The 71,162-nt window shown below is 39.2% G+C and overlaps 4 protein-coding genes across 7 annotated transcripts; 3 read left to right on the top strand and 1 right to left on the bottom strand.

Moving 5' to 3' along the window:
• Positions 1 to 9,066: 9,066 nt before the first annotated feature.
• On the top strand, positions 9,067 to 21,331 carry ART4 (ADP-ribosyltransferase 4 (Dombrock blood group)). The gene is made up of 3 exons (XM_032855054.1): positions 9,067 to 9,604; positions 12,561 to 13,269; positions 20,837 to 21,331. Exons 1-3 carry the CDS (start codon positions 9,524 to 9,526, stop codon positions 20,926 to 20,928), a joined length of 882 nt encoding a protein of 293 aa, XP_032710945.1. The 5' UTR covers positions 9,067 to 9,523; the 3' UTR covers positions 20,929 to 21,331.
• Positions 21,332 to 33,560: 12,229 nt separating this feature from the next.
• CUNH12orf60 (chromosome unknown C12orf60 homolog) lies at positions 33,561 to 47,749 on the bottom strand. Of its 4 annotated transcripts, XM_032855055.1 has the most exons (4): positions 47,547 to 47,749; positions 43,248 to 43,334; positions 35,039 to 35,130; positions 33,561 to 34,509 (listed from the first exon to the last, which is right to left on the bottom strand). In XM_032855055.1, the coding sequence occupies exon 4, from the start codon at positions 34,483 to 34,485 to the stop codon at positions 33,751 to 33,753; it is 735 nt and encodes a 244-aa protein (XP_032710946.1). In that variant the 5' UTR covers positions 34,486 to 34,509; positions 35,039 to 35,130; positions 43,248 to 43,334; positions 47,547 to 47,749; the 3' UTR covers positions 33,561 to 33,750. The 4 variants fall into 4 exon arrangements, with proteins under 4 accessions (XP_032710946.1, XP_032710947.1, XP_032710948.1 ...); XM_032855056.1 differs by lacking the exon at positions 35,039 to 35,130; XM_032855057.1 differs by lacking the exon at positions 43,248 to 43,334.
• Positions 36,931 to 46,048, top strand: SMCO3 (single-pass membrane protein with coiled-coil domains 3). The gene is made up of 2 exons (XM_032855059.1): positions 36,931 to 37,203; positions 45,005 to 46,048. Exon 2 carries the CDS (start codon positions 45,021 to 45,023, stop codon positions 45,696 to 45,698), a length of 678 nt encoding a protein of 225 aa, XP_032710950.1. The 5' UTR covers positions 36,931 to 37,203; positions 45,005 to 45,020; the 3' UTR covers positions 45,699 to 46,048.
• Positions 47,750 to 48,350: 601 nt separating the features above from the next.
• Positions 48,351 to 63,188, top strand: WBP11 (WW domain binding protein 11). The gene is made up of 12 exons (XM_032855053.1): positions 48,351 to 48,510; positions 50,050 to 50,165; positions 50,629 to 50,660; positions 51,504 to 51,597; positions 53,095 to 53,291; positions 54,756 to 54,889; positions 55,106 to 55,305; positions 55,722 to 55,913; positions 58,460 to 58,561; positions 58,990 to 59,283; positions 60,236 to 60,418; positions 61,753 to 63,188. The coding sequence occupies exons 2-12, from the start codon at positions 50,102 to 50,104 to the stop codon at positions 62,184 to 62,186; spliced, it is 1,926 nt and encodes a 641-aa protein (XP_032710944.1). The 5' UTR covers positions 48,351 to 48,510; positions 50,050 to 50,101; the 3' UTR covers positions 62,187 to 63,188.
• Positions 63,189 to 71,162: the final 7,974 nt, after the last annotated feature.

Genomic DNA, 71,162 nt, shown 5'->3' with positions numbered 1-71,162 from the left:
TGCAGGGCTGCTCTTGTCTTCGTGCTGCTCTTGTCATCACGCTTCTCTTTCCTTGCTTCCTTTTCCACTTCTGCCAGCCTGTTTCCCACAGACAATCCCACTCATTCCACCTCTGAAAATCTCAGTCCTGCTCATTTCAGGACTGCCATATATCCAGATTTATAAGGAGACCACAGGGGGACCTAGGGTCTGGGTCCTGGTGTCGGATACAGTCTCCCATCCAGAAACTTGCTCTAAGTGTTTGTGTTTTTTTCCAGTTTTTTCTTATAATTTATTTCTAGTTTCATACCGTTGTGGTTAAAGAAAGATGCATGGTTTAATTTCAGTCTTCTTAAATTTTTGAGACTTGTTTTATGGCCTAATGTGTGATCTATTCTGGAGAATGTTCCATGTTTACTTGAAAAGAATGTGTATTCTGTTTTTTTTGGATGGAGTATTCTGTATATTTCTGTTATGCTGGCCTGCTCCTATGTGTCATTCAAAGACATTGTTTCCTTATTAATTTTCTGTCTGGATGATCTACTATTGTTGTAAGTGGAGTGTTAAATTCCCCTACTATTGTTGTATTACCATCAATTTCTCTCTTTATGTCTGTTAATATTTGCTTCCTGTATTTGGGTACAAAGATGTTTGCAATCACTTTATCCTCTTAATTGATTGAACCCTTTATCAGTATGTCATACCCTTCTTTGTCCCTTGTTATAGTCTTTATTTTCAAATCTATTTTGTCTGATGAAAGTATTGCCACCCCAGTTTTCTCCAGCTTCCATTTGCAGGGCAAATGTTTTTCTATCCCTTTACTTTCAGTCTGTATGCATCTTTGGGTCTGAGGTTAGTCCCTTTTTGCAACAGATAGATAAGTTGTGGTTTTCTCTTTTTCTCTTGTTTTCTTTTTTTTATATCCATTCCACCACACCATGTCTTTTGATTGGAGCATTTAGGCCATTTACATTCCAATTAATTATTGATAAGTATGTACTTATTGACATTTTTAAAATGTGTCTTCTTTTTTTTTTAAAAAGATTTTATTTATTTATTTGAGAGAGAGACAGTGAGAGAGAGCATGAGCGAGGAGAAGGTGAGAGGGAGAAGCAGACTCCCCGTGGAGTTGGGAGCCAGATGCGAGACTCGATCCCTGGACCCCGGGATCATGACCTGAGCTGAAGGCAGTCGCTTAACCGACTGAGCCACCCAGGCGCCCTACAATGTGTCTTCTTGTTGTTTTTATAGTTCTTCTCTGTTCCCTTCTTTCTTCCCTTACTCTCTTTCTTTGTGGTCATCAAGTATCTATAGTGTTCTGTTAGGCTCTCTTTCTCATTATTTTTGTGTATTTGTCATAGGTTTTGGAGTTGTGGTTACCATGATGTTCAAATATAATATCTTAAGTAAATAACAGATTATATTACTTTGATGATGATTTAAGTACAATCACATTCTAAAATAAGAAAACAAAAATGAAAAAAAAAACAGAAAAAAGAAAAAAATCTTTCTTTTTATTTTTCCTCCTCTCTTCCCTTATAACTCCCTTCTCCACATTTTAAGTATGTTGTCATATTTTACATCTTTTTATTCATATTTTTCTTATGTCTGAATATGACCATTTCTTTTCCATTTAAAGAAGTCCCTTTAACATTTATTGTATGTCTAGCTTGGTGGTGATAGACTCCTTTCTTTATCTTTTGTCTGTCTGGCAAGTTCTTTAGCTCTCCTTCATAGCTGAATGATAACCTTGCTGGATAGAGTATTCATGGTTGTAGGTTTTTTTTCCTTTCAACACTTTGAATATATTGTGCAAGTCCCTTCTGGCTTACAAAATTTTGCTGAAGAATCAGCTGACAGCCTTATTGTTTTCCCCTTGTAGGCAACTTTTTGTTTCTCTCTTGATGTTTTTATGATTTGTTCTTTATCTTGAACCATTGACATTTTAATTATTACTTGCAATGGTTTGGACCTCCTTGGGTTCATCTTGTTTGGAATTCTCTGTTATTCTTGGACTTGAATGTCTGTTTCCCACCCTAGGCCAGGGAAGTTTCCAATTATTATTTCTTCAAATGAGCTTTCCACAACTTTCTCTCTCTCTTCTGGGACCCTTATAATGTGAATGTTTGTTCACTTCATGATGTCCAAATAATGTCTAGCCTCATTTTTAAAAGTCTTTTCTCTTTTTCCATCTAACTTGTGTGTTATCCATTACCCTGTCTTCCAGATTGTTGATCCATTCTTCTGCATCCTGTAATCTACTGCTGACTCCCTCTACTGTGTTTTTCATTTCAGTTATTGTATTCTTCAACTCTGATCAGTTTTGGATTTTTTTAATATTTTCTATCTCTTTATTGAAAGTCTCACTGAGTCCTTCCACTTTTTCCCAGCCCAGTGAGTATCTTTATGATCATTACTTTAAATTATTTATTAGCCATATTACTTATCTCTGTTCCACTTAGTTCTTTTTCTGCAGTTTTTCCTTATTCTTCTTTTGGAACATGTTCTTCTGTTTCCCATTTTGCTTGACTCTCTTTGTTTCTACAGATTAGGTAAAAAGGCTACTTCTCCTAAAGTTGAAGGAGTGGCCTTGTGTATCGTGTTCTCTGTGCAGCTTGTGTATGCTTGATGACTTTTGCTGGCTATCTGGACTTGTAGCTATATATGTTAATTATTCTTTTAAACCATGGTTTTTTACAGAAAGAATAAAGAAAAATAACAGTAATGATGATGTTGATAAGAGAAAAGAAGAAAAAAAAATTTTAAAGAAAAGAAAGAAGAAAAAGAATAAGAATGAAAATAACAAAACAAAAAAAGACAAATTTTTAAAGTAAAAAAGTTAGCAAGTTGAATGAAAAATAAAATTTTAAAAAATTTTAAAAGGACACAAAATCACAGCCTGAAATAACAGATAAGCCCCCAACTGAGAGATATCTACACCACAAGGCGGCTGAGGTGAGCTTGTGGACCCTGGTCTTGCTGAGGTTGCAAGTGCTCTGGGAGCTGGACCTCACTTTGGTCTGCGCTTTTTAGGTGGATGAGGAAAGAGCATTCCCACAGTTCTTCAGCCCTTTTAAGCCTCAGCTTTCTTTCTGTGCCTCAGTACAACTGGGGCTGGTGTGGACTTAAGAACCCTGGGGTTGCTGAGGTTACAAGCTCTCTGTAATGAATGGACCCACCAGTTATGGTGTCTGGACACACCCGTTAGTTCCTCAGGACCCTCCAATTACAGAGTCTGAATCTGCCTTTTATGGCAACCAGACCTGAACCTTATGGTGCCCAGACCCTGCTCCGGTCTGTGCTTTTAAGATGGATGGGAGAGAATGTTCTTGCAGTTCCTGGGGGCTTCTAAGCCATGGCTCTTTTTTCTGGGTCCCAGCACAGCTAGGGCTGCTGTGAGCTTATGGACCCTGGGCTTGCCAAAGTCACAAAATTTCTTTGCCAATCTGACCCACCAGTTATGGCATCAGGACCCAGTAATTATGGCATCCCAACCCATGCTTTATGATGTCCAGACCCTGCTCCATTCTAGGCTTATAAAGTGGCCTGGGGAGAGCTCCTTGGACACAGTTCCTTGGACCTTTTAAAACCCAGGTTTTTTTCTATGCCCCAGCGTGGTTACTGCTGATGTGGGATTGTGGACCCTTGGCTCACTAAAGTCCCAAGCTCCCTGATACAGGTGGACCTGCCCCTTCTGGTGTCCAGACCCTGCTCCTGTCTAGGTGGGGAGAGAACATAAACCATATCCCTCTGACCTGGAAAGCTTTCCCACAGCAGAGTTCTAGTGCTTTTATATGCTAGTTGTTTTTATATGCTAGTTGCTTTTTTAAACCAGGCCTTTTCTTCCTGTGCCCAAGGACAGAGGGGTCTATTCCCACGTCCTCAGTACTGTTTCTCCCCACTGCATTTGCAGCCTCAGGGGTGGGAGTTCCTTTTGTGGCTGGGTCTCCATCTCTCTTGCTGTTCCACTTGCCATTCTCTTACCTTTGGTTGCCCCAGATCTCTTCAGTCAGCTCTTACTTCTTCAGGAGTAACTGTCCTATTAATAGGTGTAGTTTGGTGTGTGCCCTGAGGGAGGTGAGTTCAGAGTCTTCCCACATAGACATCTGTAACCAGAACTTCCTAAGGGACTTGAAGGCACCACCTCATTAACTTAACCCAGGTATGGTTGAAAGGGGCTGGTTTGGAATAACAAAAGACACACATTTCCTCTTTTTGGCTCTGCAGCTATTTCAGGAACTGGAAAAGATGTCCCTAAAGCTCTTAGCGTTTAAGAAATTACAAAGGTTTTAGGAGGTGTGTGGCACAAACCACAGACAAGAACAAATATATATTTATTATACATGTCAACATCACAGGAATACACACAACAGAAGTTGTTTTGTCCAGAATATTGAGGAGGAAATTCACAGTGGGTAGAAGATGATGAAAATAAAGCTTCCCCAACACTAAGGTCCTATACTTAAAAAAGAAGAAAGAGGAAGAGGAGAAGGAGAAAAGCGAAAGTTTGGATATCATGTTTCAGGATGAAGCGATTGATCTAACAACTTTTGTTACAAATATATAGAAGTAACAGGTACAAGTGCCTCCTGAGATAGCCCATCTCTTCTGTGATTTCCCTGCCAGCACTGTATGACCTGAATCCAATCATCAAGAAATAACAGATAAGCCCCCAACTGAGAGATATCTACAAAATAACTGGCCTATGATTTTCAGAAACGTCAAGGTCAAAAAGCAATATGGACACTGAGATGTTCCAATTTAAAGAGACTAAAAGAAACTTGACGACTAAATGCAAATGGTGATCCTGGAAAATAGCCAGAAAGGAAATTATAGGAAAGGCTGATGAAATTTGTTAATGGACTATGCGTAAGATAATAGTATTCTATAAATGTTGGATTTCTTGATATCGGTAATTGTATTGTGGTTCTATAAAAGAATGTCCTTGTCTTTAAGACATAAATTCTTAAGTATTTAACACTAAATTGTGTTAATTAAACAATGAGGCCATTTGACTGAGATAGTACTAGTATCTTACCACCCTACATAAGCAAGCCAAAACCTAAGCGTTTAAAGACCTCAATGTTAAGAAATCAAAACCTAAAGACAACCAATCACAAGCAGCCAATTAGCCTTCCCTAAATGAGGCAAATGTTTGAGCTACAGCCAATTAAATAATGTCTTGCTTTGCTTCCACTTTTTCCTCTACAAAAATCTTCCCCTTGGTTCCTGTCAGTGGCGCAAGCTCTCCCAATCACTTCCAGGCTGCTGCTGCCTGATTTGAATTTATTTTTGCTCAAATAACCTCTTAAAAATTTTAATATGCCTCAGTTTATCTTTTCACCAGGAGAAAATGCTTGCAATTAGTTCTCGAGTGGTTTAGAAAAAGGTGAGAGAATAATAGATCAAGCAGGGCAAAATCTCAAAATCTAAACATATGTGCTATTTAATGTGGATACAGGATATGAGAGTTCCTTGGACGTATGAGTGTTCCTTGTACAAACTTGCAACATTTCTGTAAGTTTAAAATTTTATCTAAATAAAAGTTGTTAAAAATATGAAACAATTGAGTTTTGTTCACTTTTGTAAGGGTATTGAGGGTAAAAGAGAAGTGACAAGTTAACATGTTAAAACCATTCTGAATTGCCAAATTTGGGGGTCTCTATTAACAACACTCTTGGATAACAAGAACTTCTGGAAGTCAAATACCCCCATTAAGTTGACACAGGTCCCAAAGTTGTTAAATGAGAGCCAAACAGGAAATACTAAGTGCCATTTCAAAACCTTTAGGCTGGTGGCAAAATATACGATTTCCCCCTGGACAATAACCTCTAGCAATGACTTCAACCCATGCTCCAAAAGTAGCTGTAGAAAATTAGTCCAGAATGTTTAGAATTTATGCTAGAAAATGGGAAAAATCTTTCCTTAAAAAGCTGTTTATTTAAAACATTTATAAAAATTATCTTTCACTTTGTTGGATACCCTATGAATTAGTCTTTGCAAATGTCAGTAGAGCATAAGAGCCAACATGCCTTGAGAAGTTGCCATCAGAGGCACTTGGAAACAGAAAACCGAGGAATAGAGAGGTAAAATACCTTGCCCAAGGTCAAACATTAACGACCGAGTAGTACTAGGTGTCTCACTCAAGAGCGTGTGCTCTAGTCACTAATCAATCTGCTTCCAAAGCAGTATGGTTCATGAATCCATTCCATATTTTATGGAGTATCTCAGTTTCACTGTCGTCCTTGCCCTGTAAGAGTGATGTCATCTCCATTTTTACCTACGAAGGAGATGAGACTGAGAACTAACATAATTTGTTCAAATTCACAAAAACTAGGAACAGATGAAGGCAAAACACCAACACAGTTATGTGCAATTTAAAAACCCTTATCCCTTTTACCCATCAAGACAGCAGAAATAGATGGCATTTTGAAGAATTGGGTATCATCAAGAAAATGATACCTGAGTGAACTCTAAGCCTTAAAATAACTAATATTAAATTATCACATGGGAACTTTCCTAAAACAGCTCCCAAGGGAAAAGATGATTTTTTTTTTTTTTACTGACTTTAAACATTGTCGGGAAATAGTGTTTTTATTTTAATCCAAAAATGTACACGCACTCACATGTCAGACCTCTTGTCTTTCCCTATTCCATTTTATTTCCAGTATTTTCTCTTCCCTTCCTCCGTCCCTCCCTCCCTTTCTCTCTCACTGGTTCTGTCCCTGTCTCTCTGTCCCTCCCTTCTTTCCCTTTCTCTTCCTCCTCCTTGAAATTCTGGACAGTTGTATAAAAAGTTTACAAAGGTTCCTGCTTCCCCCTAGTGTTATGTGTCTAGAAGTAGCAGTCGCATTAGGAAAATTAGCAAAACTCTACAAACAGTAGGAATAAAATGACACTTTAAAACCTTGAAAGTTTTTGGAGGCAGGGGGCCAAAATGGTGAGAGGAAAGAATCTATGATCACTGACAGTCTAGTGAACCTCACACGGCCTCAGGAAATGTTCCTGTGACAGGGAAGTTAGACTATCCCCTTCTCACAGTTGTCTTGTAGGTTGAGATAAGACCTATACTAAAGGGTCTTGAAGCACAGTACACTCCCAATAAGAGGTAACTATTATTTACTTTTGACAGATCTGTAAAGTGGAAAATGGAGACTCAGCACTACCTACTTATTTCCTTTAATTAACTCAGCCAGCGAGCTGTAGGACTAAGCCCATAATTCAAGTTTTCAGACGCTAGTGCTCTTCCTCACACCTCAATCTCCCAAATGGATAGCTGATAATGAGGAATCTTGAGAATTTTAAAAGGATTAAAAAGATATTTCATATACTACCTGTGTTTTCCATTAAATTAAAAAATATGCATTTCAATGATCTCTGGTCCTATCTCCAGAATTGGGTCTTAAAGTTGCAGGAAGAGAAGTGCACAAAGATGTACGTCCAGTGGCGCCTGGGTGGCTCAGGCAGTTAGGCATCTGCCTTCAGCTCAGGTCATGATCCGAGGGTCCTGGGATCAAGTACCGAGTCCAGCATCCGGCTCCCTGCTCATCAGGGAGCCTGCTTCTCCCTCTCCCTCTGCCCTTCCCCCTGCTTGTACTCTCTCTCTCTCTCAAATAAATAAATAAAATCTTTTTTTTTTTTTAAGATTTATGTCCAAAACATGTTCACGAATGATTACTTACAACAGTACAAAGTTGAAATCAAGCTAAGTATATTTATTCAATAAACCTTTGTACAAATAATGATAATTGTTCTTATTTATTTATTTCATTTACTTCTTGGTACAAGACACTGTTTTAAGAATGAGGAACACATCAAAGCATCCAATGAGGTAGATGCTATTATGCTCTATTCACTGATCGTCTGCTTCTGAGAGAGCTCCATGGAACCACTCCACATTTCACTGCATGGTAGCCCCTCAGGTGGACCATTGTTCAACGGTGAAAAAAAAAAAATCATGTTTTTGGTAATTATTAAATTATATGGAGATGTGTTTACATTAAAAATGTTAAGGGAAAAAACAGAATGAAAAATCGCATACTATATTATTTCAGTCCTAAATGTGTGTGTGTGCGGGTGTGTGCATGTACGTGCATGTGTGTGTGTGTGTGTGTGTGTGTACCACCAACATCTAAATCTAAATAGTATCTTTTTCCAGGGGATAGGTTATGGGTAATTTTGTGTCCTCTTTAATACTTGTCTGAATAGTCTGGACTTTTTTTTCAAGATTTTTATTTATTTATTTGACAGAGATCTCAAGTAGGCAGAGAGGCAAGCAGAGAGAGAGGAGGAAGTAGGCTCCCCGCTGAGCAGAGAGAGCCCGATGTGGGGCTCGATCCCAGGACCCCGGGATCATGACCTGAGCTGAAGGCAGAGGCTTAACCCACTGAGCCACCCAGGCGCCCTTGAATATTCTGAACTTTTGTAATGAGACAGAACTGCTACCATTGTTAGATGAAAAACTATTTTTAGGGTGCTAAAAAAAAATGTCAGAATTTCTAAGAACAGGATTTTGTTTCTCTTCACAGTTAAATACTGAATTGGGAAGTGTAGCTGAGAAAGATTTGCAAGAAAAACAATTACCCCAGCGACTGGAGATAGAGGCAGGATGCTCAACCTAGAAGTGGTAACCTAGAAAGGGAAGTGCCTGAGATAGGGTGTTTAAAGAGCACGTGTGCGGCATTAACTTGGCACGCAAGACCCTACTTTTGATCGATGTCAGCTGTTCCAAGGCTGTCTTCTGACAGTAGTCATTAGGATTCACTATAGACTGAACTAGTATGGACAGAGGCTCTGATGCCTTCCGAAAAGAAAATAGGGAAGATCTGTGACCCCAACAGTTATAATTTCTGGGATGGAGACTTTCAAAGTTAACAGTGGAAAGCAGCAACAAGAGCCTTCTTTCTGACAGTAGTCCTAAAAGGTGTGCTGCTTCCTATCAGCCCCTTCTGGGCAGGGCCTATCAACAGCACCAAATGAGAGTGACATAGGTCCACCTTGAGGTGGCATCTCCCCAGCAACCTGCGTGAGCCAATCACATCACTCGCAATGGAAACCTGCAGCTGCAGATAATGTCACTTGGCCCCAAACACTGTACAGTGTGTGCCTTTCCTGTCTTCCTGAGAAAGTTAGGGTTGAAATGCTGAGCCTGACCCTTAACAGGCCTTTGGAATTCCCCCCTACACAGACCAGATAAGGGATTTTTTTTTTTTTTTATAGGAAACTAACAAGTTTGCTCTTACAATCCCTTATTTGGTGCAGCGATCTGGCTATTTCACAGAGATTTCAGCTCTGCAAATAAACTGGAGCCCATAGCTTCCCTCGGAGAAACTGCTGGTTGGAGGTGGTCAACAGAAATCTCCACAAGACATGAACAAGGAAAGGTCTTGCTGAGACTCACCGAAAGGAAATCCCGGAGTAGAACGCTGAGCCCTTATTTCACAGTGAAGCGGCAAGAGCGGGAAGGATTTGTAACACAAACGAATATCGACCACCGACCAACAGAGGCAGGAGGATTCTCCCAACTACTACCGCAGCCCCCACGATGAGAATCTGGCTCCTCCCCGGTCCGCTTCATCTCCTACTGCTGTTCTCTGGCCTGCAGACCCCCACCTGGAGTTCTGAGGTAGGGCGCAGTTGAGGAGGTGATTTCTTTATGGTCAGAGCTCCACTGGGGCGCTTTCCTGGTGACAATCTTTAAATAACCTTTGGTCACTTGGGATCTAATTTCATTCAGACATTTTTTAAAAGATTTTTTATTTTATCTATGGGACGGAGGGGGGGCATAAGCAGGGGGTGTGGGAGAGGGAGAAGCAAGCTCTCCACTGAGCAGGGAGCCCAATGCAGGACTGGATCCCAGGACCCTGGGATCATGACCTGAGCAGGAAGCAGACACTTAACCAGCTGAGCCACAGAGGCACCCCTCATTCAGACTTTTTAACCAATAATGCTACTGAAGATGTTGAAAGCAATTCTTAAAGACTGTGGAATTCTTTAGAGTTTATAAATTTAGCATTAATGGAAGCTAGAGGCGTAATGTGATTTTCTTGATTCTCCATAAGATTTAAGTAAAACATTGCTTCTGTAGGACAAATGATTTAAAATAAAATCTATTTGGCTTTCGACTATTTCATAGGGATCAACTCAAAAGAAGTATTATAATTTAAAGTTCTATGTAATAAAAAATAACCTAATGTTGAGAGATAACAGAGTACATATTTGAGATCTAGTGATATATTAAAATGTTTAGAGCTCACAGGATGTAATAGAACATGATATGATTGATTTTGTTTTGTTTTGGCTTAAATAGATTCTTGTAGGCCTATTTGTAAACCTTCTGTAAAGAGTTATTGGCAAAAACCATGTAAGCAGTCTTAAAAATCTGCTCCATTTTACACACACCTAGATGTCTTCTCATCATAAATAACAGTAACACACCAAATGGTGTGTTTTTGAGTTTCAGCTGCAACATCTTTGATGTTGACTGGATGGAATCGTATCTCTTAATATAAGGAGTGCTATTTATTACAAATGCATTGTTTCTTTGCCAAGAAGAAAACATCTTGGAATTTGGATAGTTGAAAATATGACTCTAAAAAATAGACTGATGATACTTAATGAACTTGTATTCAAATCTCTAACTTCAGTTTAATATGGACTAGATATTCATCTGTTGATGGGCATCTTGGTTCTTTCCACAGTTTGGCGACTGTGGTCATTGCTGCTATGAACATTGGGGTACAGATGGCCCTTCTTTTCACTACATCTGTATCTTTGGGGTAAATACCCAGTAGTGCAATTGCAGGGTCATAGGGAATCTCTATTTTTAATTTCTTAAGGAATCTCCACACTGTTTTCCAAAGTGGCTGCACCAACTTGTATTCCCACCAACAGTGTAAAAGGATCCCCTTTCTCCACATCCTCTCCAACACATGTTGTTTACTGTCTTGTTAATTTTGGCCATTCTAACTGGTCTAAGTTGGTATCTCAATGTGGTTTTGATTTGAATCTCCCTGATGGCTAGCTATGATGAACATTTTTTCATGTGTCTGTTAGCCATTTGTATGTCTTCATTGGAGAAGTGTGTGTTCACGTCTTCTGCCCATTTTTTGACATGATTATCTGTTTTGTGCGTGTTGAGTTTGAGGAGTTCTTTATAGATCTTGGATATCAGCTCTTTGTACTGTCATTTGTGAATATCTTCTCCCATTCCATGGTCCATATATTCTATGGAGTATTATGCCTCCATCAGAAAGGATGAATACCCAACTTTTGTATCAACATGGACAGGACTGGAAGAGATTATGCTGAGTGAAATAAGTCAAGCAGCAAGAGTTAATTATCATATGGTTTTGCTTATTTGTGGAGCATAAGGAATAACACAGAGGACATGGGGAGATGGAGAGGAGAAGTGAATTGGGAGAAATCGGAGGGGGAGATGAACGATGAGAGACTGTGGAATCTGAGGAACTAACTGAGGGTTTTGGTGGGGAGGGGTGGGAGGTTGGGTGAGCCTGGTGGTGAGTATTGTGGAGGGCACGTATTGCGTGGAGCACTGGGTGTGGTGCATAAACGATGAATTCTGGAACACTGAAAAGAAATTAAAAAAAAATGAATTAAAATTTTAAAAATATGGACTAGATATTAATAAATAACATTCAATTGACTACCCATGGGAAATTGTCTGTTTCTCATTCCTGATTTCTAGGAGGAGGGACTGTCCTAGGCACAGTCCTGAGCACTGTACCACTCCTCTGGTGGTGGGCAATTTTAGTTGATTGGTAATATCAGGAATAATAACAAGGCATTCTGAGTTTGACTCTGTTCTTCCTCCCCCTGGGAGTTAGCCTGACAGAAAAGGGCATGAGCTCTGTGTTCCTCCATGACAAGAATCTTATCTTTGGGCAGGCCACAATCCAACACTGTCCGCAGCTCAGTGGGCAAGTCTGCCTTGTTCTGTAGTATAGTCTTAACAAGTCTACTTGCCATCAGACCTAAAGATGTGTGCCCCAACAATTCAGTAATGAAGGTGATATTTTAACCTTCATACATGCTCTGTTTTCCTCAATTTTTAAATCAGATCCTGGTCAAAAGAGAAGGCTGTTATTTAGTGGAGACCCTTTGGGAGACCCCAACATTACTCATCACTGAAGTTTTTTCTTAAGTGAAATTCAAAGACTTAATATGGGTTTTAGGTATTCATAAAAGAGATATTTATTAACACCCATGACAGAATGTAAAGGGGTTCAACAGGGAAAACAGAAAGTATACATAAATTTAAGATTTTATTTTTTTTCTTCAAAGTATTATGCAAAAATACTGGTTTTGGTTATACAAGAAGGGTCACTTCCTCCCTGGGGAGGTGAGTTTCTTGAACTTTTAGTAATATTTATCAAACCAAATTCAATCTCTGGCACAGGTCACTGATGCAGGAAGTACTAGGACAGGGTAATGATTATGAGTGAAATTTATTTCAGCAAATACATTTTGAGAAGACTTGGCTTTATGGAGGATAGCAAGTCAACCAGAACATCCACCACCTGATTTGAAAAGTTAAAGTCGAGATTTTTCTTTTCTTATAGGTTGCAGTTAACATTGACTTTGACTTGGCACCAGATTCCTTTGATGATCAGTACCAAGGCTGTAGCCCACAGGTCCTGGAGAAGCTAAGCCAAGGGGATTATTTCACAAAAGAAATAGAAGCACATAGAGATTACCACGGGGTCTGGAAGAAAGCCCACTTAACCTGGCTGAACAGAGCCAAAGATCTCCCCAAGAACATGAATATTACACATGCTCTGGCCATCTTGGTTTATACATCAAACAACAGTGTTCACACAAGCTTCACCAGAGCCATGGCCAATGCTGGGAGGTCTCCGCAGCATTATGAACGTTCATTCCATTTCAAGTACCTACACTACTACCTGACCTCAGCGATCCAGCTGCTAAGGAAAGAAATGGTCATGAAGAATGACTCTCTGTGTTTTGAGGTGTATCATAAGATGAAGAATATCAATTTGGAAGCCTACAGTGGTGCTACCATCCGATTTGGCCAATTCCTCTCCACCTCTCTCCTAAAAGAAGAGGCACAGAACTTTGGGAACCAAACTTTATTTACCATATTTACCTGCCTGGGCGTACCTATACCAGAAGACTTTCACAAGAAGGAGGTCCTGGTCCCTCCCTATGAGTTGTTCAAAGTTGTAAATATGAGCCATCATCCAAGAGGAAATTGGTTGCAGTTGCGATCCACTGGGAACGTGAGCACATACAACTGTCAGCTGCTAAAAGGTATTATATTATCCATCTAAACGGAATCTACTCTTATCAGGATCACAGACAACTATTCTTTTTAGAAGTTATTTTTCTGAGTGGGGCTTATTAGGGGGAAGGCCAAAAATATGGAAATTGGCCTTCAGGAATGGTTAGAGACAGATTAGAGAAGACTTGCCTTATTCCTTTGTTTCCCTCCCCTTCTTTCTCTTCAACTACTTCTGGAAAAAATGTGTTTCTTCAGTGGCTCTAATATGTGGGGCATTCTAGACACAGAGAGTAAACTTCTACTAGAAAAGATAGCATATAAAATATAACACTTTTACCTTCACCCTCAAGCTCTCCTTTGTTTTTTGTTTTGTTTTTGTCATGGTCATTACAGGAATAGGGAGTGCTGTGAGTAAAGCAGGAGGCATGACTTAGTCACTTACTCTTGTCTATTACCCATCTTCTATGTTCCAGGAACTGGGATGGGAGGCGTCATGTGCTATGAGATGAATAAAGCAAAATCACTATCCCAGAAGGTGTTTTAGTCTAATAAGAAATGAAAATATGAGCAAATGTCCACACTCAAAAGCACTAAGCAATACACCAGACATTCAAGGAATGGATGTGGCTTCTTAGTGTAGGAAGCTACTCATTCTCTTTGGAGGAAGTGAGAAAGTCTTCACAATCAAGGACCCCATGGGACTTGAAGTAGGAATGGGGGTTTTCAGTGAAAGAAGAGAGGAAAAGTCATTTCAAGCAGAAAAGAGCATATGCTGAATGACAGAGGTTTCAAAGAGCCAGTGTCTTTAGGGAATCTCCACAATTCTGGATGGCTGGAATGTAGGAGGTACAGGACACGGGAGGAGGCTAGGAGTCGAAAAGGAATATTGGGGTGGAGAGACTTCTGATGGACCAGATGGTTAAAACTCTTGTATTCTATGCTAAGGACTTTCAAACTTCATGCTATAGGTAATGAGAAGCCACTGGAAATTTTTAAGGAGTGGAACATCAGTTAGATCAGTATTTTGGAAAGGGCTCTAATGATATGGTGGAAAATGAACTGAAACAGGAGAAACTAAAGATACCACAGAACAACAACAACAAAATATTGCTAAGATCTTTTGTAGAAAAATATGTAGCCAACTCCATTCTGTCCCTGTATGTTACCAGCCACAGTCCCTGCACAAAATGGTAGTTCTGTGGCAAGTGCCATGCCCTGTTTGATTCAGAAGGGAGAAAGTCCTTATCCATACATGCATTTCTTCACACTCACACTTGACTGCAGTGTCTTACCTTCAAAATATCCCTGACTCTTTCTCTAGTCTGTCATTATTGCTACTGTTAGTAATTCAGGCTATCAGCATTACTCAGCATTTTGGGGCTGCAGTGTTAACAGTGATCCTGAAACTGGCTTCCACGCTGAGGTCTTGGGCCTGCTTACTCGGGCCTATCTGCAAATCCAGACCAGGAGAGAGGTGACTTATCAATACTTTTATCTCTTTCTGCCTGTCCTTAGAAGTGTGGCAGGCAACAATACAGGTGAAATGAATATCTGTTCCACAGAACCAAGAGATTAGTGTTTGCAGAGGAGAATGAAAAACTAGAGTATGAAGCAAACAGTGAGATTTTGATACCAAACAAGAACATTCGTAGTCAGTTTCCAGGGTTCTTTAGAACTATACTGTTGCTTCATCCTCATAGAATGAAGCTGAGACAGAAAAATTTTTCTACTGGGTTGATGAGCAATATTTTTATTTAATATAAAATATATTAAGTAAAAAGTTGTAGAACATTTACATCAAAGGGTAGGAAACTGAGAGAAAGGAGTATAAAATAGAAACTATTATCCATATTCCCTACTCTGTAAGTCTCAAAGGAAACTATTTCAAGACCCTTCCCACCAAACTAATGATCTTTGCTTTCCTGTCAGGAAGCTACTCAAACACAACTGGGAGTTGAGGCTTAACTCGAGTAGCCATGCACATTGCTAGACTCTGGAAGCTTGGCTGGTCTTGACTGGATATTTGAAATCACAAATCATACTTAAGGGAGTCAGTAAACTCGTATTGCTCTGTAAGTTCTTTGTGGGCAGGCCTGTGACGATATAGTATTTAAGAGTCTGGCATTGAATCCAGGCAGTTTGACCCCGGATCCACTCTGTCTTGATCCCTATCCAACTTGTACCATTTTCCAGCTGTATTCTCAGTCCAGTGTTCAAACTTCCTATGTTCTTCTATTATGTAAGGAGCATCATAATAGAGCCCCACAGGGTTTTTGTGAAAATAAAACAAAATACAAAAATATTTCTACATGAACTAGCATGTAATAAATGGTAAATAAATGTTAACCAATATTAACTTCAGTCTCCTGGCACATAGAAATGTTCAATCTACATTTGTTGAAAAAAAAAATCTATATTTGTTGAACAGCAAAAGATGAAGCATTCTCTTTCAATGCTTCTAAGTGGTCTTATCTTTGGGTCAGATGACCAGATAACTCAACTGACTAAAAACAGTTTCAATATTTGCTAGAAAGAGAAAGTATTCTAGAAAGTTCAACCCTTAGTCAAATATAGGGAGCTATAGCCATGATGTAACTGATCTGGAATGTGGTCATTTGCAATGTGAGTTACTACATCTAAATTCTTCCTGGAAATTCACACTGTGCAGTCTTGGGAAGAGATTGTAAATGGCAGAAGAAAATGACCCCTGGTCGTAGGTGATATTTTGGTCAGAGACATCACGTGGTAGGCCAAGAGCTGGAGCTGGAGTGTCTTCCCAGCCGGCACAACTACAAAACTATTTGGGAGATTGAAAGAGGGAGAAGAATCAGCTCGAGCTTCAGGGATGCCGCTCTTCCTCTGACTTCATTGGCTCTGGCTGAGAGTTGCAGAGAAGGCTGCTCCATTCTCCAGTTCTGCCTTCCCTAAACCTCACATGGAAGCCCACTAGGGAAGCCTCAAGGCTGCCATTGGCTGGTTGTTAGCACAGACACTTTAGTTGAGGATAAAAAGACTATATTATCTCGAGATATAGATCCACCTATCTTTACGGATTACCCAAAAAAAAAAAAAAGAAAGAAAAGTTTGATTACCCTCATGATGCTTTCAGCTATTTGCTGCAATGGTGTCTGTTTTCTCAAAAAGTAAGCGGTTTCTGAAACTTTCCTTAAGACATTTCTGTTAACTGACAAATAACAACTTTACTTATCCCAACATCCTGGAGCAGTGTTGGGTTGATCCATACATGAACAATGGGAGGAGGGAAGTGCTGTGTTTTTCTTTGCTGGGAGTCCTTCATTGGGAGGGAGGAAGATCAGTGGACCTTCCCCAGGCCTGTTTTTCTAGCTAACTGCTATTGTCTGCTGTCAACCTCACAGTCTAGGGATTCCCAGAAGGTATTCTGGAGGACCGATATCCAATTCCTCATGAAACTGGAATCCTCTCAAGAGACTCTTTTTTATGCCTTCAGTTTTTTTCCCAAGCAGAAGTCCCAAGCTATTCTACATCTAAAAAGTCCCTCTGAGCCAGTGACTTGTTTCCTCTCTTGTTCCCTCTTAATCTGACAGACATCATATTTGAAAGACAACACGAAGACTTTAAAAATTGGTCAGCCAAGACACCATAACTCTCCCAATGAAAAGACAATAGATTTAAAAAAAAAAAGACAATAGATTAGAGAGTATAGCTTCCCCAGACCTTTGATTTATTTCGAAATTGGTTCTGTTAACTTGAACCTACAGTTCTCAGTTTTAAAGAGTACCCATAAATCTGCTGCCTTCAGAGTCAAAAGGTCAAATTGGTAGCATAATATATTTAAGCAAGAGCATTTGCAAAGGGAAAATTGTTTAAGAAATTCTACACTAACAGCCCTCCCTTCTAATTCTTCTCTCACCCCTCTTGTGACCTATACTGGTTACCATGGAAACAGATATTTTCATGCCCATTGAAAGACTCAAAATATGTTAGTTATTTGTCCTTAAATGTTGCTTTGTTCAGGAAAATAATCCGTGCCAAAAATCTGTAAACGCACAAGTACATACTCTGTTCTGTATCATTGGATTCACAAAGAAGGATTTATTTGTGGAAATGTTTCACATAATCAAAATTCTTAAGCATGTTTCTAAAAAAAATACAGTCAACTTTTGTAGTAAGCCTGGTTTTATATGTTAACTTTGCCAGTTACTGGCAGTGAGAATATGGGCAAAGGCTTGGTCCCTGTGTGTCTCCATTTCTTTATATGTAATATAGGGGGAAATGTAATGAAACCTTCCCTATAGGATTCTGGCAAGTGCTAAGTGACTTAAGCATGTAAAAGCTCTTAGATCAGATTCTGACATTAGTAAGTACTCAAAACTTGCGGCTACTATTACTGTTACATATTATTTATTTTATTTACTTCCTGTTTCCTGTTTTCTGGGCTTTATCTTTTCCTGGGCTTTATCTCAACTTAGTGTTCCCTAGTTGTGGCAGCACATTAACATTGAAGTAGAGTGTCTGTCTCAGCTGAATGGATGAAAGAATGAGTAATTTGAGAGGTGGCTCAGTTGGTTAAGCGTCTGCTTTCTGCTCAGGTCATGATCCCAGGGTCGTGGAATTGAGTCCTGCACTGGGCTCCCTGCTCAGAAGGGAGGCTGCTTCTCCCTCTTCTCTCTGCTCAAGCTCTCTCTCGCTATCTCTGTCGCTGTCTCTGTCTCTCTCTCTCAAACAAATAAAATCTTAAAGAGAAAAGGAAAGAATGAATAATTGAATGAATCTAGGAGACCACACAGCATGGTAGAAAAAAGAAAAAAAACTTTGGAGTCAGGAAGGGCTGGACATATATGTCAGTAGCTATATGGCCTTGTGTGAATAACAACCTATGAGCCTGTTTCTTCATTTATAAAATGGGGCAAAGGGGAACATTGTGGCAGTACTTGGCATCCACCCTCTCAAACACAATTGAAAAATTCTAGGAAAGTACTTTGCACATGGAAGTGGGATAATAGTTCAGTGGCACAAATGTGTGTTTCAGTGATATTGACAGTGACGAGAAAAACAAAGGAAGAGACAGAAGAAACAATGTTTACCAGTGTCTGAGTACCAACTATTTCCTAGATAACTCTCTAAAAGAGTAATCTCCACAGTAATGTGGAGTAATCTCCACATTTTGACAGAAAAGGGCTATAGATAGCATTTGCCTCCAAATATCAGATTAACTAGATATACTGTATGTCAGTTTTAGCTTTTTTCTGCTTTTTTCAAGGGATTGAGTGTTTCTTTCTGAACAATCTGATATTTCACAGATTCAGAGTTCATGAAATACAAGCTATATTATGTATTTCTCCCTAAACTGTATACCGTAAGGCCAGATTGATCAAATTAAATTATAATCCACAAAAATATTATACTTACATAGCAAATCTCATTCACAGAAGGTTTTCACACACATTATCTGTTTAATTCTTAAAACCACGCTGTACATTGGTTACTGACCCAACTATACTGGTGGGAATACTGAGGTTGAGAGAGGTTACATGGTTTGTATGAGATTATTCAGTTTATAAATGACAAAAGTAAGACCCTTTCCCATGTTTTATGACAAAAAGCCCAGGACAATGTTCTCTATAGACTGTTTTCAGGAGATTTATTTGTCCATTCAAAAATATTGTTAGGAACCTACTATTCGTCTCAATCCTCTGTGACTGTAACTGCATTATAACTCACTTCATATACACATAAACATACAAGTACACACATATGTATAATAAGACAATCGTTTACAGTACACATGTCGTTTAACTCTAGGGTTTTTTATTCTAATGCTTTTTATCACATTATTGGCATGAAGGTTGTAATAAAACATTAATGCATCACAACCTCCAATTTGAAAAATACTCTACTAGGATACAGAGGGGGAAAAAAGCATTGAATAGATAGTTTAGAAGAAAAGCAAAAACAAATGCAAAAGTAAATTTAATGTGAGTTATCCTTAAATGAAAGATTTCATAGACATTTAATTCACAAATATTTTTCATTTATTCCCCTAAAGAAAGATATTGTCTGTGTAAAAATAATGATAATAATAGTGTGAGGTAGAAATGTTAATGACTGTAAGAAAGGGAAGAAGTAACAAGAGAGAAAAGAAAAGTTACATTAACCTGAGAAAATAAAATTAAAGTAAGCTTCTTTAATATCCTAGTTATGAGGAAGGGGGCTGAAGAGGTGGTTTTGAAGAATGAGTATGACTACAAAATAGTAATATCTGTATGTTTGTCCTTATTTGAGCATCAGTCATTATAGTAGCCATGAAGCAAAGTAAAGGAGAATGGTAGTGATCCTAGAATTTGCAACAGTGTTGGATGAGATGCTCTCATTTTACAGATGAGAAAGCTCAGGTCAGTGAAAGTACCTAACATAAAGGTCAACTAGGGACAAAGCTTCAACACCCAAGCTAATCACTTCCAGTAACCATAATTTCTACCCACTACATTGTTTCACTCTCAGTCAATATTCTCTGATAACTCTTCAGTAGAATCATATTCCATTAAAAAGTGAGAAAGAACAGAGTCAGAGGTCCTTGTGATCTCAGCCTCAGTGAGGAGAAAACAAAAAATGTTTGGGAATTACTGTAGTGAATGATCTGCTCAAGTGGTATTAATGGTCTCGAGGTCCCTGTGAGAATTCAGATAATAAATTTTAACAGGAACTTTAACAGAAGTTTAGAAACATTATGCATTATTACTTTTCCTTGTCTACTGTTAATGGTAAAAATGGATTTTAAATATTGTTTGTATATACAGAACTCCAAGAAATTCCAGGAAACTAAAAGGATTTTATGCATTATTATGTGAAAGTGATGGGAAAATATTTCTCCATCATGTAGTCACCCTATCAAGCAATATGTTCAAATATTGAGGCAATCACAGAGTTGAAAGTCTTCCTGACCCCAAGCATCTTTTCTACCTTAAACAGTCAGTGAAGTCTAGCTGAAAAGGAAATCCCTCTCTTTAGAACATTTTGTGATATATGGAGAAATGATACTGTAACTAAAAAGATAGAGTTGAGCCAGACTGCTTGAGCTGGAATGCTGCCTTCACTGCACACTAGATGTGCGCTTAGTGGTAAGTTTCTCCACATGTCTGTGTCACCGTTTGATCAGCAGGACAATGAGGATAATGAGAATAAATACCTCATACATTTCCTGTGAAGATTAAATAAGCTAATTGATAACAAGTACTTAAAACAGACCACAGCACAGAGTAAGTTGCTAATCAATGTCAGCTTTCATAATGGTGATGAAGGTGATGATTTAAATGGTGATGGTGCCACTGGGGACAATAAAAATGGAAAATCATGAGATCTCACACACCAACTAGCTGGGAACCTGGAGTAAATCTCTGAACTCCTTGGTGCTGTTCCATCTGCAAAATAAACAAGCTGAATTCTGCTGGTTAGAAAAAATTTTAAGAGGATACTTTTTTAAAGTAGCGAATTTCAAATATTTTTATTAGGAATTTTCTAAGTTAAAAAAAAAGTGAATCAAAGGAGAAATGAGTTTGCTTTTTAAAAAATAAACTCTACTCCTTTTTAAAGTTCTCTTTGTGTTCATTTTTACAGGTTCCAGCAAAAAGTACAACCCCGCTCCTGTGGTTATTGCTTCTCTCTCCTTTTTGACCAGTATCGTCACCTCTTCCAAAAGTGGAGTGTAAAGGAAACTTGGGGTTTTGCTTTCTCTGCGCCTTTCTGCTTGATGCCAGTCAGGGCACTCTGAATACCCTTGGGGAATCACTCTGCCCAGTTATCAACTGATGTAACACTCGCTCAGCCCACTGCCTGGGAGCAGACCTGGAACTCAGTGTATTTCTTCTCCATGGACACCGAGATTCATCAGGAATAGAAAAGGACCCAGTCAGAACTAGCGAGATACAGTCGTGGTAATTTTTTGGAATTGGGTTTGGGAGTGGGTTGGGAGCCTTTTAACTGAGTGGAGATTGATGAAAGCAGAATAAGTATGAGCCCACAGCTGCTAGCCGCTCTCTTGCCACCAAGAGGGGAGACTCTATCTCCTTGAGAATGGGGCAAACACAGTGAAGGAAGAACTGAAAAATGCAAGAAAAAAAAAAAAAAAGGTTCTGGGGCACCTCGGTGGCTCAGTCTTTAACCATCTGCCTTCAGCTAAGGTCATGATCCCAGGGTCCTGAAATCAAGCCCCACATGGGGCTCCCTGCTCAGCAGGAAGTCTGCTTCTCCCTCTCCCTCTCCCTCTTACCTTGCTTCTGTTCCCTCTCTTGATGTGTCTCTTTCTGCCAAATAAATAAATAAAATCTTTTTTTTATAATCATATAATGTATTTTTATCCCCAGGAGTACAGGTCTGTGAATCGCCAGGTTTACACACTTCACAGCACTCACCATAGCACATACCCTCCCCCAATGTCCATAACCCCACCCCCCTCTCCCGACCCCCCTCCCCCCAGCAACCCTCAGTTTGTTTTGTGAGATTAAGAGTCACTTATGGTTTGTTTCCCTCCCGATCCCATCTTGTTTCATTTATTCTTTTCCTACCCCCAAACCCCCCATGTTGCATGTCCACTTCCTCATATCAGGGAGATCATATGATAGTGGTCTTTCTCCGATTGACTTATTTTGCTAAACATAATACCCTCTAGTTCCATCCACGTCATTGCAAATGGCAAGATTTCATTTCTTTTGATGGCTGCATAGTATTCCATTGTATATATATACCACCTCTTCTTTATCCATTCATCTGTTGATGGACATCTAGGTTCTTTCCATAGTTTGACTATTGTGGACATGGCTGCTATAAACATTCGGGTGCACGTGTCCCTTCGGATCACTACGTTTGTATCTTTAGGGTAAATACCCAGTAGTGCAAATGCTGGGTCATAGGGTAGCTCTATTTTCAACTTTTTGAGGAACCTCCATGCTGTTTTCCAGAGTGGTTGCACCAGCTTGCATCACCACCAACAGTGTAGGAGGGTTCCCCTTTCTCTGCATCCTCGCCAGCATCTGTCATTTCCTGACTTATTAATTTTAACCATTCTGACTGGTGTGAGGTGGTATCTCATTGTGGTTTTGATTTGCATTTCCCTGATGCCAAGTAATGTGGAGCACTTTTTCATGTGTCTGTTGGCCATCTGGATGTCTTCTTTGCAGAAATGTGTGTTCATGTCCTCTGCCCATTTCTTTTTTTTTTTTCCAGATATCAAAGATGTCTCCATTTATTCAGTTATTCATAGGTCTCTATATTAATCTTGTACATTTCTTTTTTTTTTTTATAAACATATAATATATTTTTATCCCCAGGGGTACAGGTCTGTGAATCGCCAGGTTTGTACACTTCACAGCACTCACCATAGCACATACCCTCCCCAATGTCCATAACCCCACCCCCCTTCTCCCAACCCCCTTCCCCCCAGCAACCCTCAGTTTGTTTTGTGAGATTAAGAGTCACTTATGGTTTGTCTCCCTCCCAATCCCATCTTGTTTCATTTACTCTTCTCCTACTCCCTTAACCCCCCATGTTGCATGTCCACTTCCTCATATCAGGGAGATCATATGATAGTTGTCTTTCTCCGATTGACTTATTTCGCTAAGCATGATACCCTCTAGTTCCATCCACGTCATCGCAAATGGCAAGATTTCATTTCTTTTGATGCCTGCATAGTATTCCATTGTGTATATATACCACATCTTCTTTATCCATTCATCTGTTGATGGACATCTAGGTTCTTTCCATAGTTTGGCTATTGTGGACATGGCTGCTATAAACATTCGGGGGTACGTGCCCCTTCGGATCACTACACTTGTATCTTTGGGGTAAATACCCAGTAGTGCAATTGCTGGGTCATAGAGTAGTTCTATTTTCAACATTTTGAGGAACCTCCATGCTGTTTTCCAGAGTGGTTGCACCAGCTTGCATTCCCACCAACAGTGTAGGAAGGTTCCCCTTTCTCTGCATCCTCGCCAGCATCTGTCATTTCCTGACTTGTTCATTTTAGCGATTCTGACTGGTATGAGGGGATATCTCATTGTGGTTTTGATTTGTATTTCCCTGATGCCGAGTGATATGGAGCACTTTTTCATGTGTCTGTTGGCCATCTGGATGTCTTCTTTGTAGAAATATCTGTTCATGTCTTCTGCCCATTTCTTGATTGGATTATTTGTTCTTTGGGTGTTGAGTTTGCTAAGTTCTTTATAGATTTTGGACACTAGCCCTTTATCTGATATGTCATTTGCAAATATCTTCTCCCATTCTATCAGTTGTCTTTTGGTTTTGTTTACTGTTTCCTTTGCTGTGCAAAAGCTTTTGATCTTGATAAAATCCCAATAGTTCATTTTTGCCCTTGCTTCCCTTGCCTTTGGCGATGTTCCTGGGAAGATGTTGCTGCAGCTGAGGTCGAAGAGGTTGCTGCCTGTGTTCTCCTCAAGGATTTTGATGGATTCCTTTCTCACATTGAGGTCCTTCATCCATTTTGAGTCTATTTTTGTGTGTGGTGTAAGGAAATGGTCCAATTTCATTTTTCTGCATGTGGCTGTCCAATTTTCCCAACACCATTTATTGAAGAGGCTGTCTTTTTTCCATTGGACATTCTTTCCTGCTTTGTCAAAGATAAGTTGACCATAGAGTTGACGGTCTATTTCTGGGCTCTCTATTCTGTTCCATTGGTCTATGTGTCTGTTTTTATGTCAGTACCATACTGTCTTGATGATGACGGCTTTGTAATAGAGCTTGAAGTCTGGAATTGTGATGCCACCAACTTTGGTTTTCTTTTTCAATATTCCTTTGGCAATTCTAGGTCTTTTCTGGTTCCATATAAATTTGAGGATTATTTGTTCCATTTCTTTGAAAAAAAAAATGGATGGTATTTTGATAGGGATTGCATTAAATGTGTAGATTGCTTTAGGTAGCATAGACATTTTCACAATATTTGTTCTTCCAATCTAGGAGCATGGAACATTTTTCCATTTCTTTGTACCTTCCTCAATTTCCTTCATGAGTCCTTTATAGTTTTCTGAGTATAGATTCTTAGCCTCTTTGGTTAGGTTTATTCCTAGGTATCTTATAGCTTTGGGTGCAATTGTAAATGGGATTGACTCCTTAATTTCTCTTTTTTCTGTCTTGTTGTTGGTATAGAGAAATGCAACTGATTTCCGTGCATTGATTTTATATCCTGATACTTTACTGAATTCCTATACAAGTTCTAGCAGTTTTGGAATGCAGTCTTTTAGGTTTTCCACATATAGTATCATATCATCTGTGAAGAGTGATAGTTTGACTTCTTCTTTGCCGATTTGGATGCCTTTAATTTCCTTTTGTTGTCTGATTGCTGAGGCTAGAACTTCTAGTACTGTGTTGAATAGCAGTGGTGATAATGGACATCCCTGTTGTGTTCCTGACCTTAGTGGAAAAGCTTTCAGTTTTTCTCCATTGAGAATGATATTTGCGGTGGGTTTTTCATAGATGGCTTTGATAATATTGATGTGTGTGCCCTCTATCCCTACACTTTGAAGAGTTTTGATCAGGAAGGGATGCTTTGAAGAGTTCTGATCAGGAAGGGATGCTGTACTTTGTCAAATGCTTTTTTAGCATCTATTGAGAGTATCATATGGTTCTTGTTCTTTCTTTTATTAATGTATTGTATCACATTGATTGATTTGCATATGTTGAACCAAACTTGCAGCCCAGGAATAAATCCCACTTGGTCATGGTGAATAATCCTTTTAATGTACTGTTGGATCCTATTGGCTAGTATTTTGATGAGAATTTTCGCATCTGTGTTCATCAAGGATATTGGTCTGTAATACTCTTTTTTGATGGGATCCTTGTCTGGTTTTGGGATCAAGGTGATGCTGGCCTCATAAAATGAGGTTGGAAGTTTTCCTTCCATTTCTATTTTTTGGAACAGTTTCAGGAGAATAGGAATTAATTCTTCTTTAAATGTTTGGTAGAATTCCCCTGGGAAGTCGTCTGGCCCTAGGCTTTTGTTTGTTTGGAGATTTTTGATGACTGTTTCAATCTCCTTACTGGTTATGTGTCTGTTCAGGTTTTCTATTTCTTTCTGCTTCAGTTGTGGTAGTTTATATATCTCTAGGAATGCATCCATTTCTTTCAGATTGTCAAATTTGTTGGCATAGAGTTGCTCATTGTATGTCCTTTTTTTTTTAAAAAAGATTTTATTTATTTATTTGACAGACAGAGATCACAAGTAGGCAGAGAGGCAGGCAGAGAGAGAGGGAGAAGCAGGCTCCCCCCTGAGCAGAGAGTCCAATGCGGGGCTCGATCCCAGGACCCTGGGATCATGACCTGAGCCAAAGGCAGAGGCTTTAACCCACTGAGGCACCCAGGTGCCCCTCATTGTATGTTCTTATAATTGTTTGTATTTCTTTGGTGTTGGTTGTGATCTCTCCTCTTTCATTCATGATTTTATTGATTTGGGTCCTTTCTCTTTTCTTTTTGATAATTCTGGCCAGGGGTTTATCAATCTTATTAATTCTTTCAAAGAACCATCTCCTAGTTCCGTTGATTTGTTCTACTGGGTTTTTTTTGGTTTCTATTTCATTGATTTCTGCTCTGATCTTTATGATTTCTCTTCTCCTGCTGGGTTTAGGCTTTCTTTGTTATTCTTTCTCCAGCTCCTTTAGGTGTAGGGTTAGGTTGTGTACTTGAGACCTTTCTTGTTTCTTGAGAAGGGCTTGTACCGCTATATATTTTCCTCTCAGGACTGCCTTTGCTGTGTCCCACAGATTTTGAACCATTGTGTTTTCATTATCATTTGTTTCCATGAATTTTCAATTCTTCTTTAATTTCCTGGTTGACCCATTCCTTTTTTAGAAGGATGCTGTTTAGTCTCCATGTATTTGGGTTCTTTCCCAATTTCCTCTTGTGATTGAGTTCTAGCTTCAGAGCATTGTGGTCTGAAAATATGAGGGAATGAACCCAATCTTTTGATACCAGTTGAGACCCGATTAATGACCCAGGATGTGATCTATTCTGGAGAATGTTCCATGTACACTAGAGAAGAATGTGTATTCTTTTGCTTTGGGATGAAATGTTCTGAATATATCTGTGATGTCCATCTGGTCCAGTGTGTCATTTAAGGCCTTTATTTCCTTGTTGATCTTTTGCTTGGATGATCTGTCCATTTCAGTGAGGGGAGTGTAAAAGTCCCCCACTATTATTGGATTATTGTCGATGTGTTTCTTTGATTTTGTTATTAATTGGTTTATAAAGTTGGCTGCTCCTATATTAGATGCATAGATATTTAAAATTGTTAGATCTTCTTGTTGGACAGACCCTTTGAGTATGATACAGTGTCCTTCCTCATCTCTTATTTTAGTCTTTGGCTTAAAATCTAATTGATCTGATATAAGGATTGCCACCCCAGCTTTCTTCTGATGTCCATTAGCATGGTACATTGTTTTCCACCCCCTCACTTTAAATCTAGAGGTGTCTTCAGGTCTATAATGAGTTTCTTGTAGGCAGCACATTGATGGGTTTTGGTTTTTTGTTTGTTTGCTTGTTTTTAAGATTTTATTTATTTATTCGACAAACAGAGATCACAAGTAGGCAGAGAGGCAGGCAGAGAGAGAGGGAGAAGCAGGCTCCCTGCCGAGTAGAGAGTCCGATGCAGGGCTCGATCCCAGGACCCTGGGATCATGACCTGAACCAAGGCAGAGGCTTTAACCCACTGAGCCACCCAGGCGCCCCTGCGTTATTTTTTCTTTGTTTGTTTGTTTGTTTGTTTGTTTTTTAATCCATTCTGATAACCCTGTGTCTTTTGATTGGGGCATTTAGCCCATTAACACTCAGGGTAACTATTGAGAGATATGAATTTAGTGCAATTGTATTGCCTGTAAGGTGACTGTTACTGTATATTTTCTCTGTTCCTTTCTGATCTACTACTTTTAGGGTCTCTCTTTGCTCAGAGGACCCCTTTTAGTATTTCCTGTAAAGCTGGTTTGGTGTTTGCAAATTCTTTCAGTTTTTGTTTGTCTTGGAAGCTTTTTCTCTCTCATTCTATTTTCAATGATAGCCTAGCTGGATATAGTATTCTTGCCTGCATGTTTTTCTCATTTAGTGCTCTGAATATAGCATGCCAGTTCTTTCTGGCCTGCCAGGTCTCTGTGGATAAGTCCACTGCCAATCTAATATTTTTACCATTGTATGTTACAGACTTCTTTTCCCAGGCTCCTTTCAGGATTTTCTCTTTGCTGCTAAAACTTGTAAATTTTACTATTAGGTGACGGAGTGTGGACCTATTCTTGATTTTGAGGGGGTTTCTCTGCACCTCCTGGATTTTGATGCTTGTTCCCTTTGCCATATTAGGGAAATTCTCTCCAATAATTCTCTCCAATATACCTTCTGCTCCCCTCTCTCTTTCTTCTTCTTCTGGAATCCCTATTATTCTAATGTTGTTCTTCTTATGGTATCACTTATCTCTCGAATTCTGCCCTCGTGGTCCAGTACCTGTTTGTCTCTCTTTTGCTCAGCTTCTTTATTCTCTGTCATTTGGTCTTCTATATCGCTAATTCTTTCTTCTGCCTCATTTATCCTAGCAGTAAGTGCCTCCATTTTTTATTGCACCTCATTAATAGCTTTTTTTTATTTCAACTTGGTTAGATTTTAGTTATTTTATTTCTCCAGAAAGGGCTTTTATATCTCCAGAGAGGGTTTCTCTAATATCTTCCATGCCTTTTTCGAGCCTGGCTAGAACCTTGAGAATCGTCATTCTGAACTCTAGATCTGACATATTACCAATGTCCATATTGATTAGGTCCCTAGCCTTCGGTACTGCCTCTTGTTCTTTTTTTTTTTTTTTGTGGTGAGTTTTTCCACCTTGTCATTTTGTCCAGATAAGAATATATGAAGGAGCAAATAAAATACTAAAAGGGTGGCAAAGATCCCAGGAAAATGCACTTTAACCAAATCAGAAGAGACCCCAAATTGTGGGGTGGAGAAAGGGGATAAAAAGAAGTTCAGAAAAAAAAATTAAAAAGAGAAAACAAATAAAGAAAAAATATAAAAAAGATATATATATATATATATATATATATATATATATATATATATTAGACTGGTGACTAGAACAGAGCCACCCACTTAATTTTGGGAGTATTTTGTTCTCTTAGAATAAACTACCTCCCAAAATTTTTAAGAATGAAAAACATATATAAGGGTAAACAAGATGAGGGGATGGAATATGCCTATAAAGATGAAAAAAAAAAAACTTTTTTAATTTCTAAAAAAGGAGTTGACAAAGTAAGTTGGTTGGGAGGATAAAGAAAAAGAAAGTGGAGAGAATTTGCTCGGGCTGGAGACTAGAACAAGCCCAGAGCTAGATTTAGGGTATATTTTGATCTATTAGAAAAAGTACCCCAAAATTTTTAGAAGAAAAAACCCTATGTGTATACAAAAAATAAAGTTAGATACAATGAAGGATAAAATATGACTATAATAATGAAGGTTCAAAAAAGATTATTATTTTTTTTTTCATGAAAGGTACTGTTAAGATGAACTAGTTAAAAAACGTTAAAAAAGAAAAGGGTAAAAGTTAAAAAAAATTTAGCAGAGGAAAAAAGATTAAATAAAAAAATTAAATTAACTGCAAGACTAAAGAATCATGGAGAGAAAGCCATGAGTTCCATGCTTTGCTTTCTCCTCTGGAATTCTGCTGTTGTCCTTGGTAGGTGAACTTGGTCCTGGCTGGATTTCTTGTTGATCTTCTGGGGGAGGGGCCTGTTGTAGTGATTCTCAAGTGTCTTTGCCCCAGGCGGAGTTGCACTGCCCTTACCAGGGGCCAGGCTAAGTAATCTTTTCGAGTTCGCTTTCGGGAGCTTTTGTTCCCTGAACACTTTCCGTAGAGTGCTGAAGGACAGGAATGAAAATGGTGGCCTCCCAGTCTCTCGCCCAGAGGAGCCGAGAGCTCGGGGCCCCACTCCTCAGTGCGCCCTCAGAGAAAAGTGCTCAATCACTCCCGTCTCCCTGGCCTCCGGCCGCGCTCCGAGCTCACCCAGCCTGTGACCAGTTCAAGGTAACCCCGAGCTGAGAGCTCACTCCTCGGCTCTGTCTTTGTAGCCAGCTTCCTCGTTCTAATACCTGTAAGCTCTGCGACACTCAGACACCCCTGATCCTTCTGTGACCCTGCGGGACCTGAGGCCACGCTGACCCCGCATGGGCTTCACCCCGTTTAGCCTCTGGAGCGATGTCCCTCAGCGGAGCAGACTTTTAAAAGTCCTGATTTTGTGCTCGGTTGCTCTGTCGCTTGCTGGGAGCCGGCCCCTCCCCCCGCAGTCTATCTTCCCGTCGCTTTGGATTCACTCCTCTGCCAGTCCTACCTTTCAGAAAGTGGTTGATTTTCTGTTTCTAGAATTGCTGCTCTTCTTCTCTTTGATCTCCTGTTGGATTTATAGGTGTTTGCACTGATTTGATAAGCTATCTAGCTGATCTCCTGCTACCTGTAGTAGTCTCAGCCTGCTACTTCTCTGCCATCTTGACTCCTCCCCTAAATAAAATCTTTTAAAAAATAAGAAGAAAAGAAAAGAAATAGTTCTGATGAAAGAATATGAGTCCCTGGATCCAACTATGCCTGAAACTGGAATCCTGGGCTTTTTAAAAATTACATAAATCAATAAATTATATGTTTGCATAAATAATTTGAATCAGATTTCCTATCTCAAGCAAAGAATTTATGAATACTTATTTTTTTTTATTTAACAAGCCCAAATAGGAACAAATAGAGAAGCTTGAGTTTGAAAGCACAGAACAAATTCTTCATCAAATGGAAAAGCTTTGAACCCCAGAGGAATAATTAAAGTGTAGATTTTCTTCCAAGATTTTTATCAGCATTCAAGACCAAACCAGTATAGACTCAGATAGGAGAAAATAATGAAAACTTGAGAAATAAAAGGGAAAGTTAATAAAAGATAGTGAAATCTCATTCACTGGCTGTAAGGGAGTGCTACACATGTGTCTAAAATATTACAAAAGTTAGAATTTAAATCCATATGTTAATTTATAGAAGGACTTTATGGCAAATTGGATTTTAAGTTGTCATCAGAAATTTAGGTACATTTATTAGGAAAGCATGTAGATATATGTGGATATAAAGGAAAAAATGAGGGGGGGAATCAGATAACCAACTAAATATCAAAGATAAATCGAGTCCCCACTATGTGACAGTAATTAAATAAAAAGAAGTATAAATGACCAAACTTCACAGCTGGGAATGTTCTCCAACTCCCCTCAGTTGTCTACAATATAAATGGGGCAATGGGAGTTGTTTTACCTGATTTCCAAAGACCCTGATACTGGGCTACAGGGAGTGGAGGGGAGGAGTAGCTCTATACTTTAAATTATGGAAGTCCATAATACATGCCCCTCTGAGATTTGGGTATGATACAACAAAAGTGAAATCTGCTCATTTGACCCCAGCAGGACTTTCTAAAGGGATGGTGCCACGAGAGAAGAGACTCAGTGGGGAATTTGCTGCCTATAATCACCCAGTTGAGAATTGGAGCATCTAGTATATCATTCTTTCCACAGAATTTTGAGAACGGGGCCACATGCACCTCAGACACCTAGCTTACATTGACCTGTATTCCTAATAAGGCAAGCATAAAATTTCCATAGACACAATTTTCATGATTTATTGCCCAGGACCTTGGTAGGTTAGTGGTTACTGAACAGAGAGTCCCATGGGCATGGCTCTGGGAAAAGGTTTGCTGTGAGTTTTTGCAAGGCAACAGAAAAGCCTCCAAACATGTTACAAATTTTTTTTTTCTTGTGCCATATAAATGCACTTTTTGAGCCATACTGTGTACAAAACACTTTGGGGATTAAAAGTTGAATAGTGCAAGCCAGATTGTCCATGAGTTTACGATCTCTTGGGGGAAATGAAGAACAGAACACCAACAAGTGATGGAGAAAATACCAAAAGAAAGGGGACTATCAAGTCTTCTGTTCACGAGAGCTCAAAAGAACTTCTTAGGCAAAAGAAGAAGCCAGGAAGACTTCAGAGAGGAGGCAGCATTTGGGTGAGGTCTTGGGACCTTGGGGTGGGAGCAAGGAGTGAGAGGAAGAGGACAGTCAGTGTAGATATGTGTCAAGCATTTAGTGCCAAAAAGGACGCAAAAAAAAGTGCTCAGAGTTTCGAGAGAAGTGAGATCCCTCTGTCCTATGGTTGGATACAGCTTTCTATTGGAAATAAAGCTCAACGGAGGGCTTCAGATAAAAAGGAGAGCTGAGTAGAAGAGAGACAGGGGTATAGGAACGATGGGTGTACACAAGGGTCAGGAAATAGATCTGGCAGAGTGAAACTGTAATGTGGGCAGGAGAGAAAAGAGCCACCCGATCAAGCTAAAAGGCCAGCCGAACGCATTGGATCTCCATGAGAGATCAATCTGCTCAGTAAGAAGCTAGCTGGGTGATCTTAACACATGCTCCCAGCACCTGCAGCACCAGTGTCCCTTACGAACTTGTTAGAACCATGAACCCTAGGGCCTGATCCCACATCTATAAAATCAGAAACCCAGAACCTGTGTTAAGAAGCCTTCCAGGCTTTTGACTGATGGGATTATGATCCGTAAAGGAATAACCAGGTTTGTTTGTTTGTTTGTTTGTTTTTAAGATTTTATTTGTTTATTTGACAGAGAGAGAGAGAGAGAGAGATCACAAGTAGGCAGGGAGGCAGGCAGAGAGAGAGGAGGAAGCAGGCTCCCTGCTGAGCAGAGAGCCTGATGTGGAGCTCAATCCCAGGACACCGGGATCATGACCTGAGCTGAAGGCAAAGGCTTTAACCCACTGAGCCACCCAGGCGCCCCCAAGGAAGGGATTCTTAATTCAAAATTACAAGGGTGATTCCAATGACAGCCTTGGCTTTGGAGCTGAGCTCCTGACTCAGGATAGCAAAAGTGCAACTTCAAAGTAGCCACTACCGGGGAGTGGACTGGCACCCTTGGTGGATGTGACTGCATCGCAGACTAAAAAGTACCGCGATTATCTTCTTCTGCCACACCATCAAATGCTCACAATTTGTCTCTGTTTCTCATGATGCAGCCTTCTTTTTTTTTAAGATTTTATTTATTTATTTGACAGAGAGATCACAAGTAGGCAGAGAGGCAGGCAGAGAGAGAGAGAGAGGAGGAAGCAGGCTCCCCAATGAGCAGAGCACCCGAGGTGGGGCTCAATCCCAGGACCCTGGGATCATGACCTGAGCCAAAGACAGAGGCTTAACCCACTGAGCCACCCAGGTGCCCCTCATGCTGAAGCCTTATTTTTTAAGTGTAGGGAAATAAGCATCTCCTTATTTTTAAAGGAGAAAATGGTATTTAAAACTTTAGAGGAGAAAATGTTTCAAGGAGGACAAAACTTAGGTATTCTCAGAAGAAAAATTCCTCTCAAGAACTGGAATTATTAATGGCTTGTCTTATTCTCAACAATGTTCCTATTTACCATGTAGAATAGGGCAATTGTGAAAACACACACTCTTTCCTGTTGCATGAGAGCCAAAGACATTCTGGTAGGCAAAGGGATTTATCTAACCTCTCTTTGTCAATACAAGCACATCTCAGAAATCCTACTTCTACAAATGTTGCAGTTTTTTATTTGTAAAAGGTTAGAACACCTCCATTTTTGAACCTCCAATAGCTCCTAATCATAAGACCTCAGTAGGAGGCAGACAAGAATAAATCACCTGCTCTGTTCTTATTCAAGTAAGCAAGAAAACTATTACTCTTCATTCATTGTTCTTATTAACTTCTGGATAAATCATACCAAAAGTATTCAGTGATGGCTTATGATAGGTAAGGCACTGATGATACAGAGATTGGTATAGGATTGACAAAAATGCAGAAGGTAGGGGTGCCTGGGTGGCTCAGTCCGTTAATCATCTGCCTTTGGCTCAGATCATGATCCAAGGGATGCTGGGATCAAGCCCCACATCAGGTTCCATGCTCAGCAGGGAGTCTGCTTCTCCCTCTGCCTCTGCTGCTACCCCTGCTTGTGCTCTCTCTCTCTCTCTCTCTCTCTCTCGCTCTCTCTCTAGCCCTCTCTTAAGTAAATAAAATCTTTTTAAAAATGCAGAAGGATATTTTACATGTTTCCTGCACCTGAACAGTACTTTCTGCCAGATTATCTAACAATAATGTTTACATTTACCTGGACTTCACACTGTAGTATCCAGAAATATACTTACCAAGAGTGGAAATTAAGGTTATTTTAATTACGCATTAAGATGATATGTAATGTTTAGAGACATCCCCAAATGTAATACACTACCTTGATTTTCTGCACAACATGTTATTTTTAGCAATTTCCATGACAAACAGGCTTTCTTTGATTAGTTTTATTTGAATAAAGCAAAACTTGAGGTAAATGGTCTTCCAGGTGACTACTTTTTGCACTTACATCCTAATATAACACCTTTCTGGCAGCAAAGGTCTTAGAACATGCTCTCAAAATTCTCAGGACATGAACTGATGTTCTGACAGAAATGAGCCCCTCTTGCATTCCTACTGGTCATTGGTTTTCTTGGGCACAGGAATCTTGGATTCCATAATATTTACGGCTTTTTGGAGGATCTCTAAGATTGGTGCCAGAGTTCTGACAATTTGCTCCAACTGATTTACAACTGACTCCATGGTATTCTTGAAATGTTCAGCTTTTAACACATCCTGCAATTTTTTCAAGATGTCTGCTGTACCGATTTTGGATGGACCTGGACTTTGGTTTTTCTCTGAGGTGTTGGCCTCTGATTGGTCTTTGGTGTCTTTTTGATAGAGGTCACTTAACTGAAGTTTCATGATAGGACATGTCATCAAGAGTGAAAGAGAAGATTCCAAAGTGCCAAGGATGTTACTGCTATTCAGTGCAGCAGCGATGACTGGTGTCTGAACATTCTTGAATATTTCTCTAGCTGATGGCTGCAGTTCCTTGACATTGGCACTCTTCTCAACCATAGAGCAAATCGCTGTTGCAATCTTGGAACATAAAGGTTCCTTTTGCATCTGGTCGTACTTTGCCTCCAGGACACACTGTATCTCCTTAAAGACTGTAAATAGTTGTTCAAAGACATCCTTAACGTTAGCATCTTCCTTCACAGTCAGGGAGTGGATCTGGGTATTCATAGTGCTGTTAAACGATTCTATGAATGTGTTAGTGAAGGCAACAAGATCTTGCATGTGAAAGAAAAACGTTTTGGCAGCTTGCACCAGCCTCTCTTTATCCTTTTCTGACTCTGAAGACATTTCTCCAGCACAAAAGTTTCAGCACTGCAAAACAAAGTAGTAATCTGGATAAAAACTTAAATTATTTATTTGTCAACCGCAAAGAGACTGCTCTTAAAATCTAAATGTGGAAAATAACTGCTGTCAAGGGTAGGAAAGCTTCACCAGCTATGGAGCAGGAATTGATCCTGTGCTTTAATAAAAATAACAACAAAGATAATAATTAAAAGATTTTAAGCCAAGATTGAATATCGTGCACTGGACCCTCAGTTGGATATGCTGATACACGGAGTAACCAATTCTCACGCATTATCCTCAATAACTATCAGATCTAGTGGACAAGAGTGTACAAAGCTTAAAAATTACATAGAAGGGCTCTGGTTCCAGTTAAGATAGAGCAAGCAGACGTGGTACAATCTTTCCTACGGAGTAGAACTAAAAATCCTGGACAGAAAAATAAAGTAACTATCAGATAACTCTGAAAGGTGAGTAACAGCAGACCAAAGAGGTGGAGTACTGCACTTCGAAGAGGATAAAGGCCATCTGACACCAACTCCCAAGACGTCTGTCTTGCCTGAGAATGTTTCTGCACTTTCAGTACAACTCATCCTCTTCTGCCATAGAGAGGAGTGTTGATGTCTCTAACCAATGTTCACGAGGAGCGTTCTGGAGGAGACACAAAAAGATAGGACTGTGAGCGTAACCCCAGCTGTCCTAAACCAGAAATCCACGGGCAAAATCCAACCAGCCGATGTGCTATGTTTGACCCAACAATTGCTTGTATCAGCTTCCAAATTTAAAAACTGAAAGATAGAAATCTGCATTGCTATTGCTTATTGAAAAAAATGAGATGAATTGGCAGCACAAAGCCCACAGTATGAGTTAGAAAAAGTAACTAGATCTGTGGCTGCCCTCTTCAAAGTGGGCTTTTACCATCTACACCCCGTGGTCTGACACTAAGTGTTTCAACTACATGCGTCTTGTCATACCCACTAGTATAGTTTATATTAAGTAAGCTTCCTGAAATCCAAACCTCCTCATATTATCTCACAATAAAAAAACTTCAATGATTCAGTATTGCCGAGTGAATAAGATACAACTTGCTGGCATGGCGTTTAAGATCATCTAGACTGCTCTCAATTTTCCACTACTCCCTTCCCTCACTGCTCTCGCGTATATCCTGGGCCACCAGTGTAACGGACTAAGTTTATGCCCTGAAAATGCTCCCAACATTTTGCCAGCCCCTTTGTTCATAGTATTCCCTCCACCTGCATCCTCTCCTCCCTACCCCACCCCACACATCTGTTGAAATCCTACTTGTCCATCCATACTTACTTCAGATACACTGTCTACACACATCCTATTTCCCTTTTATCCCCGTACCTGGTAAGCCCCAGGATATGTCAAGTGCAAAATGATCCACTGGGATGGAAGTAAAATCGTACCCCACTTAGTCCTCATTTAAAACTATAGAACAGCGCCTTTAGATTTTATATATCTCCTAGCTGGACTCTCAGTGTTGTATCCTCTACCCACCCCATAACAACAGAAATGACTGTTGTTAACATTAAGACAAATGGCTACCATTTAGGAAGGCTTTGCCATATATCAAGCACTCTGCCAAATTCTTTGCATGCATTAGCTCATTTAATCCATACGACAACCCATCAATTACAAACTAATACATCACACAATGAAAGCCTGGGTTGCTCAGTCGGTTAAGCGGCTGCCTTCGGCTCAGGTCATGATCCCAGCGTCCTGGGATCAAGTCCCACATCGGGCTCCTTGCTTGGTGGGGAGCCTGCTTCTCCTTCTGCCTCTGCCTGCCACTCTGTCTGCCTGTGCGCGCTCTCGCTCTCTCTCTGACAAATAAATAAATAAATAAAATATTTTTTAAAAAAAAGAAAGAAAAAAGTTAAATTAAGTGACTTTTCCAGGGCTACATGGCTAGTAAGAGATATTTGGATACACAAATTCAGGACTGTCCAGTTCTAAAGCCCATTTTTTTTTCCATTAAGTTATGGGGGCTGGGGTGATTGTTTGCTTCTGAGGTGTCCCTGCTGTAGAGGAATCCATGGAGGTGAGGACTGAATGTAGAGGGAAAAGCACGAAAGACTCTGTTCTAAGCTTTAAGGGAAAGGAGTCAAGTTAGTCTTTAAGGCTTTCCTATGGTCAAGGAATTCACCGACACAGTGAGAGATGGTGATAAAGAGCAGGAAAGAAGAGCCCACGCACAAAAACCACATTGGGCTGCAAATATCTGGGTTTTTATCTCTTGAGAACAGAAACAAAGGCATCAGCAACAGACGGAGGTCTGAATGCAACAGAAGGTAAAGGAAACTTATGTGTGGAATAGCTGGCAAGACAGAACCGCAGAACCTGGGAGCTGCGCAGAGCCATCATCTCTGCTGAGCTGGATGAGCTCGGCCATACAGCAGTTTTCAACCATAAAGTCCATTAAGGAATAGACAGTTACACGTCTCACCGCTTTATTCACCTTTCAAATTAGATGACTTAATACATACTAATTTTATATTAATATCGGAAATAGAAGAATTCAGAGAATGAGGATTGCAGAAATAGTAAATAAAGCGGACAGGCAGAGGGACCCAGCAGAGACCAGCAAAGGCTGTAAGTCATCACATTCCATGGAAACATCCAGATGAAACCAGATGGAAAAGCCCTTTGACAATATTCCTAAACAACCACTGGGACTACTGAACTCAGAAACACAGCAAGGTAAGCGATATGGCTATTTCTACTGGTATTGGTATGATATTCTGTTTCTCCGGATTAAAGGGTCTTTGAAATAACATGTCAGTCTTGAATCCTAGCCATAAATGTAATAAAGTCACAAAACAACTTTGTTTTAAGAGGATCCGATGGCAGCTTCCTTCTGAGTATTTCTCTGAAGACACCAGATAAAGAAGAAAATGAACAGCTTATGTAACTGATTAAGTCAGAGGGGAAGAGAAAGCAGTAAAGATAGCAATTTTAGAAAGCACTGAGGACAAAATGACACCTGTGTATTGTTTACATGGATTGTAGCATTTCTTTTTATGTCTCTAACATCAATATAAGTACTCAGGATCTGTGAAAGAAGGAATGTACAATCTAATACTAGTTAATTTATAGAGTTTCTGCTCCCTCATAAACTATATTACATTTAAATGCTGTCTGTCTCCAAATAGACTGTTATCTTCTTGAGGGCAAGGAACATTGTCTATTCTTTTTTTTTTTTTTTCTAATGTCTTAAGGCATAGAAGCAGAGGATTCTCCCCTGAGCATTTAACAAAGGCTGATGAATGTCACTGATATTCTGCTTTCTGGTCAGAAACATTCTTTAGAACTTACATCAGAAAGAGTGTCATCCCACCATCAACAACTTCTTGGTTTTGTTTTGTTTTAATTAAAGGCCAGGGTTTTGATTTAAATTAAAGGAGGAGTCTCAGAACTAGTCAGTAACTGCTATTTTCTCTTGAAAAGCTTCTGGTTTCACCTGTCCCCTACTCCCAAACTCCCAAATAAGTGAACTTCCCAGGATAGCTGGACCCAATATAGGATAGTGAGGAAAGTGACAGCAGGGAGAAATGGAAAAACCCAGAGAGCATGAATGACTCAACACTGGAGGCTGAGATGTGTTTTCTTTGTCTCTTTTCCCTTAATTGTTGCTATGGGAATAGTTCAAACATACACAGAAGTGGAGATGATAAAATAATCAACTGTCATATACCCATAACCTAGTGTCAAAAATTTTCAAAACAAACTTGATCTTATTTCCTCTGTAACTCTATTCCACACTCCCTTCCAGATTCTTTGGAAGCCAGTCTCAGAGATTATGCATATCATATCATCATTAACACACCACCATGTATTTCTACAAAAGCAAAAACTCTTCTTTTTGAAATTTAACTCTCTGCTTCCCAAATTAACAATATATATTTAACAGAACTATCTTTGGCTTCGAAACATACACAGTGCCTTGCTATAAAAATTTACTTTTGATGGTGGTATAAAAGTTTTTAGAATGCAATTTGAAATACATATCAAAAAATAATAAACATAATAAAAACTTTAATTCTCATGGATTATACAATTCTTCTGGAAATTTATCCTGAGGAAATAATTAAGATAATTGGAAATGGGGGAAAAACTGTGTATTAAAATGCCCACTACAATACTGTGATAGGGAAACAACCAGGTATTTATTAAATTATGGTTGATATCTTATGGAATATTTCATATAATAAAATTATTAGAAAACTAAGAATTTGGGCAGATATTTAAGTAAATTGAGAAGATGAAAATATTATTTCAACTTGGGAAAAATATGCATTTAAATAAACTTTAGGAAGGAACAATGAAAAAATTTAAGATGGTAGGTTTATGGGTTTTTTTCTTTATTTTTAAAGTGTTTATATATTAGTTGAACTGACTTTATACTTTAAAGTACTTTTTTATCAAATCTTTTACTTATAATTTCTTCATGTTATAATTCTACCATCTATCAAAACATGTATCACTTGTCACTTTCTCCACGAAGCTTCCTCTAATCATTTCAATATAATTTCCTTCTTTAAATTTCTATAACACTTGACATTTACTACTGTTATTCACAAAATTATCCTGAGAATTTTTTATTTGAATATGTGATAATCAATACATTTTCACTTTGGAAAGTGATTCCTTTCCCCAAAACACTAACTCTACAGTATCACTAAATAAATCTTAACTTTTAGAGACAATACATCAATACATCTCTACTATTTCTTATACACTCTTTGATCTTGAATGTTGATCTCATTTCAAAAAAATTGACAAGGTTAGTTTCAGTGAGAATCCATTTCAGGTTAGTCTTTGTTTCCATTCCAGTTTCAGAAGATATGCTGACCACTGGAATCAGCATTTCCAAGTTTCTTTTATTGTCTGAAATAACAAGTAATGTTACATATACAATAACAGTGCATGTGATTTCCAAACTTCCTTTGGCAACAAAGCAACAGAACTCTCTCATTAAATTAAATTTCAAGCACCCACAGTCCAAATACAGCAACAACCAAGCTCTGGGGCTTCGGCAAAGGCTAGGGTGAAATAAGGATGCTGGGGAGCAAGAGCGCCACCTGCTGGCCAGAAATTCTTCATCGGGCTGCCTTACAGCTCTTGAGGACCTACCTCATAAACCCCGGCAACAAAATACTCAAATAACGGTAGAAACACAGCAGTTCAGTAGTGGATGTTAACTGTGCAGAGTGAACTTTTCACAGACAGTGAGCACTATCATCTGATAATAAACAATGTAAAAATCACATTTATCACACCAATGGTGCAAGTTTAAGAACTGGATTAAGAATAACATTTAGCTACTTATAAGCGCCAATCTTTTAAAATTTATTTATAAAGTGACTTTGAAATTACTTATAAGGGGTGCCTGGCAGGTTCAGTCAGTAGAGCATGAGAGTCTTGATCTCAGGATTATGAGTTCATCCCTGTGTTGGGCACAGAGCCAAACTAAAAAGAAAAAAGGTTCTTATTTTTTTAGAGATTTTACTTATTCATTCCAGGGGCAGGGAGCAGAGGGAGAGGGACAAGCGGATCTCAAGCTATGTGCAGAGCACAACGCAAGGCTCGATTTCAAGAACCCGAGATCCTGACCTGAGCCAAAACTAAGAGCCAGACACTCAATCAACTGAGCCCCCCAGGCACCCCAAAAGAAATGTTTTCTTTTTAAGATTTTATTTATTTATTTGACAGAGAGAGACACGGTGAGAGAAGGAACAGAAGCAGGGGGAGTGGGAGAGGGAGAAGCAGGCTTCCTGCCAAGCAGGGAGCCCTACTCCGGGCTCAGGACCCTGCGATCTGACACTTAACGACTGAGCCACCCAGGTGCCCCAAGAAATGATTTTTAAAAGACTGAATTTTAAAGTCAATATTTAAAAGGGCATGCCTGAAAATGTTGTAAGATAGAGAAAAGTATGTATGGCCCAGACATCTTTTAGGTAAATATTATATATTGTTGGTAAGATATCCCTTAAGGCCTGCCGAAGTAACAACTAGGATCTTCAAGGAGGGTGGGTCCAACTGATTGCAAGGCTTTTGTTTTGCTGAGTGAAGTAAACACTTTGCAAGTCAGAGCTTAGCTTAATTGTCAGGGGCAATACTGGAAATGCTGCACTTTGCTAACTGTTTTTCTGCGTGGTGTATAACCTCTCCTCTAAGTATCAAGCATGTATCTAAGAATAACAGTTTGAAAGGGAACAAATTATTAACCTTCTCTAAATTACTGAATATTTCCATATGGCCCTAATGTTAATACATATTAACCTGCAGATTGTTGAAAATTTGAATTTGCACAAATGAAGCACGAGCCCTATAATTTCAAATGACATAATACTTTCAGCTCAACAAGTGGTTTGAAGTCTGGCTTAACTATTTAACTAGATTAAAAATGCCATAAAAGCAGGACCCATGTCCTTTTCATTTTGTGTGCTCTCTAAAGCTCGGCATGTTACCTTATCCATAGTAAGGTACTAGTCCATTAGATAAATTGTTACTGAATTATTAAACTGCTTCCTTCACCAGGCTCTTCAAATTTCACCTGTCCAAAAATAATTCATTAGTTTCACCTTCAAACCCTACCTCTTCCTCACCTAATTCTCTATTGTTTATCTCACTGTTGGGATGAAAATAATGTTGAACTGTATTCAATCCTGGGAAGGTATGATGGCAGGCCTGCTGAAGATCTAGAAGGTGTAAGGAATCCTTCCAAAGTCCTTCCCCAACACAAAAGGAACTAAGGAGGTAAGCCCAACTCAGAAAAATACAAGTCCTTTTATGTTAGATTTGAAAAATAATTCTGAGCACATTATGATGTCTTACTCAAACTTGTTACTGACAAAGAATTATAGACTGCTATCTGGAAACTGGGAGGAAGGGTATAAAAGTGCACGTGTCAGGCCTTGGGGATGTAAAAGAAAGAAAATATAATTGAAAATGTACTTGGGTCCTTGATTTCTGGTAAGATTGAAGTCTTTTCATCAATTAATTAGCTACCATGCTTTTACTGTACAGAGCTGCTTGCTCATTTAGCTGTTAGATAGCTACTGTTTTTCTTATTGATAGCAACAGTCATTAGAAATTCATACTTCATTTTTCTTGCATTTTTCCCAGTTTCTTTTTAGTTCTTTTTACATGGTCATCCTTGTTTGTCAAATTTTTGTGTGACTTTTTTCCTTTGGTTTTAAGCTTATAAAGCTTCCTCCATACAGACATTTGAAAATTATCAATTTTCTTCTATTTTATCATTTTTTTTAACAAATATTACACTAACTTTTTAAAAATTAATTTCTAGGGGCGCCTGGATGGCTCAGTGGGTTAAAACCTCTGCCTTGGGCTCAGGTCATGATCCCAGGGTCCTGAGATGGAGCCCCGCATCTGGCTCTCTGCTCAGCAGGGAGCCCTGCTTCCTACTCTCTCTCTGCCTGCCTCTCTGCCTACTTGTGATCTCTGTCTGTCAAATAAATAAATAAAATCTTCCAAAAAAATTAATTTCTAGGGATGCCTGGGTGGCTGAGTCGTTGGGCTCAGTCATTCGGCTCAGGTCATGATCCTGTGGTCCTAGGATCGAGACCCACGATGGGCTCCCTACTCAGTGGGAAGCCTGCTTCTCCCTCTCCCAGTCCCCCTGGCTGTATTCCTTCTCTTACTGTCTCTCTCTCTCTCTGTCAAATAAATAAATAATCTTTTAAAAATTTTAAAAATAGGGGCACCTGGGTGGCTCAGTGGGTTAAAACCTCTGCCTTCAGCTCAGGTCATGATCCTAGGACCATGGGATCGAGCCCTGCTTCGGGCTCTCTGCTCAGCAGGGACCTTGCTTCCTCCTCTCTCTCTGCCTGCCTCTCTGCCTACTTGTGATTTCTGTCTGACAAATAAATAAATAAAATCTTTAAAAAAAATTTTTTTAATAAAATAAAATTAATTTCTAACCCCCCAAACTAGCCCATTGTGCCAGGAACATTTTCAATTATTATTGATTTGAAAGTCTACATTTATCATATATTAAATGTATAGAAGAGTCTGTTTCCAGAACTATTTTGTTCCATGATTCCATCTACTCCTGCAACCTGTACAATACTAATATTATTTTTATGATGTTTTAATATTTGGGGAGGATAAAGTCCCAACATTACTCTTTCCTGAAAAAAAAAAAAAAGAAATCTCATCTATTAGTTTTGTTTGATTTTGTTTCAACTCTTAGAAGAAAAGAAAAAGAAAATGGAGTCCTCTACATCTGTGTGGGACCCGGGTACATTTCTCCTCAAGTAAATAGCACCCTGATTTTTTATTTTACGATTAATTTGTCAGGGTGTGTTAAAACAATAAGTTAAGGGGTGCCTGGGCGGCTCAGTGGGTTAAGCCTCTGCCTTCAGCTCAGGTCATGATCTCGGGGTCCTGGGATCGAGCCCCACATCGGGCTCTCTCTGCTCAGCAGGGAGCCTGCTTCCTCCTCTCTCTCTTCCTGCCTCTCTGCATACTTGTGATCTCTATCTGTCAAATAAATAAATAAAAATCTTTAAAAAAAAAAAAACAGTAAGTTAACTAGGAAGAAACTGACCACTTGGAAGCATTCAGCCTCCTATCCTGGAGGAAGGCTCATCTCTCCATTTGTTTATCTTTAGGCAAATAGAACCACATACCTTTTCTGGAAGCTATGCCTTCAGATAAAGGCAGATGGTAGCTGCTAGAGATATTTTACACTTTCTCAGGCTAAGAAAGACTCCTCTTACCTAAATATCTGAATAGGAATGTAGTTGATGCTCTTCTGAATTCAAAGTGAGAAACTGGAGTTTTCACTTCATGATAATATCTGAAAACTAGGAACCAAAAAAGAAAAAGGTTGAGTGGAAAATTTCTGGAAGAAAAAAGGAGAAACAAAGTCCAGATTCATGGTTATCAAAGTACAGTTTTGCCATCAAATGGTGAGTTGGGGAATATTTAATAAATCCTCAACAATTTCTTTAAATGAAATTGAGATATTTTCTAAATACTGTTGTGGAAATTTGTGTAACACATGGGTGTGAGAGTGTGTGTGTGTGTGTGCTGGATTTGAATCAAAAATGCAAATGAATTTCTGACTGTGATAAGTTTATTCTGTTAGGGATACCAAGGCGTTTTTCTAAACTGAACAGCGTAAATGATTATGTTCCCAATCCATTTAAAATCCCCTTCCTATTTCCAAATTATATCTTTATGGCTTGGAGGAAAGGCTCTTTTCATGTTTACTTTCTTGAGAGAAAAATATCATTCCTTCATTCTATGCTTGTGAGATTCCTCATATGTAGGCTAAAAGCCATGATATCAGTCGATAGTGCCCAAATTCATTAGGATGTTGTTTACTCAAGAGAGAATGTGCCAGACACCACAGAGATTTCATTCTCTCTTTTCTTCTAAGAGTTTCAACTAAAAATTAAAGTGCCAACCACATAGTAAGACTATGCGAAGTATGCATATTGTAAGATTGTTCTCACAGGCCTCAAATTTTTTAACCAAATAAACTCTGAACATGCTTGTTCCTATTTTCTCTGCATAATACTCTAAGCCAGAAGAACAAACACAAGAAGGCTCTGGCCTGATTCATTGTATTCATTCTACTGCATATTCTTGCCACTTACTCTTTAATACTTTCATGAAATGGCATTATTTCCTTTCTAAGGCCAATTCTAGCTAATCTTCACTGTGCTCAAGTCCATTATAAACCAGTCTAAATAATTTAACTTCTAAGCTTTGAAAATGGAGACCACAGAGGTAGTCATAACCATGCTGTCCCTGTACCATGCCCACTCTCTCCCCTAGTGAGATTTTAATCTAAAGAATTAATATATACCCTTAACATGAAAAATTTTTGTAAAGATTCTGTGTGTTGCCTTTGATGTCCCCTAGGCTTAGAGAAAAAATAATTTGTTTGTAAAGACATATAGAGTAACTTTAATATTAGAAATTAAATTAACAGTCTATAAACAAAATTAGACATTAATAACCCTGTAAATTCAGAGATTTTAATATTCTTCTGGCTCTACTAATTTATCTTCCAATATTAGAGAAATCAATCTGGTAGGTGTATTCAGTGTGGTGAGTAGGGTCTGGAAAAATTAAGGAGTGCTGGTAATCAAGAATCAACCATATCAAACTGCAGTCTATGTCAAACCTTATTAAATACAACTTAGAAATAATCACATTAATTTACTAATAATCAGATGCTTGATAAACACAGATTTTCTTATCTAGGATTTCTTTCTACCACAAAAAAAACTAATGCCTCATTTATTGCATCGGTAGATGGCATTGTCACCCACATTCCCATACACAGACTCTAAGTTTCATAAAAATAATTGTTTTAAAGAACCTGTTGAGTTTTCTGAGGAATTCCTTAGATAGCACAGTGCTATTTTTCTACTCATAAAGTAAAAGATTTCTTGGTCAAATGCACACAGACAGCAGGTATTTTTCAAAAATTTTAGTGAAGATTTACTACTTTATTTTTCAGAGATTATATTTGAAACATGTCTCAGAGTGACTTCCTCTACCCAGAGAATCCACGGAGAAGGCAGGAAGTAAACCGTCTTCACCAGCAGCTTCTTGACTGTTTATCTGATAGCTTCCATGGTACTAATAAGCTGATTGAGGTCTTAAACATACACTTGGGGTGCAAGTTGGCCTCCATCGAGATGAAAAGAGATGGGACCATCAAAGAAAACTGTGATATCATCATCCAAGCCATGATGAAAATCCAAACAGAACTGCAAAAGGTTGATGAAGCACTAAAAGATAAGCTAGAGCCAACCCTCTACAGAAAACTTCAGGATATTAAAGAAAGGGAAACAGAGAAAATTGCAATAGTACAAAAGGTCATTTCAGTCATCCTGGGAGAAGCTACTTCTGCAGCCAGTGCAGTAGCTGTTAAACTTGTGGGCTCAAACATCACAACTGGCATCATTAACAAGCTGGTCACTGTGTTAGCTCAAATTGGTGCTTCTCTCCTTGGTAGTATAGGAGTTGCCGTTCTTGGCCTTGGCATAGATATGATCTTCCGTGCCATCCTGGGAGCAGTGGAGAAAACACAGCTTGAAGCAGCCATTAAAAGTTATGAGAAGCATCTGGTGGAATTCAAGTCAGCTTCAGAAAAGTATCATCATGCCATTACTGAGGTCACCAACACAGTGAAACACCAAATGAAATGAACAGCCACGGTGCCACTGGAATATTTTTCTATGTCTCTATAATAGTGTTTTGCTTCTTGCATTAGGTTCATTTTCCATTAAGTTTCCAACATGGACAGAAATATAGTTAATAAGTTGGCAAGGTGGTTTAAGAGATGCTAAAACTAGAGGACTCCAGAGTTTTTTTATCAGTTGGGTCTAGACCCTGTGAGGCAGAAGATATATCCCAGGATACCTTCTTACTCTGCTCTACCAGATCAACATTACATTAAATGCTATTGTAGAAGAGCAAGTCTAGGGCTTACTTCTTCCTTTTCTTTTCCCCTAAATTCTTAAAATTTACTCTGAATAAAGAATAACTTTCATTCCTACCACTAGCTTCAGACATCATTTAGTTCTAAGGGGATGTACTTAGTAACTTCTGCCTAGACACAAACTGTGGACCTTTGAATAAAATGGAAATACTACCATAATTTTGACCTTGAGCTTAAGAGCAATTTTCAATAAACTAGAAGAGACTGAAGTATGGGTTGTAACAGTTTACTTTGACGATCAAAGGACGCAAGGGTTCTGTAACTTCCACTGATTACACCCTATAAATGCAAATGGATTTTTAAAAGATAAAAGTTAAGGGGGACCTTGGTGGCTCAGTGGGTTAAAGCCTCTGCCTTCAGCTCGGCTCATGGTCCCAGGGTCCTGGGATTGAGCCCCGGAAGGAGCCCCACATCAGGCTCTATGCTCAACGGGGAACCTGCTTCCCTCTCTCTCTTGCTGCCTGCCTCTTTGTCTACTTGTGATCTCTGTCAGATAAATAAATAAAATCTTAAAAAAAAAGATAAAAGTTAAAACTGAACAGATAAAGGTTCTGTTTCTATAATTGCAATCAACCCTGACCAACTGTGGTGTGATGCTTAAATATTCCTCATGGGAATGTTTGAACACTCTGGAACATTTAAAAAAAAAAAAAAACACTTGAACACCCTGGAACATTTGAAAAAAAACAAACATGCAAATCCCGGCTACACATATATAAAATACATTTGGGATGCAGGGGAGGAAGCTGTTACTCTTTTAGGAATTTGTCATTTAAAAGAGAGTCATAATTTATTATATGAGTTTTCAGAAAAGTGAAACTTCCTTTTCTACACTAGCATAATGAAGCTGTCCTTGCTGCATAGAACTTTAGGTGCCTCATTTCATTAAATACCTGATTTCAGAAAAATCCAGAGGCTAAGGAGGCCTAATGGTTCAGTTAATTTCTGCAGACACAGTGTTTTCTAAATCTTTCACCAACTAATGACTCCCCATTGTGACTCTTGGGTTCTACTTACATAATCATTAATAAGTTGGTGATGTAAGAATGTTTTTGTTATAATTGATTCTTGCATCTTAGTACAAGAAATGTGCTGAAATTTTAAAAGCTCAGTATATCTCAAAAATTAAGCTAGATCAAAGACTCTAATTTTTCAAATGTACTCTTCATTTTTCTCTTTCGTCACTGCTTCTTAAATTAGTTGCAAAACTAAATTAGTTCATCTCCAAAATTAAATTTTATTACCTAACTTACAAGTTCTAAACTACAAGACCTTGTTATTGCTCTTTCTGGGACTCGAAATTCAGTCTAAAACCAAATCAAGACTTTTCTAAGACAAAGGGTAGTTTAGTAAGGAACTCATCTTAAATGTTTAAGTGCACATTTAAAATATTCTGTTGTTAAAAATTAATGAGTATCTCCTTCAGTATTTTGGAGCATTTATAATTGACAGTAAGAACTGACCGATACCTAACATAGTTTCCTAGAAGGGATATTAAGATCAGAAATAACCAAGGGTATCTCTTAAAAGTATAATGTTTAAATATTAAACTTACCCTTAAGGAGAAAAGACAGGATAAGAGTCTTAGACTAAAAGTGGACAGAAGAGAAGGGAAGGACTAAGACTAGACCTAAGTGATAATCTGTATGTACGTACAGTGACATCATAAAGGACTTCTAGCTGGTGAAAAGACCAAAAGGGAAAAGCAGCCAATATAAAGCAACCTCGCCACTCGTAAATTTAAAACTGACTGCACGTGTATCCCCACATCTCCTCCTCAAAAAACTCATTGAAATTACGGTAATTTCTCATAGATGAACAATCTCGGACTGCAACACGGGACCTGATCTCTTCGCTCAGGTCTACCTATGTTCTGTGTGCCCGTAAACTTCAGACGGGCTTGACGCCGGGAAAGCGCAACAAGTGCAGTAGCAAATGTTATTCAGGGATCCACTTTCAAACAGACACTATCTGTTTTGATAGAGATCGCGCTCGCTTACATCACGAAAAAAACAAAATCAAAAACTAATACAACTCCAGCCTACAGAGACTGCAAAACCGCTCCCGAACTGGGATCGGCCACTCATTCAGCTCTATAAACTCAACTTCCGGCAATTGAGTCAAACTGTCTCGGGCCGTCTTCCCACCAGCCAATCACCTATCCGACCCGCTTCGTTTTTCTTCTTTCTATTGATCTAAAGAAGTGTCAATCAATGTGGTTCCGCTCCCTGGGGGCGGGACCTTAGCCGAGAATCAACTAATTCGGTACTGATTTGCAGCGGAAGAGACTCTGGTCCGAGAGTTCTTGGTTACTCTCTATGGTGCCAGGGCGGAGAAACACTAAGATCTGAGTCCCTAGGCATAGGAAGTGACGTAAGGATGGCGGAGGGGCGCGAGCTTTCAAGATGGCGGTGGCTGGGTGGCTGACCGGCACACAGAGGTGAAGGCCCCTACGAGGTAAAAGAGGCCGAGAATCGTCCCCTCCCCGCTTCTCGCAGCGCCAGGAGTCCAGCAGAAGTGTGAGTGTGCAGAATTGTTTCACTCCGTTTCTTCATCTTTTCCCGCGCCGCCCCGGGGCCGCGCAGTTGCCTCGGGGACGCCAGGCCCCTCTGCCCGGTTCTTCCTCTTCGCGGCTTGGGTCTCCCCGGTCACGGACCGGGGGATCTTGGGGCCGCGCGGCTTCCAGCAGTTAAGCAGCTGTTCTCCCGAGTCGGTTAGCGCCGCCTCCTACCTGTGCTCGTTGACCGGTTGCTTTAGATTTGACGTCTTCTTGTACCTCGAGTCAGGGTCAACCGTCGCTATGGGTTCGGCAGTTGCTGCTGCTGTTGCTTCTCTTGGTGGATCGGGGCCCCGTCCCACTGCAGCCTCTTCGGTTCTGTGGCCCGATTTCCCTGCCGTTTCTGCTTTTGGGCAAAAAGTAGTTTGTGCAGATTAAGGCTCCGTGGTCTTCTATAGAAATGCTCTGTAATTCCTGTCTGTCCTTTGTTTCCCTTGTGGGAGAAGAGGGTCAAAACAGGAGCCCGAGGGTCATTGAGAGAGGACAGCAAAAATGGTAACAGGCCATCAAAGACAGGAGAGCCGGTATTTATACCAGTCGTGTTTCGGCCTCCCTTCTCCCCCACTACCCGGGTTTTCTGAGAAGGAAACCCTGGACAGGATAAATTAGTTGCCCCTGGAACAGCTCCGAAGCATTTAGCAGAAATCAAGGCATTTGAACGCTTGCTGAAAGAGGCATTAACTAATGAACTTTTCTGACAAAAATCGTTAAGGAAAGGTATAATTAATTGTATGGGCTACACCTCATGATCTTCCCTTTCACACCCTTTAAAAGTCTACTTTCAAAAGGAAGTAAATTTGTCAACTTTATTATTGGGAAGAATAAGTATTTAAAAGTTAAACAGTTGAAATAAGAGAAAGGAGTAATATAGTAGTATCTTAGGGTAATAAAAATTTAGACTTGCAGAGCATTTTTTCTCAGTCATCCCTTTCAGTTACCATTAAAAAATAGAAGTCGGGAGCCAAGTAGGTACTAGTAGAAAAATAGGCGTCTGGACGTTTTTGGACACTCCTTCATGTAATACTTGGATTTTTAATATTTGCACTTTTAGTTATGTTTTACGCTCTTGAGAATCAAGAATTATATGTGAATTAGAACTAAACTTGAATTAAGCAGGCTTAAATTAATGAGTTTTTACTATCTTACAGATGTTGTGAATACATGTGAAGAAAAACGTAGAGAGGGACAAGGGTGACATTTATTGTTTAACCCACATCACTACCTCCATTTCCTTTTTATTCCTCTTTCACCCTACATGTAAACAAAGGAAGGGTGTAGGGAAAGGACTAATGGCTTTTCATATTCATGGTTTATCCATGTTGTTGAAGCATTTTCTGATTTTTTTTTTTTCAATTTCAGAGTCAGTCCGTGATCTATTAAAAAAAAGTTAATAATCAAAGGAATGTTACTTTTCAAGAGATTGGTAGAAAGAAATTTCATAAAATAAAAAGAAAGAAATTCTGTAAATATTAGAAGAATAGCTATTTCTTTGTCTTTGCAGGTTTTTTTGTTTTTCTGTTTTAATGAACAAGTAAACCATACAAATTGTCAACATGGGACGGAGATCGACATCATCCACCAAGAGTGGAAAATTCATGAACCCCACAGACCAAGCCCGTAAGTGTCCATTAGTGTGGAATGATAAACAAGAGGATTGATAAATTTGCAAACACTAGAGAATCTGTTACGTCTTAATTATAAAGTCAGCATTGCTAGGTGTCAGTTGTATAAAGTTATTCAGTGTTGTTGTGGGCACATGATGAAAACTTTAAGCATGCGAAAAAATTAAAACCCATTTTTTAATTTGATTGACTTGCGAAGTGGAATTGGCTTGAAACTTTCTTTTTGTATTTGAAATTTTGGACAGATTAGTTTTGAGAGCTTACAAAAAAATATCTCAAGATTTTGGTTGGCATAATTAAGGGTTGCTGTTGGCATCTGGTGGATAGAGGCCATAGATGCTGCTAAATATTCTGCAGTGCACAGGATCGCCTCCCACATTATTGTTATCTGTATTAAGTTGGACAAAATGCTAGTGTTCAAGATTTGAAAAGTTTTGTATTTTCTCCCTCTCTTAAAGGAAAAGAAGCCCGGAAGAGAGAATTAAAGAAGGTAGGATTTCAGAAGCATCTTATTAGTCTTAAGTGATGTTTGGCGCATCTTATTATTTGGGATTAGCAGATTTCCAAACATTATTTATAATTGTTTGTCAGAAAAGATACTTAATGCTTTTTACAACAAACAATAAAATTTATTTAGCCAAAATGCTATACTTGGAAACTTAACTGAAATAACTTTGCAGATAAGCTCATGATGGTTATCATAACATTATATATTTGATTATCTTTCCCACTGAGTTAAATAAATATCTTTGAAAGGAATTTTTTTTTTCTGTTAAAGCATATTGCTTTGTTAAAAGCAACCAAATTAGTGAATGGAAATAAATGTGATTCTAAATGGCTCTGTGGGTTCATTTTCCTCATTATGTAGCCATTGAGTTTGTGGGAAAGTGTTCTCCCAGAATAAGGCAGTATTTACTTTTTAGTATCATTCTTTAACACACTGAAAGATTGCAGATTTTTAATAGTTTTTAACTGGGTTTTCCTGGTTCATTGTTTAGCATCAAATCCTGCAAAACTTTTCTTTAGTTTATGATTTTAGAATTTAGCCCTAAAAAAAATCTTAATTTTTTTTAAGTAATTGCTTAAGATACCACAAAATTTAAAGAAATACCTGCCTGAGAAAGTTCATGTAATAAATAGTGTTTATCTTTTTGTGTAAAGTTAGCTATTTTTTGAGAGCCAAAAATTATGTAGCCTTGGTTATGGTAGTTGAAACAAGTGATCAGAAACCAAGGAAAAGTTCAACTTCAGTTTCAGTAGATTCTTGATGTAAATCGAAATAAAAACTCAGGAATGTCCAGTTTCTTGACATAGTGCTCTTTTTTTCCCTAAGAACAAAAAACAGCGCATGATGGTACGAGCTGCAGTTTTGAAGATGAAGGATCCCAAGCAGATTATCCGGGACATGGAGAAATTGGACGAAATGGGTAAAAATTTATTTTAAAAGACTAGATTTTAGAGCAGGACTAACAGTCTGATACACAAAGGCAGGCAAGCAGGTAATGACAAAGCAGCATAGGCATGAGAAAAACAGAAAAAAGCATGAAAACGTTTGACACTTGGATTTAGTTTTAGTGTCAGACAAAATGGAGTGATGGGGAGCAATTGCGCTCTGGGGATCTCCTCTAGAGTTAGATGAATGCCGTTATTTAGCTTGAATTAGTTATTGAGGGAAGACTGAAACCTGGAGTTCTTGTTTTTTTTTTTAATGTTGGCAGCTACCATGTAAATCTAAATATTAGACTACCATGAATTTATCAATTCCCCACTTTTTCCAGCGTGAACATCAAAGACAATTGACCCACTAAGGTGGTAGAAAAAATCATGAAATACTTAAAATCTAATTTTATAGAATATCATATGTATCATATTGGGATAGTCTTTTTTCACATTTCTTTGAATAATTTTACTCAGTTTCTTCATACGCATTTTCAGTATCACTGCTTTTGTCATAACTGGAATCACAAGATAACTGCATGTTATCTTTCCTTGCATCTGAGTTGCTTGAGAATTGTCTGTGTGATGATGCTGCTGGAAATTTTACCGCAACCCACAAATACCCATTTTTTAATACTAGAATTTTTATTTTTTCTGCCCTTTTTTTTTGCATAATGAAATGATTTTGGCAAGTTTTGTTTTCAGAAGTTACTCAGTTTAAGTGGCTTGCCAAAAAATGAGAGTAAAAAGTATAAAGCTTCACTCTTAAATCCACATTTAAAGTCTTAGGAAAGGATCTGGTTTCAATTTGGATCATGCACCAGTTGATCTCTGAGTCAGTCACTGGGGAGGGAAATGTAGGGAAGAAGGTATAATTGACCAGGCAAGCTTGGGAGTGTTGTGCTAGCAATCCCTTTTGGGGCAAAAGACCTGAAATTAAGCCCCGTTTTGAACACATGGAAAAAGAAAAGATTGTATGGTAGTTAGAGAACAGCAGTTATAAAAAAAATAATTAAAAGTGGTGAGCTAGACACCACTGGATATTTTGTGGTCACGTTCAGTCATCAGTTTCATTGTGAAGTACTTGATGTCCCCATTTCCCAGATGAAGAAGCTAAAGATCACAGAATTCAAATGCCCAAGATCTCAGAATTAAATGACAGGTCTGACTGAAGCCTCACAATACCAAGTTACTAGCGTAAAGGAATGAAGATTGATTTTTATTACAGTGATGATGAAAATCAATTAGGTAATGTTAGACTTTTCTTAAAAGAGAAAGAAAAATTAATGGCTTATCTTTAAAAGGGTAGAGTATCAATAAATATCCATTGCACTTCTTTTTAATAAAACTTTAAAAGTGTATACCTAGTCTGAAGCCTTTTTAGAAGTTTTAGTGTATAAGGAGATTTTATTAAATGATAGAGCTAGCTGATTCCTAAATGAAGTGACTTTTTGTGTTGGATTTCAATATCTGCTCTTTTCTCTCAGAGTTTAACCCGGTGCAGCAACCACAGTTAAACGAGAAGGTGCTGAAAGACAAGCGTAAAAAGCTGCGTGAAACCTTTGAACGTATTCTACGACTCTATGAAAAAGAGAATCCAGATATTTACAAAGAACTGAGAAAGCTAGAAGTAGAATATGAACAGAAAAGGGCACAACTTAGCCAATATTTTGATGCTGTCAAGGTAATCAAGTTTCTTTAGAGAGATAAACTAAAATGTTTTATTTAGATTTGCTCTTAAAATTGTTAATGGGAGAACTGGTCATGATGAACTTCTTCCTCTTGGCAGTTTCTTGTCAAACTAAAGCTATCCCACGAACTAGCAAATTTAATGTTACGTACTTACAAGAGCAGTTAATCCATCTGCCAACACAGTAATAGCCAAAAACTGGAAATAGCCTAGATGTTCATTAATAGGCTAATGGATAAACAAACTAGTATATTTGTAAAATTGTATGTACTCAGTAATGAAAAGGAATGCTCTACTAATACTGAAAACAATATGGGATTAAGAAAAAAATTTTTTAACATAAATCTCAAAGCATGTTGAACTTCTTTCATAGTTAGGATTCCATTTGTATGAAATTCTAGAACAGGCAGAACTATAGATTAAAGCATTTGGTATGTTTTGTTCTGTTATTAAAGATTTTATTTATTTGACACAGAGAGAGTTCACAAGCAGGCAGACAGGCAGGCAGAGGGAGAGGGGGAAACAGGCTCCCCGCTGAGCAAAGAACCTGATGCAGGGCCCAATCCCAGGACCCTGAGACCATGGCCCAAGTCAAAAGCAGAGGCTCAACCCCCTGAGCCACCCAGGCGCCCCAGATGAAAGTATTTGCTTTGGGATAGTTTGGGGATTGATTGAGAAGTATGAACTATATGCATTTGTCAAAACTCAGAATTTAGGGGCACCTGGGTGGCTCAGTGGGTTAAGTCTCTACCTTCGACTCAGGTCATGATCTCAGGGTCCTAGGATGGAGCCCCGCATCAGGCTCTCTGCTCAGCAGGGAGTCTGCTTCCCCCTTTCTCTCTACCTGCCTCTGCCTACTTGTGATCTCTCTCTCTCTGTCAAATAAATAAATAAAATATCTTTTTAAAAAACCCTATTTATATATTTCATTGTGAATTTGTCCAAAAAAGTAAAAAAAAAATAAATAAATAAACCTAATTGTATCATTTTTTGCAAAGTAAGTAGTATAGGTCCCATTTTACAGATAAGGAAACTAAGGAACTTGCTTAGTCATACAGCTAGTATGTGGCAGAAATTCAGCAGACTAATTTTAGAAACCCAAGCTCTACTACTGAATATATACTATTTCTAAATCAGTTGATAAATGCTGTTTATCATCCAGAATATTTAATAGAGTGGCTTTGGTCCTAGACACTTTTAACAGTTGGATTTCTATAAACAGCTATTTCAAACCATAACCCAAAAGGAAAAGTTAAGGATGGGAGTAAAACAGCTGAGTTTTGTTTCTTTTAAAGGTGATAGGGATTTTTTCCATTCATTGACCGACTTTGGATTGTTTTTCCCTGATACTTGTGTTAGGTGGGAAGCAAATCCAGGTTATAAAACAGCAGATACTGAATTTTTAGTGTTGAGTTTGTGGATTGCACTGATACTATTGAACTTTTTTCTCTATTTCAGAATGCTCAGCATGTGGAAGTGGAGAGCATTCCCTTGCCAGATATGCCACATGCTCCTTCCAACATCTTGATCCAGGACATTCCACTTCCTGGTGCTCAGCCACCCTCCATCCTTAAAAAGACTTCAGCCTATGGGTAAGGAAGCGGTAGCATAATTAAATAACACTTCTTAAAAGTACCTTTTAACTGTCCAGTGCCAAAATTATTGCAGTGGGAATTAAAAGGCAGTGTGAACGTAAGCGATGCCTCACTTGAGTAAATGTAGAGTAAGAAATCCCTTGAAAATATTTTTAGAAGAGGAAATAAATACCTCATTACTGTGAATGTGATTATTGTGGAATTTTCTTTCAGACCTCCAACACGGGCAGTTTCTATACTTCCTCTTCTTGGACATGGTGTGCCACGTTTGCCCCCTGGCAGAAAACCTCCTGGTCCTCCCCCCGGTCCACCACCTCCTCAAGTCTTGCAAATGTATGGCCGTAAAGTGGGCTTTGCCCTAGATCTTCCCCCTCGTAGGCGGGATGAAGACATGTTATATAGCCCGGAACTTGGTAAGGAGTGACTGTTCCTTTTGCTCTTGTGACCTTTCCGCTGTCCTTTTTTTTGTTGGCCCTGTTTAACATCTGGTTCACTGTCCTCAGAACGTGAGAAATAAATGAGGTTTACATGCACATACTAACAAGATGTATAAATCATAGAATTCACTCAAGTAAAAGCAGCATACATAAGGAAGTACAGAAGTGTTTATTGTGTTTTAAATTAGGCTTTTTTTTTTTTTTTTAGAAAAGATTTAAAAAAAAACTGTTACCAGGTGGAAATATTGTCAGACTGTGTGAAGAACTGTCATATACAGAATCATTTTACATAATGAGGTTACTCTGACTTAAGTAGCACAATTCTCTGCTTTGGTATACCATATAGAGCAGGGTCCAATCATCTTTGTTTCCTGATCCCTTCTCCTTTTCAGCTCAGCGGGGCCATGATGATGATGTTTCTAGCACCAGTGAAGATGATGGGTATCCTGAAGACATGGATCAAGATAAGCATGATGACAGTACTGATGACAGCGACACTGACCGATCAGATGGAGAAAGTGAAGGGGATGAATTTGTGCACCGTGATGATAACGAGAGAGACAACAATGAAGAAAAAAAGTCAGGTATGTGCAAATGAAAGTTCCATGGCTTGATCCATAAGTAGCGCACAAGTTGAAGGTTCTGATTTATTAATGCATCTTTGAAAGTAATTTTGAGCACCTTGAAAAGAAGCGTCACAGCTCTATTCATTCTTACATCAAAGGTCTCTAAAAGTTCCGGACATGTAATACTTGGTGGACATTTGTGGGTTTGGATAAGAAAAAAGGAAAATAACCACATAACCATATTGAGAAAGCCATAGTCACATTATTGTTTTTTGAGAAGTCTGCTTATTTACATTTGAAGCCATTTAAATTTTCTGTGTTCATTGTGTCTCACATCAGCCCAGACCATAATTATAATTTAGCTATACCTGTGAGTGGAATCATGATCTAATGGAAGCATCCATAATGTATGATATATGTCCATTTGATTATTATAAGATCAGACTGAGTTACTTGTACTTTTAAAAAGTCATTATGACATTCATCAAGAAAATTTTTAAGATTCATGATAGATACTGAACAGTACAAAATATATGATCTGTCACACCTTGGTAGTCTTAGAGTTTCTTTTAAGATTGTTTTTGTAAGGGTGCCTGGGTGTCTCAGTGGGTTGAGTGTCTCAACTCTTGATTTCAGCTCAGGTCATGATCTCAAGGTTGTGGGGTCAAGCCCTGCATTGGACTCTGCCCTCAACGCAGTGTTCCTCTCCCTCTGTCCTTCCCCCTGCTTGTGCATGTATATGTGTGCTTTCTCTGTCTCTAAAATAAATAAATAAGATTTTTTAAAAAAAGAAATAAATTGGTTTTGCAGTGTGCACCACCATATTTATGTGGTTGTAAGACTACTGTTCATATTTGTAATGATGACAAATCTTTGTCCTGCTATTTCTTAAGAGCCATGGTTTCAGGGGCTCCTCAGTGGCTCAGTTGGTTAAGTGTCTGCCTTGGCTCAGGTCATGATCCCAGGGTCCTGGGATGGAGCCCCATTTTGGGCTCCCTGCTCTGTGGGGAACCTGCTTCTCCCTCTCCTTCCTGCTCTTGCTCTGTCTCTCTCTCAAACAAAAAAATAAAATCTTAAAAAAAGAGTCATGGTTGCAAACCAAAAGCTATCTTAACAGGGTGCATAGAGCTGGTAATGAAGAATTATCTAGGACTTATGTAGAAGCCAGTACTACAAAGAGAAAGTCCTTAAAGCCACAGCAGCTTCGTTTTTCTCTGGCATTGTGTGATCCTCTTTGCCTCATTTTTCTCTTTCTGCTACCTTGTTTTACTTACGTGTACTCACCAAAGTTCATGTGCTTAATGTGGCTCTCCTACTAGGATTTGACATTTATCTAATATTTACACTGAGTTTTTACTATGTGCAAGGAATTTTCCTAGACAAAGGGTACAAAGTAAAGAAAACTAAAGCCCTGCCCACGTGGAACTTTGTAAATGTTTACCAACTAAGACTGCTCCTAATATTGCACCATTTAGCAAGATGTTTAATAGCGGGTAGCTTCATTTATCGGGTGAAAAAAAAGGTCCCTTCCAGTCTTAGTTTGCTAAGGTTTTTTTGTTGTAAATATGTTTAAGTGTTCAGATGCTGTTAGGGTTTTTCTTTAAGTTGTTTATTATAATGAACTATATTCATGGCTTTTCTCATGTTCAACCTTATCTTACATTTCTGGGACCAACCCTAAATGTTTATGATGTGTTTTTCTTTTAAAACACTGTTGGATTCAATATGGTTATAAAATTGGCCCTTGAACAACACAGGGGTTAGGAGCACCAACCTTCTACACAATCAAAAATCCATGTATAACTTTCAAGTTCCCCAGAACTTAACTACTAATAGCCTATTGTTCACCAGAAGTTTTACTGTTAAGATGAACTGTCGATTAACACACGTTTTGTATGTTGCATGTATTATATACTGCATTCTTGCAGTAAACTTCGCTAGGGAAAAGAAAATGATGTTGAGAATTCATAAGGAAATACAGTCACAGTACTATACTATCACAAAAACCCATGTGTAAGTGGACCCCCCTCAGTTCAAACCCATGTTCAACAGTCAACTGTATTTTACAGTAGGTTAGTTTTGGAATCAAGGTTGTGCTGGCTTCATTAGTTCGGGATTGCGTTCCATCTTTTCTGTGCCTTTTTATAGGAAATTTCTATTTAATGTTTGGCTGAACTTCCTTATAAAATTATTTGGGCCAAGTTAAAAATAGATTTCTAACTACCATTTCAATTTTATATGTTCTGGTTTTAGCACTTCTGTGGCCAATTTTTGTGGTTTATATTTTTCTAAATGTCTTATTATTTTATCTGGGTATTCCAATTTAACTGGCATAAAATTATTAATAGTATTCTTTGAATTTTACAGATCTTAAATCACAATAGTAGTTTACCAACCAGTTGGCACTTCTTAGACTATCTTTTATATGGCTGACTCTTCCCAGCACTTAATTTCTGCCAAATAGTGGGCAGCAGTCCTATCTACTGCTTTCTAGTATGATATAGTATGCATTTGCTGAATTTTGTTGTTCCTAATCCACACCATTCTCTCCTTCCACCCTTTAGGTCTGAGTGTAAGATTTGCAGATATGCCTGGAAAATCAAGGAAGAAAAAGAAGAACATGAAGGAGCTGACTCCTCTTCAAGCCATGATGCTTCGAATGGCAGGTGAGACAGGGAGAAGAGTAATCAAATCACCTTTCAAGTATTTCTTCCTGCCAGTTCCTTTATGTACATTTTCCCACTTAGTATCTCAGCAACCCTGAAGTGAGTAATAAATCCTTATTTTACAAAAGTTATGGTTTGGAGACATTTGGAGACTAAGCTGCCCAAAGTTACTCAGCTAGGAAGTGGTTAAACTGGCATTTAAATCCAGGTCCTTCTTGTTCTAAAGCCCAAGCGTGTTTCACTGTGCTCCACTAGCACAGATGAGTAGAATATTGTTTGATTGCTCCACATCCAAGTAGTTTATTGAAGAAGGCTCTTCAGTTCATTTTAAGGAAGCACTTAATTGAGCACATGTCTTCAGGCATCACTATTTTGTGGGCTGTAAAAAATGAATCAACTCCATTTACCTGGTTTAATATTTCTCTTAGGTCAGGAAATCCCTGAGGAGGGACGAGAAGTAGAAGAATTTTCGGAGGATGACGACGAAGATGATTCTGATGATTCTGAAGCAGAAAAGCAATCACAAAAACAGCATAAAGAGGAATCTCTTTCTGATGGCACATCTACTGCGTCTTCACAGCAGCAAGCCCCCCCACAGTCTGTTCCTCCTTCTCAGATTCAAGCACCTCCCATGCCGGGACCGCCTCCTCTTGGACCACCCCCGGCTCCACCCTTACGGCCTCCTGGACCTCCCACCGGCCTTCCTCCTGGACCACCTCCCGGTAAGTTGGCATTGCTACATTGTGAGGAAATAACCAAGTCTACCTGTGATCAGAGTGATGAAGTCATTCCAAAAATATACATCATTGGTATCGATGTTTTTTCTTCTCCTAGTATAAGTCACTAAGAGATAAAGGAAGTACAGTTCATTTTTTCCGACCGCCATCTTTTTCTCCAAAGCTCTTCTTTTTTCAGGGTCATGTAGTTGAGGTTAACGGGCAGAAACTGGATATGAAACTAGTGTTTCCTTTAGTACTGTTTTTTAATATGACAGGATGACCCAATTCTAAATTGATGGCTAATGGGACGAGGGCACAGTAAATACTAACTGGCATCCTTCTTTGGTTGGGAATTGTTGGATGTCGGTCTTTAGAAACAAAAGGAAACAGTATTAATATAATCTTTGGCATGTAAGAATGAAAAGGTTATTTGAAATTTGAACTTCATGGTTACTTACAATTTTATAGTCTTTCATCCTATAGTTGTGGTTAGGTTTTCTTCACTTGAGTTCATCATTTTCTGATTGGTCTTGCAAAAGCACATTACCAGTCTTAAGTCATCTTCAGTCATCCTTGCTATGTCTTCCTATGTTTCAGGGGGAATCCTTAAAGCACCCTGCTTTATATTCCATTTTCAGCTTTTAAGAGCCTGTTTAAGAATTATTTTCTTTATACAGTTACTAGCCCAGCAGAGCTGAGCTATTAAAAAAGAAGCAGCAGCAGCTATGCTTTTTGTCAGTACCAGCAAATAAAGAGAAATGATCTGTAACAAATCCAGTTCCATGTCTCTGGTGCTCAGATATTTGTTGAATGAATTCTTTTTCCACCTACGTTTTGATCAGTTTTTGAAGTTATCTGATTTCAAGTTGCCAAGTCAGACCACACTTGAGTTACCTTTATACCAAGTTATGACTTCCTATGTATGTCTCTTAATTTGTCATTTTTCTCTTTGCAGGAGCTCCTCCATTCCTGAGACCACCTGGAATGCCGGGACTCCGAGGGCCTTTACCCCGACTTTTGCCTCCAGGCCCACCACCAGGCCGACCCCCCGGCCCTCCCCCAGGGCCACCTCCAGGTCTGCCTCCTGGCCCTCCTCCTCGGGGACCCCCACCAAGGCTACCTCCCCCTGCTCCTCCAGGTGAACCTTTTGATTTCTAGTACAAAAACTTGACCACTATATATGTCATCTGCTCTAAGACATATTTTCACATTTTAGTTTCCTAAAATCAAGGGGTATCCTAAAATGATGTTTTTTAATTGCTTTTGGCCTAGGTTGAAGTTGAGTTCTTCTACAGGGTATGTGCACTCGATTCTGCTTGTCCTGTGAGGGACTTTTCCCAGGCAGAGACCACTTTGGATAAAATTCGCCATTTGAGTAGAGTGTTTGGGGAGGGGGGAAGCAATTGTGAAGTTATTCCACATATTTCCATATATTTGCATGAGTACAGAGTTAAAGTTTGAAAATAAAAGGCAGATTGCCTTGTGCTCTTATTACATGTGGTAGGTGTATTTCCAGTTCATTACACTGTCCCAGTTTAATGTGAAAACCCCCTCCTAAACTCCCTAGCTTGGACTTTTAGTGGTATCTGGAGTAATAATGAGTCTGTATAAGCAGTAGTATCTTAAGTTCAGTGAAATTTAGTATTTTATATTTGGTCTTAAAAGTGGCATTTGAAGAAAATTAAATCTGCAGTTCTGGGTAAATGACAGTGGTATGTCGGAATCATCAAAGGTTATGAATTCTTTTCCAGTAGTGGTAACATACTATGATTTAGTTACATTCATGTCCTCTAATGGTTAAAATTCCATTTCCTGCCTGTTGGGTTACCTTTTTCAGGGGAGGAATGGTGTAGAAATCAGTAAATAATACAGGAGGATCAAACCCCCCACCTTGGCCTTGATGGCATCTGCACTATACACCTAGAATAAAGTCTTGGGCTGTCAGATCTGAAATTGGACAAATTTGAAATCATACTTGAAACCAGTTGGTATTGTCAACTTTGTATTTAACTTTTTTTTTTTTTTTTTACATTTTATTTATTTGACAGAGATCACAAGTAGTCGGAGAGGCAGGCAGGGAGAGAGGGGGAAGCAGGCTCCCTGTTGAGCAGACAGCCTGATGCACGGCTCAATCCTAGGACCCTGAGATCATGACCTGAGCCGAAGGCAGAGGCTTAACCCATTGAGCCACCCAGGCGCCCCTGTTTAATTTTCTATTTATTTAGTACATTACTCAGGAAGAAAACCTAAGTACAGGGGTACAGATTGAAAGTGAATATTAATTCATAATAAAATATTCCTTAGTATCAAAACATATTCCTGAGTTTCAGATAGTAATAAGCAGCATGGTTTTAGCTTATTATCTGTAAATTGTCAATTTTTAAAAAATTGTCAACCTGTTTTTCACATCCTTTATAGTAGTTACAATTTATCCTCATAGTCTTCCATCTGCCCGTTTTCTCCTTCATTTAGGTATCCCTCCACCTCGTCCCGGCATGATGCGCCCACCTTTGGTGCCTCCACTTGGACCTGCCCCACCTGGGCTTTTCCCACCAGCTCCGTTGCCGAACCCAGGGGTTTTAAGTGCTCCACCCAACTTGATTCAGCGACCCAAGGCGGATGATACAAGTGCAGCCACCATTGAGAAGAAAGCAACAGCAACCATCAGTGCCAAGCCACAGATCACTAATCCCAAGGCAGAGATCACTCGATTCGTGCCCACTGCATTGAGGGTACGTCGGGAGAATAAAGGGGCCACTGCTGCTCCCCAAAGAAAGTCAGAGGATGATTCTGCTGTGCCTCTTGCCAAAGCAGCTCCCAAGTCTGGTCCATCTGTTCCTGTCTCAGTGCAGACTAAGGATGATGTTTATGAAGCTTTCATGAAAGAGATGGAAGGGCTCCTGTAACAGCTTTTAATGCCAGAGCAGGTTTCTGTTCATATCAGTGGTTCGTGGGGGAAGAGGCTCTTTCTAAACTTTGTGAAAGAGTGACTTTCACTGTCAGGGTATTTTTAAATTTCAGTTCAAGGAATATCCTAAAGTTTAGCCTTGTTCAGAATTTATTGCATATAAGAGAGGATTATTTCATTCAGAATAGATTGGTTATTGAAGCAGTGCTGCTAATATCCATTCCCTTTCATACCACCGTTTTCATCCCGTTTGTTCCCCTTCTCCAATTCTTTGGAAACTTGTGATCACGGGGATCTTTGTTACTTACTTGTTTTGATTCTCTTCTTGTGTGCAGTGGGCACTGGAGTAGAGATTTCTGGAAAAGAAAACAGTTTATTTTATCTCATCTTGGCTTTTGTGTTTGAGTTATTTTAATATTTTCTTGTAAATATTTTGTAATATTTTAGTGAAATGGATCGCAGTGTCATTTCCTAATACAAAGCAAGATATGTGGGAAGAAAATGTACAATTCTTTGATTAAAATTATTTCCCACTGACCTAAACTTTGAGTGTTTCGTGAAATAAATAAATAAATGTTCTACACCAAGATATCCTCTGTGTTACTGATAATATGTAAATACGGTATCTGTGTTATGGGTAGAAAAGAAGCAAGTGTTTAAAAATTGTGTTTTAAGGAACTACCATTGCTGGTACACAATGAGAATCTTACTGAAAATATGGTTAAAACTAAGTTTTAAATTTTAAGGGATAAAAAGAATTATTTTCCTTCAAGATTATCATACTTGCTTTGGAGAAATTGAGAGGTTATTAATTACATAGAACATGAATCTTTTCCTTAAAGATTGTTTATTTTTCCAGAGCTCTATAAACTGACACTAATTAACAGGGAAAGCTTGTTTTAAACCATGTGTAAATTATTGGATAGCCAGAAAAGGTTACTTTTACTTTATTGACTTTGTCAGTTGTATAAGCTTTTCTTATTAAAAGACCTGAAATGAAGAATGCTCAGTACTGTTAATTTTCATTGATACCGTTTTCTTTAAAAAGTGCTTTAATAACTAATTCATTTAGGCAGTAATCCTGGGAAATGATTTTCACAGATATTCCCCCATTTTACAGATGAGAGTATTGAAGCTAATGGTTTGTGTGGATTATCCAGTGGCCCAAAGTGAATATTTTATGAACAAAGACGTACACACATGCACAACGAGCCAATGTGTGCATTGGCTTTACACTAGGCTTACCTGGTCTTACTTTCCATTGTATCTTAAACACCTGTCATGTGAATCCCATGTCATCAAAAATCGGTGGTATCCTAAAAAGATAGTACATAACACAATAAGGCTTTTACTTTCTTGCTTTTATTTATCCTTGATGGATATTTAGATTTCTGTGCTAAGATCCTTTGTGTATGAGACTGTTCTTGGAGACTGTTACTCTTTGAGATTAAAGCAAGTCCTGTCAAAGCAGTCTATAGGTCATTTTGGATTTTTTTCTTTTTTTCTGGTTTTTTTTTTTTTTTTTAGTATGATCATTACAGGCCAGTAAGTGAATTGAATTTTTTACCATTTAGATGAAGGGATGGAACACAATTACACCATCATCAAATCAATATTATAATTTAAATGTAAACAATCATTCTTTGGTATTTGGTCTGCAATATTTTTAATGTTCTTGCTTGAAATTTACATTTTTTCTGAGATTTCTGTTTCACATTAAGAAAGCAGTTCACGGTTTATCATAGAGTCATTTCCTAGTATCGTTTGTTTTATTTTCTGAAAAGTCAATTGTAAAATCTGACACTTTCATATGCTAGCTGTATTCACAGGAAAGGGGAATCAGCAGTTCATAATTTGGGTAGATTCGGAGTAGGCATTTGTTGTCATGATCGTAATTGACATTATGATTTCAAAAAAATGGATCACTGCTAAGCTTGATACAAATCCTTAATCAGATAATATGGATCAATACTGTTCGCTTCTCAAGGTGTCACTTTATTATGCATTAATTGCCCCTTAAAGTCGTTTTGAAATTCCTTTTACTCTTTTTCCTGGGCTTTAAGGTATAAAACATGAATTAAGGATCCACAAAAATACTCTTCCATGGTGTGGAGTCAGCGTAAAGCCCTAGATGACCTCCAAAGTTCTGTTTAGATTCAATTCTTATTTGCATATTCTAGTTTGTGCTCTTCATAAACTTGTTTTATTTATACATAGTTGGGAGACATTTTTTAATATTAAACTTTTTTTGCTTCAAGTAATTCTTCAGGCCACAAGATCCCACAATCACCACCCCATACAGAACTGCACACATGTCTTCTAGTCCAACTACAGCAGGTCTAATAGATGAAAATGTTCCTCAGCCAGAACTAGTTCGGAGGACAGGCCTTCTTACAGAACTCCAGAACTCAAAGCTGTCACTGAGCAGAGGTGTAGATAAAATGTCTACACACTCAGTCCTGGGTTAAGGGGGTTATAAACGAGCTGTGGGGAAATTTCCCTGTTCTTTACTTTCCTGGAATTAAGGGCTTTTAACAAAGGTTGGAGCTAGGACTTCCGTGAGACCAAAATTACTCTCCCTACCACAGTTCTCTTTCTAAGGATGCCTTTGAGTTTGGCTGTCAAGGAAAGTAGATAGGACAGAGGGCAGGTGGCTAAGGACTAAGTGAGCAGAGAGGTTTTGGTTGGTCAGCATGCTCAAGTTTGCTGAGGGTTACTAGCCGGGAGAGAGGGACAGGTTGGAGAATGAAAAGAGTGATGGATGGAATGAGCTACCTGAGGGCTTGGGGAGCCCCGTGAGTCATCAACTATTCTGCAGATAGTCACTGAGTACCTGCTGTGAGCTAGGTGCTGGGAAAACAGTGGCAAGCAGAATCAGATGAGGTCCCTACCCTCAGGGTCCTTATGTAAATTTCAAGACATAAGCATCAATGTCTATATCACTTCTCATACCTTGAATACAGTATTTATCAATGCTAATTTTTTAAAAGAATTTAATTCATTTAACCTGTGCTAGTGAACAATTTGGAAAAATAATCTGATGGCTATTATATGCTATCCGCCAGTGAAGACATAATTCATCAGAACTTTATAGTCTTTTTACATTTTAAAAGCCTTTAAAAGTTCTTAAAAAATGGAAATGTTTTCTCTGAAATATCAACCGATGACCTTAATGGTGCTACAACAAAAGATAAAACATTAAAAAATAAGTTTGCAAAGAAAAGACCATGAATTCCCCCAAGACACTGTTTTTCCTTGACCTGTTATCCTATTCAAATGTTATTTCCCCTCATTAGGCATCTGAATCCTAAAAATTAGCTGTCTACTATTGCAATTTACCCTAATGAATCCTTATTTAGTAAGAATTTAGTTAAGAATTGCATTTACAGGAGATAACTGAGAAATAGGAGAATTGACACTTTAAGAATGCAGTGAGATGAAAAAAAAAAGTGTTTTAAGGATTTGTATAGCAGAGGAAAATGAGAATCCAATAGTGTTTGTATCCATAGAATCTCAAGAACAATTAGAGTCTGAGGAAAAACAGACTTAACTCCATCCTTACCACTGCACCCAGCAAACTTGGCTCCAATAAAATGGGGAATGAGGTAGAGAAAGATGGTAACAGCCAAAGTTCAGGCAGGGAAGGGGAAAACATGAATATAGATAGCTCTGAAATCTTACCTGATTTTATAAAATGCACTACCCACAAATGAAAAGGCCGTGCTATTATGAAAGTTGGGACTTCTTTTCTGGGAGTTAATAAAGGTTGCCATATTTAGGGACTTACTGCAAAACAAAAACCAAAACAAAAAACTTCATACTTTCAAATAATAATTGTCGGCTTTTTAGAGTGCTAAGAGAATAAAAATGCAGGCAGAGGACAAATCCAGCATCTCCTATGACCATTCCTATTGCTGAGTAACCCACATCACAAGAGGAGCGATTGTAAAATCTGTATTTGTACTCTGAGAGTTTAATCATAAAATACATGTTCATGAAAAAACTTAATACCATATTTCTGAAGAAAAATTAGTAGAAAAATTCAGTGATTTAAAAAGATGCTTTGTGTTCACTTGGCTTTTTATTTTATATTTTATTTGTTTCCACTATTAGACTAGAACAGGGATCAGCAAACTTTGTGTAAAGAGCCAGATGGGAAGTATTTGGGGCTTTGTGAGCCCTACAGTCTGTCACGATTCAATACCGCTTTCATAGTGTGAACTCTGCACTGCAGGCAGGCGGCCTGTCACACTCCCTGACCTCAAAGAAAGGACTACAGGAGATCAGCTCCGGGAGGTGGGGGTGTAAGGTGGTCTGGGCACTGCTGAAGCCCAGAGGCCTGGAGTGTGATTTCCCTGGTAGGAGGCTGCAGGAAGGTAGTCCCCAGAGTGAGTGGGGGCTGCCAGGTCACAGAGAGACTGTGCATTCTGGACACATGGCTGGGGTAGACTGTCATCTGATGACCTCACACCTCACCACTTTCCCACCACTACCACTGGCAGCCTGAGCCAGCAAGAGCTGTCCCCTCCTCCTGCAAAGTCCTTCTAGTGCCTTCTACTGAGAGACTAACACGCTTACCAAAATGGAAAAATGATTAAAGGAATTCTGCCTCTTTTCTCAGAGCAGGTACTGAAGTTTGAAAGTGGGCCTCAGAGGCAAGAAATTTATAACTGGCATACGTGAGTGCAAAGAGAATCCAGTCTCCTGTCACAACCTACTTACAAAATTATTATAGTACCAATTCCTTTGACAAAAACAAATGGAGTATTTCTCAAGCTCCTTCTGCCAGGTAATCAGTTAGGCGCTGTTAGCTGACGTGTACCAGCTAACGATAAAAGGCTTTCTGGGTGGTCATTTTTGTTCTTAAAACATTGCAAGAGAGCCCCGGAGTCCGTCAACTAGAACAAAGCTAAGAACTAGGAGGTAAGCAAAAGCTGCTCTGAGAAACTGACAGACAGTGGTACTCACTAAAATCCTCCAACGATTCTTCTACAATTTCCAGCCTTCTCTGCAGTCAGATGAAACGGGGCTGGCTCTACTCAAGGGGCTGAAGCAAAGAAGAGTGGGCAACAGTTTCCTATGCTTCTGCATCTGCTGCTGGAAGGGACAGAAGGCTGAGTGGCATGTACATGAAAAAATGGCAGAACAGTCTGGAATCTCTACGTTTTATAGATTTCGTTTAAGGTCTACTCTCGTGAGAGGTTCAGGAACACGCGGATCTCATCTGCTCTGTTTGCTCTTGCTAGCACTCTCTGTAAGTCAAGGGTTTTGTTGGGGGGTGGGGGGATAAACTTTGTCATGCCAAGCAAAGCCCAGTTACTTTCTTCCCCTATGGCATTGGGCACCTGCTCACTTAGTGCTTGGATGACTAAGAGCTCTGGCCCTCCAGAGCCCCTCTTTACATGTATCTACTCTGTTCAAAAGCCCTAAAAGACTGAATTGTCGAGATTGCATCAGGGGGCCTTTTCTGTCTTTTGGCTCTCCCTTGAGCTGGCCAGTGAGAAGCAAGATACTGGAGGAAAGGAGGAAAATGAGGTCATGGGAAGCTGTTTGGCTTTCTTAGATTAGACTACCTTGATTCTTCTAGTCAAGCAGGCCCCCTCCACACAACCTTCCCCTACAACGTCTGGTGAGCACTCCCTCCTTTCACTCCATCACACCTAGGCATGGTCATGGAGCCCAGCTGTCCCTAACCTCCTTCCAAGTGGTTTCCCTGCACACTATGCACATCACTATAAATAAGCCCATTATTACACTTTTCTCAAATCACCGCATTTGGCCATGCCATCTGTTTCCTGGCAGGATCCTGGCTGATTGAGCTCCTGATGTATTGAATAGACTTATGGAATAAATAAATACTATATGAAAGAGGGAAAAGTCCCTGAACACAGATAACAAACGAGGTAACACCATAAAACTCTCAGAGCAGCATCTGGCACACGGTAAATAGAATGCACTTCCAGAATAACACTTGGTTTCAGAATGAGACCAGGGCTCTGATGCAGGGGACAGGCTGGCCTCAGGGTGAAAGACCAGAGCTGGGAGATCCATGAGGAGACCCCTTGGACTAGCACAGGAGAGTGCAGAAGAGATGCTGAAGATCTAGTTCACAGACAGCACAACCCTGGAAAATCCGTGTGGTACAGGGGATGAGGCAGCATGAGAAATGAGAACACAGTCCCTAGCTGACAGCTCTGATTGTGCGGCAGTGACCTTATTCCGGGGACTTACAAAGGGTGTGGTGCTAGGTTATTAGGAAACGTATGATAACACGTTGTGGCAGGCATCCTTGGAATGCCTTCTGCCTCGAGTGCATTAATGTATTCAGTCATTACAGCAACCTGGTGAGGCAGCTACTGTCATTTCCTTTCCTTTACGGATGTGTCAATTGAGGCACGGGAGGATTAAGTCACTTGTCCAGAGTACACAGTGAATGGAGCAGAAATTCAGACCTAGGGAGGGGGAGTAGCAAGAAGGGAAGGGGGAATATCACAAAGGGAACTGGGCTAGTTTGGAACAGGCTCAGGCTGAGGTCCCTGGGAGAAAGACCTCATGGAAACCAGAGGAAGTATGAAGCTCAGAGGGCAGGTTGGGGGTCTAGATCATCAACACTGACCCAGAGACATGGCACCACAAAAGGGAAAGAGAAAAGCCACATGTAGGGTAATGATCATAAATGTAGGATCAAAATGTAGGGTAATGATCATAACAATCACAGTAATTTACTGAGCCCTTACCATACACTCATCACCGACTGCTTCATGATAGGCATAGATCTGATCATCCTATTTTTATATATGAGAAAACAGAGGCTTAGCAAGTTTATAGATAAATGTCTAGATTTTTATTGGGTTGAATTTTTTTTTTTCTGACATGAATTCAAATCAGAATAACTTACTGATTTATATTTGGGCTGGGCAATGGGCAGCAGCATATTGGAAGACAGGAGGAAAGTAAGATCGTGGTGTTTACTTAATATATACATTTAAATACATAAAAATTATATATAAGTATATATAAATATAACATAAATTTACATTTAAAACATCAAATATGATTAGCAATAAATGGATTATCATGTTAAAGAAACCAGAACAGTCTCACCCTATATAAAGAGACACACAAAAATTTCACTGAAGCTTAAACAAAATATAGGAACTCAGTTCAACATGAACTCACCCCCCCGCCCTGAGCAGGTGGCACCTTACCCAGATGGAATCACGGGAAATTTCCTTGATGAACATGAAAACAAGGGGATGTCGTTAGAGGATTTGGATTTTGGAAGTATGTAAATGAAATACCTATAGGCAGTAGCTCCCTCTTTTGCATGGTGCTTGGACACTGCCAACATTTGTCTTGAGGCGTCCTTGTCTACTTCCACAGCTCAGCAAGCCCTCTTCTGGGTGTCCCATTTTTTTTTTTTTTGGCTGTTGAGAGAGGGGAGAGCAGCCCATGACAGCTTGTAACCGGCTCAGACTATCAGCCAGGCCTTGGTGCTTCTGGGAGCTGGCCTGACAGCTACACCATGCCGTCCTGGGGAACACAAACAATGTCACAGCACATTAACACCAGACAAGGCCATTCTGTGACCTGAAAAATCAAAACAAAACTAAGACTACTCTGGAGTCATGTTCTGAACCCAAAAGCACAAATGTTATCCAAACCACAGCAATGCCCAAACAGCCCGATATGCGTTAGTCAGAGTCCCCAGTCACAGCTACGGCCTCACCTCATTCTGTACAGCTTATTAAATGCATGAAGCTACCAAATCATAGACTAATCCCTACTCACAGGAGCACGCAGTCCTAGCCAATGCCCCCAAACCAGTGAACACAAACCGAAAACCTGTAATAAAGCCTTTTTGACATCCTCTTAGTTAGAGACCCCATATGTCCCCCGCAGTGTGTGTCTTCCAAGCTGCAAAGAGCAAAACCCCAATTTGTTCAACTACAGGTGTGCTCCTCGTGGTGTCTGCTGGAGGGCACAGACCAAAGTGCAGACTGATTCCAAAGTACAGTATAGATTCCACTACAGCTCCCATTGCTTGGACCAAGACACTTAACTCAGTAAGATGGTGCCCATAGGAGACTTCCCGTGATTCCATCTGGGTAAGGTGCCACCTGCTCAGGGCTGGGGGGTGAGTTCATGTTGAACTGAGTTCCTATATTTTGTTTAAGCTTCAGTGTTAATTTTGTTTCCTCTGGAAGAAGAGCTCTTGGAATTTTTTTTTTTTTTATCACATTAGTGTTCTTTGATAAGCTTGTCTTTAGTCTTCTATCCTTTGCTTTTGTTGCTTGCTAGCTTGTTTGATATTCTGTGTTGTCCTAAGAGACACGATCCACAGGGAGAGAGCGGACAGAAGTCTGACAAGTCTGTTTTCAAGCTAACATCCCCTCCCACCCTTGCCCAAGAGCTGAGACACTTAGGGCTCTTCAGACCAGTGACCCTAGGGCTGGCTTTGGGTCACCATTTCTAAATCAGAGCAAGAGTTCTGCCTCCCTCTTGTCTTTGTGTCCCTGAAGACTGGTCCATTTAGTTGTGTCTGTCTGGACCTATGAACAGGGATGACTGGCCCCTGGCCAAGCTGTGGGGATCAGAAATTATCCATTTTTATAAAACAGAATACTTTTCCTAGCCATCACAATCTAAAACTGCACCTTCTGTAGGCCAACCGCTTGTTTCCTTCATGTGTTCACATTTTCATAGGAATTAGTACACCTCTCTCCCTAATAAACACAATCTTACCAGGGATATTTCAGAGTTGCAGTTGCTACATGGGCTTTTGGCATGAACAAGACGGTTCACTGAGAAGTACTTTAAAACAGAAAGCAAATAAACCCTCATGAGCAGACTGGTTGGTCTGATTTGTCTTTAAAAAATAGATAATTGAATATAGGGCTTATCCCTCCTTCGCTTCCATAAATTAGAGTCAAGCAGTACTGGCTCTTAAACTACATGGCTTGATAAAATTATC

Source organism: Lontra canadensis, unplaced genomic scaffold (assembly GCF_010015895.1).
Source record: "Lontra canadensis isolate GAN:19392208 unplaced genomic scaffold, GSC_riverotter_1.0 scaffold9, whole genome shotgun sequence".
Taxonomy (NCBI): Eukaryota; Metazoa; Chordata; class Mammalia; order Carnivora; family Mustelidae; genus Lontra; species Lontra canadensis.
This window is presented reverse-complemented; position numbering and strand designations above follow the sequence as displayed.

Excerpts from the sequence above, each read along its gene's own strand:
- ART4 (XM_032855054.1), top strand. The coding sequence starts at position 9,524 with ATGAGAATCTGGCTCCTCCCCGGTCCGCTTCATCTCCTACTGCTGTTC. Across the intron at positions 9,605-12,560 it reads CCCCCACCTGGAGTTCTGAG|GTTGCAGTTAACATTGACTT; the intron begins GTAGGGCGCAGT and ends CTTTTCTTATAG. Across the intron at positions 13,270-20,836 it reads CAACTGTCAGCTGCTAAAAG|GTTCCAGCAAAAAGTACAAC; the intron begins GTATTATATTAT and ends TCATTTTTACAG.
- CUNH12orf60 (XM_032855055.1), bottom strand. The coding sequence starts at position 34,485 with ATGTCTTCAGAGTCAGAAAAGGATAAAGAGAGGCTGGTGCAAGCTGCC.
- WBP11 (XM_032855053.1), top strand. The coding sequence starts at position 50,102 with ATGGGACGGAGATCGACATCATCCACCAAGAGTGGAAAATTCATGAAC. Across the intron at positions 53,292-54,755 it reads AATATTTTGATGCTGTCAAG|AATGCTCAGCATGTGGAAGT; the intron begins GTAATCAAGTTT and ends TCTCTATTTCAG. Across the intron at positions 54,890-55,105 it reads AAAAAGACTTCAGCCTATGG|ACCTCCAACACGGGCAGTTT; the intron begins GTAAGGAAGCGG and ends ATTTTCTTTCAG.
- SMCO3 (XM_032855059.1), top strand. The coding sequence starts at position 45,021 with ATGTCTCAGAGTGACTTCCTCTACCCAGAGAATCCACGGAGAAGGCAG.